General features: G+C 42.1%; 2 protein-coding genes across 2 annotated transcripts; both read right to left on the minus strand.

Moving 5' to 3' along the window:
* Window positions 1-945: 945 nt before the first annotated feature.
* On the minus strand, window positions 946-33,091 carry LOC311038657 (uncharacterized protein; the record flags this gene model as incomplete). The annotated part of the gene is made up of 14 exons (XM_084048227.1): window positions 946-3,936; window positions 5,911-6,120; window positions 6,971-7,047; window positions 7,575-7,641; window positions 8,757-8,856; window positions 9,008-9,106; window positions 10,449-10,682; window positions 12,436-12,561; window positions 22,147-22,272; window positions 28,718-28,788; window positions 29,789-30,109; window positions 31,891-32,013; window positions 32,072-32,230; window positions 33,086-33,091. The coding sequence occupies 14 exons, from the start codon at window positions 33,089-33,091 to the stop codon at window positions 2,551-2,553; spliced, it is 3,105 nt and encodes a 1,034-aa protein (XP_083904353.1). The 3' UTR covers window positions 946-2,550.
* Window positions 33,092-33,705: 614 nt separating this feature from the next.
* LOC311038492 (uncharacterized protein) lies at window positions 33,706-43,543 on the minus strand. The gene is made up of 2 exons (XM_084048049.1): window positions 43,507-43,543; window positions 33,706-34,988 (listed from the first exon to the last, which is right to left on the minus strand). The coding sequence occupies exon 2, from the start codon at window positions 34,457-34,459 to the stop codon at window positions 33,965-33,967; it is 495 nt and encodes a 164-aa protein (XP_083904175.1). The 5' UTR covers window positions 34,460-34,988; window positions 43,507-43,543; the 3' UTR covers window positions 33,706-33,964.
* Between the last annotated feature and the right edge of the window lie 28,546 nt (window positions 43,544-72,089).

Raw genomic sequence — 72,089 nt, forward strand, 5'->3', positions numbered from 1 at the left:
ATTAAAATGTATAATCGTTTGACAGCCCTAATAATAACAATAATTTATACAAAGCAGCCCAAGTCAGTACACTCACATGACTATCGATTTCCAACCATGTCTGTAACTAGCCTATTATTAACTTCATGAATAGTAGCTGTAGCATACAGTATCTACTATTTGCATCTTCTACTCAAACTAAACGTGTTAATTGACCTATCTGTCCTTTGTCTAGGACCATGCATATTTATTTCTTTTGATACTTAAATGTGGTGCTAACACTATCTGTCTTTTGTCCAGGAACAACAGTAGGCTACCTTTATTTCAATTCAAATAGCAATACGCATGCATGTCTATACTGGAAAACTCTACAGCACAGCTTTCTGTCTGTCTGATGGTGTGTCTGTCGCGGGAGGAATAACAGCCCGCCCGTCGTGTGTGCGGTGTGCGGGGGAGGGGGAGGGGGAGGGGGGCATGAACGAATCGTGAACGCAACAGTTTCGAGTCATGAACGTGTTCGTTCACGCTCACGGCAAAGAACTAGTTCTTATGAACGGCTCGATCATGACCGACACATCACTGATATACATACACTTATACTGTAGGTTGGTTTGTTTACTTCTGAGTAAGAAAACAATGTTGCACATTAAGATAATCATCTGAGGATAGCCCCCCCCCCCCCCAAAAAAAGGGGGAAAAAAGAAATATCATTTGGGGACCCCCTGCGGGTCCCAACCCACAGGTTGTGAATCACTGCTTATAGGAGGGGTTGAGTTGACCTGTTGTTAACACCCATTAACAGGCCTGAGAGGTGATAAAAAATTCAACATTTTGATAAGACATTTTCACAGATTTACATTTATTAAACATCATTTGAAATCTTACATTCTGTACTTTCATAATCAGTAAAAAAAAGAAAGAAAAAGAAAACTGAACAATGACCATGGCCCCCTTGTGGCACAAGGCTTTAGATTTGGTCACGTTGAATATGTAATGTTGACTCTCATATCATTGTTCTCCCACTGCAGGGCCTAAAACCAATCACCTAAGCTTTAACACGTTAACAAACAGAAATACAACATTTATTTTAGTTGCAAACAGAAAAAGGAGAGCAAATACAGGGTTTTCTTTTCTACATTTTTATCCCACAATTTTTTAACCCAATTTTTCACCCAGTGCCAATTGTCTAAGTAATCCTGGGCGCTACACTCCCTCTGCCAGAAAATGCAGAGCTTGTAGAGTGAAAACAATCACTGCTCTTCACTGTGTTCACTGTATAAACATTGATCTCCATACAACCTCAAGGTGCTCGGGTGGTGCAGTGGTCAAGCATCTACTCACCACCTCGGAGTTTGAATCCACCGTGGTGCAAACAGACTTTGTCGAGCGGGTAAAATAAACAAACACAATTGGTGTCAGTGTTCGGGGGAGGGAAGCCGGGCGGGGAGGAGGAGTGATATTTGTCACTGTACATACTCCTACAGCACGGAGTGTTGGGCGGGAGGAGTAGGACGAAGGCTCTACGTCCTCCTGGTGGGGGCTCCTCACTGGCAGGTGAGTCAGTCGGATACGACAGCAGTGACAACACAGAAAACACATGTGTGTGGAGAGAAATTAATTGGCATAATGACTAAATTGGGGGGAAAACTGTTTCCCTAACCCTAACCCCAGTTTTTAAAATACATTTCTTAAATCTGTGTGTCCTGAGGTCATAGTCAAAACATCATGATGGTCATAGACAAAACATATGTTTAATCCTTAAACAGCCAATGAGTGTCCATGTACCATCATGTGTTTAATCCTGAAACAGCCAATGAGTGTCCATGTACCATCATGTGTTTAATCCTGAAACAGCCAATGAGTGTCCATGTAACATCATGTGTTTAATCCTGAAACAGCCAACGAGTGTCCATGTAACATCATGTGTTTAATCCTGAAACAGCCAATGAGTGTCCATGTAACATCATGTGTTTAATCCTGAAACAGCCAATGAGTGTCCATGTAACATCATGTGTTTAATTCTGAAACAGCCAATGAGTGTCCATGTAACATCATGTGTTTAATCCTGAAACAGCCAATGAGCGTCCATGTACTATAATGTGTTTAATCCTGAAACAGCCAACGAGTGTCCATGTAACATCATGTGGTTAATCCCTGAAACAGCCAATGAGCGTCCATGTAACATCATGTGTTTAATCCCGAAACAGCCAATGAGTGTCCATGTAACATCATGTGTTTAATCCTGAAACAGCCAATGAGTGTCCATGTAACATGCATTTAATCCTGAAACAGCCAATGAGTGTCCATGTAACATGCATTTAATCCTGAAACAGCCAATGAGTGTCCATGTAACAACCAGTCACCCTGTTGAAGTGTCCTTCAGGCATTGTACCTGTCATTGTTCATTTACTTTGAAGTTGCTCTGGATGATCATGTAATAAAACAAGATAACAGTTAAATAATGATCCAACTGCAACCAACCAATGTGTCCAACTTGTGTTTTCATTTTCAGGAAAAAAAGGAGCAGGAAGTTGCCTGCATACTGAAGGTATTTTAAGTAACAGTCCAGTTTTACATCAACCCAAGATGTTCAGAGAGGCATGTGTCCAGATCACAGAGAATCAGTATCATGCTTGAACTTGCATCAGTTCCTTTGCGTCTCACTGTGTCGATGACAAAACGTGCCTTGTCATCTCTCTTCTGCATCACATCAGCCATCTCCTGCTCAGCGTCAGTTATAATGCTTCTCTCTAAAAGTTTGTCCAGGAGACCGTTAAGAACGGGAAGTGAAACCCTGTTAATGAAGCTGCTTCGCACAGAAAATAGCCTGTCTTCTGCTGGAAGAGTCACGGTGCGCTGAGCTTGTTGTTTTCTTAAAGCAGCAGCTGAGAGTTTCACATGACCTTCCCATACAGGGATGGAGGTTTTACTGTTGCTTAGAAGCAGCCTAACATGGCTAAACCTTTCCTCTAAATTAATGACAAATGTTGCATTGTAATTGCGGTAGGATGATTCTTCAACTTTAAATTTTGCCTTATTTGGTAGAATTATGATGGAGTCATCTTGAGTGGAAGTGGAGAGGGTGTATTCTTGCTGTGGGATTAGTTCACATTGAGGCATTTCAATGTAAATCTCCTCTTGTACGCTCCTTCTGTTGTTCACCACTTCATGCCACGTAACGTTCCCAGGCAGCGGCAACACATACAGGATTGAACTTGGATCATCATCATTGATTGGTGGTGTATAAAACAGTAACACCGATGCTTGGACAGGACTGGGTCCGTACAACATCTTTTGTACGTACGAGATGATACCAAATGAAGATAATCCAGCTACATCTATGATAACATGAGTTTCTGTGATCATATGGGGTTTGATCAGCTCAAAGCCATCATCATCCATCACATGGAGAACACACAAGGATTTGCCTCCACCCATGGAGAGGATCTCACAATGTGGAAATTGTAACTGACACACAGACCCCTGAGAACCTTTTATGTCAAACAGTGGTCCTGCAGGCCTCTTCATGCCAAGCTGGGATAGAAGCCCTCGGTCCCAATGGACTGTCCTGTAAGTCACATCTCCCTCCGTCTTCATCTTAAACACCAGGTCAGTCACGTTGCATTGGAACAGTCCTGCTTGGTTGCAGTGGAAGCTGTAGCTTTCATTGTTTTCTACACCAATGATATCAGGTGTAAATTTTTGTGTTTTGTCCAGTAGTGTAACATCATTTACGCTGTTGGACCGTTTGGCTTTGAAACTTGTCGTGTTCTCTAAACATGGAATTTGGCTCAGTGAGGGTAAGCTGTGAGAACGAGGCAGAGAGATGGATTGTTCTATCCCCAAACCACTGAAGCATCTACTTAGATCAGTTTCATCTGGGAGCTCCAGGGAGGGATGCAGAGAGGAAAGTGACTCAGGATGGTCTTCCATCTCACCATGCAAAGGAATAGTTCCCTAAAAACAGAGAAAAATAAAATATATTCATGGATATTAAATACAAATAAAGAGTAACAAAATAAGGCTGTTCTACAGCTCTTAAAAATGTCAATATCCGTCAATGAATGCCAATGTTTTAACATGCCTTGCCAGGTGCTCTACTACTAGATGGCGCTCAGGCTACACAAGACCACAGAGATACTGATAGCAGTACCGCCGCTAGGCACATGCGCGAGGGGGCACCAAAATGAGCCATGCCAATCACCTAAATGACTAAATGATTCATATTTTTTGTTAAATGTAACACACGCAACACAACTACAATTAGGCACCTAAGCATTTGACCATTATAGGCAATAAGATAAGCCAATACTGCTATTTTATCCACCTAAACAATCACGACGTGCGCGTGTCCTCAAGTTGTGAGATGAGGCTCAAGCATCTCTTGCAGGTATGTACAAGTGTTAATTAGCACTAACATTAGGACAAATGGCGAAAGTAGCCGATCCACATGCTGAAACGTGTCACATTTGTTTGTCGTTTAGTTTTTCTTGTGGATGCCCCCGCTGGGCTCTGCTCAGGTCTTGCGTTTATTGTATATTCCACTATTCCCTCTCCATTGCAGAGAGAATAGGAAGGCAAGAGGCAGAAGAGACTTAGTAACAAGATAGGGCACGCACCGGAATGGCCAGCAGCGGCCCTGGAGATAAGCATTAATAACAGTATATGTTCACCTTGTTAAGAATGTTTAATGGCCAGTTATGTTCAAATAACTGGCCAAAGGACTAACAAAGGACTAACAGTGTTAGCTCACAGTGATTCAGCAGGCCTACAGTTTATCCCAGAGTGAAACCATGAACAGCTGTCTGCCAGGATGAGGAGAGACAAGGAAGTTTAGGAATTTATTCTGCTGACTTGTGTTTACTGTCTCAACAGTGTTAGTGTGCATTCTCATGTATTATCCAGGAGGAGTTACAAGCCTTTATGAAAGAACTCCTGTCCTGACTGTCTTAGGAAGCATGTTTGGAAACAGGCAGAATGGGTCAAACCAATAGAGGCCACCAGCTGAGCTTTGACTGCTCATACCTGCCTAAGATAAGCCATGTGTATGGAGGACGAAACGCTCCATGAAGAGACAGTTCATTGTGTTTTCATTCTCCTCCAGCCAGTAGGTACCACAGAGACAGAAACAAGACCAACACCCCTGGTCTGTCTGCTATGGATGTAGAAAACAGAAGCACATATATTGGACCTGCTCAGCCACAAAGGCCCTGATCACTGCTGCTTTATTACCTACAGAAGGATCTGCTGTCCCGTCTCTCCTCCCCTTCCACTGAACATGGACTGTGTCAGCCTGGTCAAGCAAAGGAGCTACTATATGTAACATTGTCAATTATAAATAACTTTCAGTTAGTATAATTACACAAAATGTGTTACAAATTGGTGCTTTTACTGTCTTTGTTCTAATCTACATGGTTGGTGTGTATAATAATACATGCATTATTGGTCACAGCTCCTTGTCTGTCTCCCGTATAAATGTCCTGCCACACCCCCACCTCTTCCCTATGTTATTTCCATATTGGAATGAGGTGGGTGTCTTTTGTTATATTCCCTGTATAACAAAATAACTATTGGAGTTGCAAATTACTTGTTTAACTTCGTTTAGAGAGGAGTCCATGCACTAAAGCCAACCTAACCCGGAGACCTTTTTATGTCATTCTGAGTCAGAATAAACAGAGTGTGTCTCCAAACAGATTCCTGGTGGTGTTGATTCATTCAACGCAATGCAGAGAAATAGTTACACCGGTTACATATATCTAGACTGAGAGTTGAATGACACAAAGAGCCAGGCCTTTACTGACACTATAGCTTCTCTCTCCTTAGTCTGACTATAGAGACTCTGCTTTATGGGCTCTGCTGGTTTTACATCCTACCAGACAGTTACATTACATTCATTTGAGTTGAGAACCTCTGAGTTAATAATGATCTCACCTCTGCTTTATCCTCCATCTTCACATCAGGTTGACCTTCAACCTTCTTGCTCTCTCCCTCTGCTCCCCCCTCCTCATCCTCCTCTCCCTCCCTCAGGGAAGTCATGGAGCTTCCTGTCTGGACATGCTGGGAGCTGAGGTCTGTACTGCTGCTGACTGAGGCTGGAGTGTAAGTCTGTCCTTCTGTCATCATAGAAGAACTCTGAGACAGCTGTGATGGATGGATGGATGGATGGATGGATGGATGGAAGGACGGACGGACGGATGGAAGGAAGGAAGGAAGGATGGAATGGATGGATGGAATGGATGGAATGATGGATGGATGGAGAAAAGAGAGAAAGATGATGTTTCTGATCATTTTGAATCTTGCCTCTGACAAATATTCCATTGTATATTACTGGGACGCCCGGACCTCTAGCCGCGCACGGGGCTCTAGTGAGGGCTCGCTTATTTTGGGGTTACAAAATCGTGGGATAATTTTTTTTTTTTTTTTATAAAAACAAAAAGAAATATGTCGCGGACCCCCTGGGAGTCTTGGGACTGGAGACCTAGTGTGGTCTAGCTCTGAGGTTAATGGAGTACAAAGGGAGAAAAAACGAAAGCGAAAGCAAAGTGCAAGATGCAAACGAATTGTGTGTGTGCATTGCTTGTTGGTCGCGCGATACCTGGAAACCTGGCAACCATGGGCTGAGGCAGACAGCTTGTTGCTCGCGCTCCCAGGCAGCACAGATGGCCGGCCGGTCGGCCAGAGCCACGCATGCGTAGCACACCCAAATGTAATAATACATGTAGATATAAAAAAAACGAAAACACTTTAAAGGCTCTACAAAAAAATAAACACACATGTATGTAAACTATAGCAAAACTATAATCTCTAAAAACTGATTCTGCTAACAGCAACACCACTGCCTTAAACATGTAGTGTTGTTGTTAGTAGGAATTAACACAGAAGCACCCGGGAGGAAGTGGACTAAGAAAGGGGAGGAGCCAAGCCGAGTTCCCCCAGATTACCCCCCCCCCCCTTTTTTTTACCGAATGAGTTCCCAGATTGGCAAAACTACCTTGTCCCCAGGAGGAAGGGGAGGTGTTGATGTCTGATCCATGGACTTCATCTTCATTTGACCAGAATGTTTCTTCTCTACAGAAGAACAACAAACAAACATTCATTACACATGATGAGTATAGAAGACATGAGGTCTGATACATTGTTTTATGACTGTACATAAATATCACTGTAAACTCAATTAACCATATTCACACAGCGGCCATTTTGTTCTTACATCATACTTGGAGTTGGCCCCTCCCCCTCCAGTATGAAGTAAGAGTTAAATGGACTCAGTGTGAACATCTTAGTTTAACCACATCAACCCTAGACTCACTATTCTGGACAGCTCATAATAGATGAACATTCTGTGAAAATATGTGAACATCTTGTGAAAATAGCTGATGTGCAAGCTCACAACGAGTGAGTGAGTGAGTGAGTGAGTGAGTGAGTGAGTGAGTGAGTGAGTGAGTGAGTGGGTGGGTGGGTGGGTGGGTGAGTGAGTGAGTGAGTGAGTGAGTGAGAGAGAGAGAGAGAGGGATAGAGAGAGGGAGGGAGGGAGGGACGGACGGAGGGTCTGTGTCTGTGTGCGTGTGTGCGTGCGTTAGTAGCTAGAACCTTACCCCTACTCTTCCACCTCTTCTCCATCAGCTCAGACCTCTTCTCATCCATCAGGTCACAGTATTTCTCCTGTATTTCAGACATCAACAGACAATGAGAGTCAAAACTACATCAAGATGTTAACAGACTGTTCCTTAACGTTGTTTGGAATTAACTTTTGCTTCCTGTATTTTCAAAATAAAAGACTGTACACATCAGGGTCTCACTAGGTATAGGCAGTGGTGGAAAGTAAATTTACTCTCAAGTGCTGTACTGTGTTTTTTTTTGTATTTCCAATGTTCAATACTTTTACTTCTTCTCCACTACATCTCAGATGTAAATATTGTAAGTTTATTCCACTACAATTATTTGAAAATGTTAATTAGAAATTACTATGAAGATTTAGATTATTATTACAAAACATACACACCACTTCAGCCCTATATACTTTGGCTATTTGAAAATAGCCGATCTACAAGCTCACAATGCGTTGCACAAGGACATGTTGTGAGCTTTTGACCTGCTATTTTCAAAGAAAGAATTGTATACATTTGGAAACTTGCAAAATGGGATATTCTGCATAATGAGTACTTTTACTTGTAGTACTTAAGTATATTTTTCTGCTAACACTTTTGTACTTTTACCCAAGTGAATTTGGAATACCGGAATTGTACTTTTCTAGAGTATTTCTATATGGTGGTATTGATAGTTTTACTCAAGTAAAAAATTTGAGTACTTCTTCCATCACTGGGTACAAGTGAACAGTTTAATGTAAGTAGACCACTGTTAACCATATGAACGTTATACCTTCCTATTCTGTGAAATTAGCAGCTCTACAAACTCACACTGAGTGTAGAGCTGCTAGTTTCAGAGATTTGGTGTAGAGGGGGAAATGTAAGGGACGTAACCAAATCAGTGTGCCGAAAATAGCCGATCTAAAAGCTTTCGTTGCAATGTATTGTAAAGCTTGTAGATTGCCTATTTTCGTTGAATTTTCACCTCAGAATAAGGACGCAAGGGTTCATGTGGTTACCTGGCATCCCTATTCTGGACACATTTTTGAACATTTCTTTTATCATTTTATGTTTTTATGTCACTGAATGAGGAACAGTTAAATGTTAGACATAAGTATGGAACCGTTACATTGTAGTCATGTATTCATTTGAACATGTAAATAAATGTCATGGAGAATATTAGGTTCTTACCTCACTGTTAGCTGACTCATATACGTTCCTCTCTATGTTCTGAGCATCAGTCAGCAGGTCACTGTCCTCAGCTGGGTCTCCTGTTGACATGTCCTCTACACTACTCACCAACACAGAGGATGAAAGAGACAAAGTCAGACATCAGATTCAACTCATAATTAAATAAGTGATAATTGTTCAGCTGGTCTGGGGTCTAGAAGATGGTGAGAACACATTGTAATGGTTCTGATTTCTGTGTGATGAACACTCACAGCAAGAGGACATAGTAGTCACGGCAACTCTGTGTGTCATCTTTATGCCAAGACTTCTTGTGTGCTGCAGACAGAGGGAGGGCTGTGATGGATTCCCAGCTGAGAGAAATTATAGAAAAGAGAAATAGAAAGGAGGGAGAAACAATGAGGAATACATGATGTTATGACATAATATTCTATATGACATATCTCTAACTGTACAGGTGGAAACAGACAGTTTGCCCTTCAGTTTTCGTACTGTAAACTATACCTCAACCAACCCAACCAGCAAACAATAAAGTAATAATAATAATAATAATAATAATAATAATAATAATAATAATAATAAGGGTAATAATAATAATGATGATAATATATCTACTGTACAGGTGTATAATTGGTTCATAACTAAGGACAATGTCTACATCCTCTACCCTTAAGAAGAATTCAGATATATTAATTAAGTAAAAGTAGCAATACCACCATGTAGAAATACTCCTTTAAAAATGTTACTGGCTACAAGCGCACGTTGTGAGCTTGTGGAGTAAGAATGTCAATCTGCAAAGTATGGTAATTAAAGCTGTCAAGTAATTGGAATAAAACATACAATAATTACAGTGAAGTATTCAGTACAATAATTATAGTCAAATAAAAAGTACTTGTTGTCTCTGAGGTGTAGTGGAGTAGAAGTATACAAGTATTGAAAAATGGAAATAATCAAGTAAAGTCGAAGCACCTCACAATTGTACTTAGTGCTTGAGTAAATGTACTTAGTTACTTTATCGCAATTGCTGTACCCCTCCCATCCCTTTAGGTTCACAGAGTAGACCTACACAGTAATACTACTGTACTGTGTACAGTAATACTACCGTAATACTAAGTGTACTACTGTGCTGTGTACAGTAATACAGTAATATGCACACTACGGTGGCCAAGGAAGAACCTCTGCCCCAAATCTTTCATATCGGCCTGCTATAGTGCCACCAGGAGGCCGATTTTTTCAAAAACCCTTTTTTGATCGTACTCCTATACAGATGTTGTCACGCCAATTGGTACACATTATCTCTATAGTCATGTGATCAAGACGGATCTGTCCTGATTGGCTAAGATTGGCTTCCAAAGTTTGCAGGATTGGTCCGGGTTCCTCACATGAAAGTAGTGTGAAACTTTGCTGGCCCACAATAAGCTACCTGCCCTGGCGGAGACCAGTGCTCCGAGGAGATTTATTTCCTAGTACTTCTACTCCACTAGATCTCAGGGGCAAACGTTACTTTGCTGCGATGTCTGTGATTGTCATATATCAAATAACTACCTTTTTCATGTTGAATATTTTCATGTTAAAGTTATGTTTATGTTTTATAGTATAAACACAATAGAAGTTAGAATCATGTCAAATCATTTCAATTGTGGATTCATTCTTTGTGTCATTCCAGTTGAAGTTCAAAGAGATCAGTGATCTTACATTTGGTCTAAAACTTGAGGTTCTTTACTCGACCTAGACCCATAGCCAGAGAATGATGATCCTCTGCTTGTCGAAGACCCATAGCCAGAGGATGATGATCCTCTGCTTGTCGAAGACCCAGGGACAGAGTATGATGATCCTCTGCTTGTCGTAGACTCAAAGTCAGAGAATGATGATACTATGCTTGTCTCAGACCCATAGTCAGAGTCTGTTTTTCCACCGTCATGTCCTCCTCTGAAATCAAACAAATGTTTCTTCAATGATTCTGAATATGAAATGTACATAAGTACATACATGCAATGGGGGGAGTTGTAGCCCAGTCTACTCATCCGTATAATGCAGTGTTTAGCGCACGCTACATGGACCAATTACATTAACAACCATTCAAGTACACTTGGAAACACATGTTAGTGATTCAATGATTTTCCTTTTATCAGTCTGAGAAAACAGAGCAACAGTGATTGATTAACAATCTCTACTTCCTCTACCTAGAGATTACCATTATGTAACCATAACCCGAAGTAATTGAGGTTAAAGCATGTTTTTTTGGCAAACACATTTTTTTGTTTAGTTTTTTCATGTCATATGAAAGCTTTAAATAAGTCCTGAAATAAACCCCTGAAATGCCAGACGGCACCGTGGCGTCAACGTTAAGCATTAGCCTGTCAATCCCTGCGCCTCGGGATCTAATCCTTCTCATCGCACTGTTTATTTATCAAATAAAATCATTTGCTTGCAAATCATTTTATTAGGACCAAGGTTAGGTTTAGGCATAGGTTTTGTCGCCCCCAACGGGGGTGTGTGTGTGTGTGTGTGTGTGTGTGTGTGTGTGTGTGTGTGTGTGTGTGTGTGTGTGTGTGTGTGACAACCCACTACAACATCCAAAGACACAACAAAATTAATGAAATTCAAGAAAACAAATTAAGTGAAACAAGGTTTTATCATACAACGTTTTAGATCAAAAATAGCAGATCTACAAGCTCACATTGTGACATGTTGGGAGCTTGTGCTATTATTATTAGGCCGACATATAAAGGCAATGGTAAAATACATACATATGTGAAGGTTAATACTGCCTGTTTGGAGTCATTAACTGAGGCATGCTTTATAAGGTCTCATATTGTGGGTCCTTTCTCAGAGTGTTGGTAGGTTGTAAATTCCTTACCATTCCCTTATCTCAAAGAAGAGAGAGAGAGAGAGGCTTAAATGACATGCCTGATGCCTATGTTATGGGGGATGAGAGGTAGTCGAAGCGTGCTATTTGAGGAGAAAGACATGAATGATATCCGGGGGGAGGCAACATCCTTTATGGGTCTTTGTGTGGAACTTTGAGGGAGAGTTCAGTTTCTTGGAGTCCCTCAACAGATCAGTAGTGAGTAGAAAAGCAAATGTTTATTGCTTGTGTGAAGATTCATGTCGGTAATATTGTCATTATTGTTTCTGTGTTTCAATCTTTCTGTAGGTTTAAAACCTGACCTGACTGCCTGACCTGGCTAGAATGTTAGTAGAATGTGAGCCTACTGGCAAGGTTGTAGTTGACTAAGATTGTAGTTAACTGGCCGCTTAGTAGAACGATTGTCTACTAGGTGTGTTCAATGTACGTATGTTTGTATTTGTGTTAGTAAATAAAAACCATCAAAGACACAGGTTTGAGTAGGTCTGAGTATTATCTACTTTATGCCTATTGAGAGACTCCGGCCTTTTGCGAGGGCCGAAGCCAACAAGACGTGCAGGTAATGCGCGTCGGGTTGGAAATTCATACAACAACTGAAGTTCAAAGGTTAATCCTTTGAACTGTCACTGTTCATAGACATGCAGCTGGATAATCAGAGAAATGTTCACCAAAAAAGAAAGAAAGAAAGAAAGAAAGAAAGAAAGAAAGAAAGAAAGAAAGAAAGAAAGACAGAAAGACAGACAGACAGAAAGAAAGACGGAAAGAACGAAAGAACGAAAGAACGAAAGAAAACAGACAGAGAGCCAACGTTACCTTGTGGATAAGCTCTTCTTCACTGTGCAGCGTCTGCATCTTAAAGCCTCAGCAGTGTTCATGGTCCTGCAGCGTCCACATCTCCAGTATTCATCATCAGTGGTTGGTTTTGCTGGTCTTTTCATCCTGACAAACAAACACAACAAGAGTCAAGTTAGTTGTGTATTAAATCTGTGTTCATTCATTCACATCCTGCATTCATGATAACTTCTCGATAGCTAAAGAATGTTTTCATTTGAATGATTTGTACTTATGAGATGACATTGTCATGTAGTGTTGTATATATATTATTATGCACGATGCGGTGCAGGTCACATGCGTGCGATTTTTATTAATAATTAATTAAACGACTATAAAACAACAGTAACAACAACATACTCTACCAGCCTCCAGTGCTGGAAAATAGCAGATCTACAAGCTCACAATGCCTTGCGCTTGTAGAACTGCTATTTTCACATGGTTACTGTATGTTTTATAATAATAATCGAAATCTACAAAGTAACTTGTGACTAAAGTTTTCAAATAATTGTAGAGTAAAAGTAAAATATTTGCTGAGTTAGTGAGAATGAGACGAACAGACGGAGTATGGAGTCTCTGATCTTTACTTCCAAACAATTGCATCAAGACACACAGGTATTTCACTTCCCTATATCACCTACTAATCTCCTCCCATTACCACCCCACCAATCCATTCTGAGGTGAGATACCTCCATCTAGTGTCCACATATAATCACTCTTTGGTGTCCACCACACAAGCCCCCCCCCCGAACACTCGGGGGGGGGGGGCCTGTTGACATTCAGTGCAACAATAAACCGCCCAAAACAGTACACCCAGTGTCTTTAGTCTTTTTTAGGAGGTCTGACCATGCGGCCATAGCGACTGTATTTCACAACCACAGGGGAAAGGGAAGGGGTAGAGATAGGGGCAGGGGGACGTCCATGCCACCGCCGAAACCTCGCCGGTGGGCAAACAGGGGTACCCCCGGACGGAGGGCATGGGACAGGGGCAGCCTTGGGCGGCCGGCCGCGGCGTGGGGGCTGAGCCAGCTCCACCGGCTCGTCCGGGACCACATGAGCAGGCTTAAGGCGATCGATTGAAATCCGCTCTTTCTCCCCCCCATGTCCACCACAAAGTTCTTGGGGCCCGCCTCCAGGACACGGAAGGGCCCGTCATAGGGAGCCTGCAGTGGAGAACGGTGGGCATCGTGACGGATGAACACGTAGCCGGCAGCCATCAGGTCCTTCGGAATGTAGGACTGGGGAAGGCAGTGGTGTGTGGGAACTGGGGCAAAAGCTCTCGCCGCATCCTGGAAAGCAGACCGGTGAGCCGTTGTGGACCAGGGGTGGAACTCCCCAGGAACCCTCAGCGGTTGACCGAACACCAACTCAGCTGAAGAGGACTGCAGATCTTCTTTAGGGGCAGAACGCAGGCCCAACATGACCCACGGCAGACTGTCAATCCAGTTGCTGTCTGTGAGAGTGGCCCGGAGAGCAGCCTTCATGGAGCGGTGGAAACGCTCACACATCCCGTTAGCCTTCGGGTTGTACGCCGTGGTACGATGGAGTTTCACCCCAAGTCTCTCAGCCACAGCATTCCACAGCTCAGACGTGAACTGGGCTCCCCTGTCCGACATGAGATCCGAGGGCGTGCCGAGCCGGGTCACCCAGCCAGAGATTAACGCCCGGGCCACCTCTGCAGTTGTCGTAGAGGACAGGGGAACAACCTCTGGCCACCTGGTGGTCCTGTCCACCATAGTGAGGAGGTGAGTGAAACCCTGGGACGGGGAAAGTGGCCTCACCAGGTCCACGTGGACATGGTCAAACCGCCTCTCTGGAATGCGAAACGGCTCCAAGGGGTGACGCTGTACCTTGGCCCGCTAGCACGCCACACATGAGGCAGCCCACTGTTTAACGTCCTTCCTAAGGCCCGGCCAGACGAACTTAGCCCCCACCAGCTTAACTGTCGCCTTTACCCCGGGGTGTGAAAGGGCATGAATGGCGTCAAAAACCCGGTGGCGCCAGTCAGTCGGAACCATGGGGCGAAGCTGGCCAGTGGAAACATCACAGAGGAGCGTGGCGCCGCTGTCGTGAAACGCCACATCCTCCAGTCGCAGTCCTGTCACAGCCGTCCTGAACGCCTGAAGGCCTGAATCGGTGAGCTGGTCAGTGGCCATAGCAGCATAGTCAATGCCCAGGTGCACGGGACTGATGTGCGCCCTGGAGAGGCAGTCTGCCACCTGGTTATTTTTTCCGGCCACATGTTGAATGTCTGTCGTGAACTCTGATATGGCGGAAAGTTGGCGCTGCTGCCGACCCGACCACGGCTCGGTAGTTTTGGCCATGGCAAAGGTCAGAGGTTTGTGGTCCACAAACGCGGTAAACTCTCGGCCCTCCAGCAGGAACCTGAAGTGCCGTACAGCGAGGAAAAGGGCCAACAGCTCCCTGTCAAACGTGCTGTATTTTCTCTCATTGTCCTTGAGCTTTTTACTGAAAAAGGCGAGGGGCTGCCAGGCGCCAGCCACCCACTGTTCACACACCGCCCCTACTGCGTAATCGGAGGCATCGGTGGTAAGAGCTATCGGAGCAGCAGGGGACGGGTGTGCCAGCATGGCAGCTTTGGCGAGAGCAGCCTTAGCGTCCTCGAATGCCTGGACCCGCTCCGGGGACCAGTCCACGTCCTCGTTGTCCTTCTTTCCCTTCAACGCCTCGTACAAGGGGTGCATGAGGTGAGCAGCGTGTGCTATGAACCTATTATAGAAATTAATCATGCCCAGGTATAGGGCTGAACGATTTTGGGAAAAAATCTAATTGCGATTTTTCTGACCGATATTGCGATTGCGATTTGATTGCGATTTTTTTAATTAAAAAAATAAAATAAAAATCTTAAACATTTTTTTAAAGTCAAGCTTCAGTTTAGTATTCACTGTGTACGTTTAAAAAGTAATTGGAAGTAATGGAACATTACCAAATGGCATAACATTTATTTACTGTTCTAGATTCTAATAAATAAGGATGAGAACTAAAAGATATGAATTGCTTCATTGCTTCCAACATGTATCTTCCAAGTACTTTTTTTCCCATGTATATATTTAAACATTTAGCTGGAATAGAAATAGCTTATTTTTGTAAACAACCCAACATTGAACTTGTTAAGTCATTAACTTATGGCTCAAGAAGAGAAGCTTTTTCTGAAATGAAGTTCAATACTGTAAATAAAAATACAATTAAACAAATAATTACCATTTTGTGTAAACAATTCACAGCAGTGAAATAAGTAGGTCTTTCACTTATGGCTCCAGAAGCATATTTACTGATATCCAGTATTTAGCTTATGTAGATTAACATTCAACTAAAATGTAACACTTTTTTGTCTCACAAGGCAAAGTCCTCTCCTACTGTACATTGTATTACTACTACTTAGGGCTGTCAAAAAAAATCGATTCATGAATAAATCGCGATTCTTAATGCCACGATTTTAAAAATCGATTCAAAATATTAAAATCGATTTTTTTTTTTTTTTTTAATAAAATCGCAATAAATCGCAGAATCGAATATCAATTAATCGCAGAATCGCAATTTTAATCGAATCGGCACCCTAGAAAATCGCAATAAATCGCAGAATCGCAATTTTAATCGAATCGGCACCCTAGAAAATCGCAATAAATCGCAGAATCGAATCGAATATCAATTAATCGCAGAATCGCAATTTTAATCGAATCGGCACCCTAGGAATCGATTTTGAATCGAATCGTGAGGTAAGTGAATCGTGACACCCCTACTACTACTCCTTGGAAGTGAAAAACTCAGAATACATAACGCAGTGGTGGAAAGTAACTAAGTACATTTACTTAAGTACTGTACTTAATTACAATTTTGAGGTATTTGTACTTCACTTGAGATTTCTAATTTCCAATACTTTAACTCCTACTCCACTACATCTCAGAGGCAAATATTGTACTTTTACTCCACTACAATTATTTGAGAACTTTAGTGACTAGTTACTTTGCAGATATAAATTATAATATTATAAAACCTACATTAACCACTTTAGCCCTATTTTATACCTAGGTAATTTGAAAATAGCCGATCTACAAGCTCACAACTCGCCGCGATGCGACGCGTTGTGAGCTTGTAGATCTGCTATTTTCAAACATTAGTACTTTTACTTTTGGTACTTTAAGTACATTTTGATACCAATACTTTTGTAGGCCTACTTTTATTCAAGTCAATTTTGAATTTGGGATTTTTACTTGTAACAGAGTACTTCTACATTGCAGTATTGATACGTTTATTTAAGTACAACATTTGAGTACTTTTTCCACCACTGTACATAAGTGACAAAGATACAGTTCATAGTCGCTTCTTTTTTTTGGGGCTTGTTTTCATAGACTGGGTTGCTTATTTCTCTCACAAAACCTGGCAACACTGACCAGGAAGTGCTTTGCATCGTATTGTTTACATTGGATCACAGCATCCAACAGTAATAGTTTAATAATGATGGGAAAAATATAAGTTACACTTACAGAAACAAACATAGATAGGAGCAACACTACTACTACACTACTTGTGTCGCACCGAAAATAATGTTTTACCGCTACGCGCGGCATCGGGGACCTTAAGTTGCGCAACACGGCCGTTCGACAAACTTTAAATACTCGCAGCCGACGGCGAGGGACCTAACTCTATGAGAGGGACAGAGCGAGAGAGAGGGGGGGGGCGCTGCCCTCTCGCTCCCTGTAGAGAGAGGCAGCTACTCTGGAGAGAAGGAGACAAGTCCCGCGGGTGCTCTGGGATTAATATTAATATTACAATTATTTATTATGATAAAATAAAAAAATCGCGGCCTTTGCGATTAGCTAATCGCGTGGTTTCAAATCGCGATTTCGGTTTGAAAACGATTAATCGTTCAGCCTTACCCAGGTACTCTTGCAGGGGTTTGACGGTGAGGGGGCGGGGGAAAACAGCGATGGCCTCCACCTTGGTGGGTAGCGGAACAGCCCCCTGGGGAGAGACGTGGTGGCCCAGGAAATCGATGGCAGGCAGGCCAAAGTGATATTTAGCCGGGTTCACAATCAGTCCATGCTCGTTGAGCCGCTCGAATAGCTGCTGGAGATGCATCTGATGCTCCTCGGCAGATGTACTGGCTACGAGGATGTCATCCAAGTAAACAAACAAAAATGACATACCTCGCAGCACAGAGTCCATCAGACGCTGGAATGTCTGCGCTGCCCCCTTTAAGGCCGAATGGCATCCTCAAGAATTCAAACAGTCCAAACGGGGTGATAACGGCCGTTTTGGGCACGTCCAGAGGATGGACCGGAACCTGGTGGTAGCCACACACCAAATCTATCTTAGAAAAGATGGTGGCCCCCGCTAACCTGACTCAGCCAGATGAGGGCGGTATTGAGTCATATATCAATACACACCCTGATCTGGAATCTCTCAGGGAGTTACGCTGCCCGGTCGCTGCGTATTCGAACCAATCAGCGGCTGCTAGGGGCAGGATCATCCAATCACCTGCCTAGTAGCTTGAAAAAAAGAAAAAACGTCTGTCATCGATTCTGCCTACGGAGTCTCAGATGGAAGTAGCCTGTGAAACAAAGTGTGTCGCAAGCTTCTTCCATTTGACGGTGTCAGGTTAGGCCCCCGCCAGGTGGACAGAGAAATCCTGGATATGTGGAACTGGGTCATGCGTGGTAATGTTATTGAGGCGACGGAAATCACCACATGGACGCCACTTCCCATCCGCCTTGGGGACCATGTGCAGAGAAGAGGCCTAAGGACTGTCAGATCGGCGCAAAATGCTGAGTGGCTCCATCGTGGCGAACTCCTCCCTGGCTATGGTCAGCTTAGCAGCATCCAGGCGGCGCGCTCGTGCGTAAACGGGCGGCCCCACAGTCGTAATGTAATGTTCCACTCCGTGCTTGGTGACTGAGGCAGAGAAAGCGGGAACCGTCAAAGCAGGGAAACTTGCGAGGAGGCGCTGATACACATCCCCCGTGGCGAGCATATTGGCAAGGGCAGGAGGCCCCGGCCCCCCCAGTGTGCACGGGTATGCGTCAAAAGACACAGAGTCAATCAGCCGACGGTTCGCGACGTCCACTAATAGTCTGTGAGCACACAAAAAATCCGCGCCCAGTAGTGATGCGTGGGTTGACCCGGTTGAGCCATAGATTTATATATGGGTTCGTGGGGCGGGTTGAGGCGGGTTGCGTTCCGTGGCGGGGCGGGGCGGGGCGGGTCATGAAAAAACCCGACCCGCGCATCACTAGCGCCCAGTATAGGCACCGACACAGAGGCAATAATAAAGTCCCAGCCAAACTGATGTCCATGGAAACATACAGTCACATACCTGGTGCCAAACGTACGGATGGAAGTACCATTAGCCGCATCCAGCGGTGGTCCATGTCCGTTTCCCAAGGCGTCCGCGGCAGATGCTGGAAGGATGCTCCGCTGTGCGCCAGAATCCACCAGCAGGCGCCTACCAGAAGACGTGTCCTCAATAAACAGCAGCTCATTAATGACCCCTGCGATCAGAAACTCGATCAGACACCGCAGCCACCACGTATTGGCGGGAGGCCAGTAGTATTCTGTCCGCCTCCTCTGCTAACCCCCGGTAGTCCTTGGTGCGCACTAGAGGCGAGCTGGCCAGAGCCGTGCGCACTGGAGTCGGGAGTTGCCGCAGGAAAAGTTGGAAAAAGATAAACGTAGTGTCACCTTCACCGAGCAGTGCCAGCATGTTCTCCATCAGGTCTGTGGCTTTACCGTCCCCCAATCCATTGAGGGACAATAGACGCTCTGCGCGCTCCGTGCGCTCCGCGTCGGACAGCTGGAACAGCCGCAACAGCTGCCGGATCATGTTGCCAAAACTCTGGTAACTTTACCGTAGCCGCAAACACCGCTGCGGCAACGACAGCCGCAGCAGCGGGCTCTGCGTTATTATCGACCATTATAATGTTCACTCAAACGTCAGGGTCACCACTGTGGAAGTTAATGAGAAAGAGACCAACAGACGGAGTATGGAGTCTCTGATCTTTACTTCCAAACAATTGCATCAAGACACACAGGTAATTCACTTCCCTATATCACCTCCTAATCTCCTCCCATTACCACCCCACCAATCCATTCTGAGGTGAGATACCTCCATCTAGTGTCCACATATAATCACTCTTTGGTGTCCACCACACCTCTGAGATATACTGGAGTAGAAGTAAAGCATTAGAAATTGAAAATACTCGAGAGTCAATTGCAAATACCTCAACACTGTTCAGTTCTTGAGTTTAAAGACGTATGCCAAAATCCATTTGAAAAAATTGCTTTTCACTGTTCTCAGGTCAAATATTGATATGCGATTAAAATGTGATTAATTGTGATTAATTAATTACAAAGCCTCGAATTAATTAGATTTTTTTTGTTAATGGAGTCGCAGCCCTAATATATATATATATATATATATATATATATATATATATATATATATATATTCGAAGACCCAGGATTTTCCCAAAAAATAACAGATCTACAAGCTCATAGCGCGGCACTCGGTGTCGCGCTATGAGCTTGTATATCTGCTATTTTTGAATAGCCAAAGAAATCAAAAAATGACACACACAGATGTGTTCCCGCTCTTAATGGGTTAAACCAAATGAGTGAAATCAGTCATGGTGACTGAGAACCACACGACCACTAGATCTGATACATAAAGATGCATCAGTCCTACAAGCCCGCTCAAACTCCATTTCTATGCTATTTCTATGCTTTGTTGTATGATAATGTTTAGATGAAAGGAGTTAAGCGGGGTGCATTGATACAGGTTATGTTCACCACTTAATCTCTATTATACTTAGTTGTATGATGATGCCACGCAAACATGGCTAAATGGCTGACCTGCCAGGTTGTGAGCTTGTAGATCTGCTATTTAACTATTTCGAAGAGTTTAAGACACTTCTCCATGATTGAAAGGGGTTTAAAGTGGGAGGAAAAGGACACATCAGTGTTCCAAAAGATGAGCTTGTGGATCTGCTAATTTTAATCATTTTAAAAACGTTGCCCATGATTGAAAGGAGTTTAAAGTGGGGGGAAAACACTTGTGTGTTCCAAAAAGATGTACTTATAGTGTTCATTGTAAATGTAGACAGGCAACTACATGTCAAATTAATTTGTTTTCTGGGTTAATATAACTCTTATATTGTTAATTGTTTCTAATTCAATTGGTGATACTTTTCCGTTGTTGTAGTACAGTTAATTTAGAGTCCAATGGTGGGTACAATTTTCGAAAAATAAGTATTGTTACTTAAACCATTTGGATTTGGGATTTATGTTGAACATGTGTGGGGTACATAAATTCATGTTATGTGTGAAGTACGTAACTTTTTAAGTTGTGACATGTGGGCTGTTCCGGGTATGGGGTCGGAGTGGTTTGCAGATAAATGTAAGATGAACCTAGTTAGACATGTGTGAAGTACATGGGTTACTATGCCAGGCGGTGCCTCACTCACTAAGGGGCGACCTACCTAGTGTGTTCTCTAAGCCATAAACCAGAGGTCAATGGATTGTAGCCATTTCCTGCTGCCAGTGGGGGCGGATTATCATATGGGTGGACCGTGAATGTGAGAGGTTATTGCGGCCTCCCGGTCGTCCGACCCGGACACCGGGTGGGAGGTGTTGGGTTATTCCATACCTCCGACGGCTGTGATATTATTATGATTATAATTACGTGTGTATTTACTGCTTATTTAGGATTACACCAGGGTGGTAGGCCGACATATAAATGCAAGGGTAAAATACATACATATATGAAGGTTAATACTGCCTGTTTGGAGTCATTAACTGAGGCATGCTTTATAAGGTCTCATACTGTGGGTCCTTTCTCAGAGTGTTGGTAGGTTGTAAATTCCTTACCATTCCCTTATCTCAAAGAGGAGAGAGAGAGAGAGGCTCAAATGACATGCCTGATGCCTATGTTAAGGGGGATGAGAGGTAGTCGAAGCGTGCTATTTGAGGAGAAAGACATGATATCCGGGGGGAGGCGACATCCTTTATGGGTCTTTGTGTGGAACTTTGAGGGAGAGTTCAGTTTCTTGGAGTCCCTCAACAGATCAGTAGTGAGTAGAAAAGCACTCGAAGATTAATAGTCATATATGCTGATATGTTTATTGCTTGTGTGAAGATTCATGTCGGTAATATTGTCATTATTGTTTCTGTGTTTCAATCTTTCTGTAAGTTTAAAACCTGACCTGACTGCCTGACTTTGTTAGTAGAATGTGAGCCTACTGGCAAGGTTGTAGTTGACGAAGATTGTAGTTAACTGGCCGCTTAGTAGAACGATTGTCTACTAGGTGTGTTCAATGTATGTTTGTATTTGCGTTAGTAAATAAAAAACATCAAAGACACAGGTTTGAGTAGGTCTGAGTATTATCTACTTTATGCCTATTGAGAGACTCCGGCCTTTTGCGAGGGCCGAAGCCAACAAGACGTGCAGGTAGTGCGCGCCGGGTTGGAGTTTCGTACAACAACTGAAGTTCAAAGGTTAATCCTTTGAACTGTCACTGTTCATAGACATGCAGCTGGATAATCAGAGAAATGTTCACCAAAAAAGAAAGAAAGAAAGAACGACAGACAGACAGACAGACAGACAGACAGACAGACAGACAGACAGACAGAAAGAAAGAAAGAAAGAAAGAAAGAAAACAGACAGCGAGCCAACGTTACCTTATGGATAAGCTCTTCGTCACTTTGCAGTGTCTGCATCTTAAAGCCTTAGCAGTGTTCATGGTCCTGCAGCGTCCACATCTCCAGTATTCATCATCAGTGGTTGGTTTTACTGGTCTTTTCCTCCTGACAAACAAACACAACAAGCCAGTTAGTTGTGTATTAAATCTGTGTTCATTCATTCACATCCTGCATTCATGATAACTTCTCGATAGCTAAAGAATGTTTTCATTTGAATAATTTGTACTTATGAGATGATATTGTCATGTAGTGTTGTATATAGTATAGTGTGTCTATTGTGTATATTGTATAGTGTGTACTGTATATTGTATAGTGTTATAGTGTGTATATTGTGGAGGATTCACATACTGTGTGTCACTCTTCATAGACACACAGCTGGAAGCTCATAGCATATGAGCTCGTAGATCTGCTATTTTTGAAAAATCGTGAACATTTTTCAAATCTACATATATCATTTTTTTATAAAACATTTTTCTCTGTTAGAACTTCTGGGGGTCCCTGGAACAAAATGTTTTGAGATGGGGGTACACGGCCAAATACATATAATTTTTGAAAACCACTGATATTACAGCAATAAGTTTTTTCAAAAAACTGGTAGGATTTAGAAGACATGTGCGAGGCTTAGCCTTATTCAGTTTAAAGTTCTCCACAGAACTCACTATAGCAAAACAAGGGTATCTAAAATATTTCCTAGCGAGTTGCGATAGATGTTCACAATCGCCGGGAAACATGTCCCACATGTTCTCGTCTTGCCCCAAATTGTATACGTTCTGGAAAACCTTTTTTGATGTTATGTCTGAAGTGTTAGAGACAACCATTCTGCCGTGCCCTCAAATAGCGATTTTTGGGATCCCTGAGGAGGATGTAGTTCTTACCAGAAAACAACTTAATGTTATTACTTTTGCTTCATTAATTGCCCGCAGGAGGATACTCTTACACTGGAAAGCAGAGCCCCCTCCCTCGGCTAAATCATGGCTGATTGATGTTATGTCTTTCCTGAAGCTTGAAAAAATTAAATTCACAATTCGAGGATCCTCTGACAAATTTTTTACCTATTGGCAACCATTAATATCATATGTAAGCGGATTACAATCATTATCACCTGACTGAAAACACATGGTACTGGGGTGCTTTGGTGGTGCGGATCTCTATTTGGTGCAAGATGCATAACTTAAGGTGATAAGGAGGTGATTTCATGTGAAGGTCATGGAATGAGCTAATTCAGCTCATTACTTATATAATTGTGACTACAGTTTTATTTGTATTAATCATTATTATTATTATTTTTATTATATATATATATATATATATGTATTTATCATTATTATTATTACTATTATTATTATTATTACCCTTATTATTATTATTATTACCCTTATTATTATTATTATTATTATTATTATTATTTTTGGTATATATATTTTTTTATATATACATCACTGCTATTATCATTGTTAATGTTTTGTGTTTTGTGGTTTGTTTGTTTTTTGGTCCTGTCTCTTAATTTTGTATCCTACTGTATTTATTTCAGATCTTGTACATGTATTATTGTTTGTATGTCCGGCCTTATGGGGAAAAATGTTGGGTGATTGGGGAGGACTGGGGAGGGGTGGATGGGAGTTGTTGGGAGAAAATATAAAACCGAAGAGTTGTTTTAATTTTTGCAAATTTGAATACATTGTCATGTCTACTCTTTGAATAAAATTTGCTTTAAAAAAAAAAAGGATTTAGAAGACATCTGCAGAATCTTCCAGAAGCAAAGATTTGAGTTATAAATGTTGGCTTTAAAAAAATATATATATATATATTCGAAGACCCAGAACTTTTCCCAAAAAATAGCAGATCTACAAGCTCATAGCGAGGCACTCGGTGTCGCGCTATGAGCTTGTATATCTGCTACTTTTGAATAGCAAAATAAATAAAAAAATATAGCTGCAAGCAGCGATAATACGGGGCCAGGAGAGAGAAAGAGAAATGATAATTCCTTTAACAGGTCAGTTCATGAAAGTCCTTGCGGTCTTGTTTCCAATGAGGCCTGTGAGTAATTAGGGGTTAAGAGTCTTGCTCAGGGACAAATTTCATTGACACATTTGCTGACCTGGCCTGGAATCGTACCTGGGGCAACCAGAGCCTCTGGCTCCCTAACCACTCAGCTATGGCCGCCCCTCAGAGAGAGAGAGAGAGAGAGAGAGAGAGAGAGAGAGAGAGAGAGAGAGAGAGAGAGAGAGAGAGAGAGAGAGAGAGAGAGAGACACAGACATGGAAACGGAATAGATTGAAGAGAGACATGGAAACGGAATAGATTGATGAGAGAGAGAGATGGAAACAGAATGGATTGATTGGACATCTCAACCTATTGCCATTAACAGGAATCGAACTCTCAACCTTCGGACTAATAGGCTGCAACACTAGCTATAGTGCTATAGCTTTGTCCAGGCTGATGTTGTCTGTTGAAGATCATAAACTCTTGCATTCTGTCATGAACCAAGCCAACACTAAGACCACTCGTTCACAAACCATTTACCAATAGAGAAATTGTACGTCTCCCCGCAACCGAAAACAGTGAAAGCAGCCGATCTACAAGCTCAGAAACACGTTGCTATCTGAAAAGTTTTGAGATTGTAGATCGGCTATTTTCAGAATGAATATGTCATACATTGAAAAAACGTACTCTCAAATGAACATTTCAGGTTATCTTTACCATTTGCACATGTATTCATTGATACAGTCATGTTGTTTGCAATTCAACTTCAATGAAATCAAGTGAGGCTTGAACTGGCGACCTTGAGATTGTGAGGCACTTATTTAAGGGAGACGCCATTGGACCAACAGACAGGGAACTGTGAAAAAGGAGATCACACAGATGATACAGTTTCACGCAAATAGCTGAAAAATCCTGGGTTTAAGTGTTTTTCAAACTGTTCAAAATTGCGGACAATCTAAGGGCGGAGCTTACTGGTCAAAGCGATAGATGTGTTCCTCATGAGTTCAGCTATGGCCGCCCCTCAGAGAGAGAGAGAGAGAGAGAGAGAGAGAGAGAGAGAGAGAGAGAGAGAGAGAGAGAGAGAGAGAGAGAGAGAGAGAGAGAGAGAGAGAGAGAGAGAGAGAGAGAGAGAGAGAGAGAGAGAGAGAGAGAGAGAGAGAGAGAGAGATAGATAGATAGATAGATAGATAGATAGATAGATAGATAGAAGAGACAGAGAGAGAGACAGAGACATGGAAACTGAATAGATTGACGATAGAAACGGAATAGATTGAAGAGACAGAAAGAGAGACATGGAAACGGAATAGATTGAAGAGAAAGACATGGAAACGGAATAGATTGAAGAGAGACAGAGAGAGAGACAGACATGGAAACGGAATAGATTGAAGAGAGAGAGAGAGCCATGGAAACGGAAAAGATTGAGTCATGTTTTTTGCAATTCAACTTAAATGAGTCTGCATCAAGTGAGGCTTGAACCGGCAACCTTGCGATCGTGAGGCACTCTTAGGTAGCTGCAACACTACCTATAGTGCTATAGCTTTGTCCAGGCTGATATTGTCTGTTGAGGATCACAAACTCTTGCCTTCTGTCATGACCCAAGCCCCTGTTTCACTAACACAAAGATCACTCGTTCACAAACCATTTACCAATGAAGAAATTGTACATCTCCTCAGAACCAAAACTAGTGAAAGTAGCCAATCTACAAGCTCACAAACCATTAAAAGTTGTCAGATTGTACATCGGCTATTTTCACAATGAAGTATGTTATACATTGAAAAAACATACTCTCATTGCTATCTGAAAAGTTGTGAGATTGTAGATCAGCTATTTTCACAATGAAGTATGTAAAAAACACTCAATTAAGTATTTCATGTTATCTTTAACAATTGCAAATGTATTCATTGATAGTCATGTTGTGTGAAATGCAACTTAGATGAAGTCTGCACCAAGTGAGGCTTGAACCTGTGACCTTGAGGTTGTGAGACATACACTTAAGCGGGACGCTATTGGACCAACAGACAAACCTCTGAAAAAAGAGATCACACTGATCATACAGTTTCACACAAATAGCTGAAAAATCCTGGGTTTAAGTGTTTTTCAAACTGCTCAAGATTGCGGACAATCTAAGGGCGGTGCTTACTGGTCAACGTGATAGATGTGTTCCTCATTAGTCAAGGCACATGTGTAAGCAGGTCTAATGGCTGTCGGCCAAACGAGGCATGACTTTTGCCTGTTTAAAGTTTCAATTTTCAAAAAATTGCTATAGCGCCCCCGTTTGACCAATTGGAGTAAGATTGGTTTCAGTGATATTTGGAATGGCCCTTTACATTTCTGCAAAGTTTCAAAGAATGGTAAGTCTGCATGTATGTGTTAGGGGCAGATGAATAATTGTCATAAAACTGCAATATTCATTGGCTCATTAAAGCTTCATTTTTTCACTTATGGAAAATATTTTGCAAACGTTTTTTGGCATAGGTCCAAAGTTCATGTGTAAAAAGTTTCGTGCAGATTACTCAAAAATCCCAGGAGGAGATAGGTTTTAACTGTTTTTCATATAATTCAAAATGGTGGGAGATCTAAAGGTCAGAGGTCAAAAGTCAGAGTGTGAAAGTTGTTCAGCATGAGGAGACGCATGTGTGCATCGAAGTTTCATGGCTGTAGGTGAAACAGGGCATGAGTTGTACCTGTTCAAAGTTGGCATTTTTCAATTGAGTGCTATAGCGCCACCTTTTGACGAAAGATTGTGAGAATTATTTCTTGATCGTTTTTCATGACCATCTATCATATGGCCGAGTTTCATAAAAAGCGACTGCACGGTTCAGCCAGAACTGCCAAAAGTGGCAGAAGAAACGGAATAATCGGAATAACAATACGGGTCCATGCTGGAAGCCTGGCCCCGTAAAAATGACACACACAGATGTGTTCCCGCTATTAATGGGTTAAACCAAATGAGTGAAATCAGTCATGGTGACTGAGAACCACACGACCACTAGATCTGTTACATAAAGATGCATCAGCCCTACACAGTGGCGTAACGGAGGGGTAGCAAGCTATGCGGTGCGGGGGGGCCACCAGCAGGGGGGGCCCCGCCTGCGCTGATACAAATATATGTTTACAGCAAAAAAGAAGAAAAAAGTTGATTTATATTGGTCAAATAGAACCGAATTACACCCGAATTAGACCCGATTTTTTTCGCGCACACGCGCAGGCTGTGCACGCACATGCACGCGCGCGCGGGCCTCGCGTGAAACTCCCGCGGGGAGGCCCCGCGATTCTGCGTTACGCCACTGGCCCTACAAGCTACAACAACAGACTATCAACACAATAAATACAGAGCCAATAGCAAAACAATAAACAAGGTCAATCTTCACCAGTGGTATAAGTACTGTACTTAAGTACAATGTTGAGGTACTTTTACTTTACTTCTACTCCACTACATCTCAGGGCAGGCAAATATTGTACTTTTACCCCACTACAATTATTTGAACACTTTAGTTACTATAGTTACTTTGCAAATATAAATTGTTACATTACAAAACATACATCAACCACTTTTAGCCCTATTTTATGAATAGGACATTTATTAGTTGTGTATAAATTACATTACTTCATAAAATAATAGTAACAATAATAATTAGAATTATGATGACACGTGGAAACCGAGATGTAATCTACAAGCTCATTCAGTGTGATCCAAAACATCTGGGGGTGATATCATTGCAGAGCTCCATAACATCTATAACAGTGTTTACCAGAGACCAACCCCCAACTGTTTACTGTACATATTTATACAGGGTTCCCACACATTTTTTACCAATGAATTTCCAAAACTTTTCCAAGACTTTTCCAGAATATTTAACCCAATTTCCAGGCCTGTATAACATTATTATATATAACATTCAGCGCAATAACGAGTCTCTTACTCTTATGTGCAATGCCCAAAGACAGGCAGTGTAGCAAAAATAAAGATCTAAACTAAAAACAAAAAAAATTGACTAACTACGCAGCACGCTGCAGCACGTTGTGATCTTGTAGATCTGTTATTTTTCTCACGTCCGGTATAAATTAGGCTGCAATCACACAGCCCGTTCGGAAAAAAAATACATATTTTGTGTAATGTTATAGATGTTTTGGGAAAAAAATGCCAAAAACAATGCATAGCCAAATATTTTTCCAGGACCCTTGATAAATTCCAAATCTTTTCCAGGACTGGAAAAAGATTTTTCTAATTTCAAAATATTTCCAGGAATTTCATGACCGTGGGGACCCTGTTTATATTTTTTAACTACTCGTTTATTATATGTTTTTGAATATTTTGCATATTATTGTTTGTCTTTAAATGTCCTGAAGAATTGAATACACAGGACCCCAATGGAAACAAGCCATAGTGCTTTCTTCGGTTTATCCTTTTTACCAGCCCTTGTATATAACTGTACCTCTGTGTTTTTTGTGAGCATTGAACTCAGCATGAGATCAATGGTTGTGATATAGTGTTATGTATATTGTACAGTGTTATAGTGTTGTGGATATTGAATAGTGTTTATAATGTTTAGGAGGATTCACATACTTTGTTTGTGAAGGTCCAGGTTCAATAATGAAGTCAGGAGGTTTTCTTGTAGATGCAGACGCTTGATGAAGCTAGAGAGAACAATAAATGTAAGTAAGCCTTGAATGACTCCCAGATCATATAGAAGCTGAACATCTGGCATGATATTAAAAGAAGTGAAAACATCTGTTTTTGTTTATAAATGCTGGATCTGCTTCACGTCAGCGTCTAATCACCCTGTCTGGGTTTATTTCTCAATAATGACCTGCTCTGCATTGATGATCCTGCTTATTATACGCCTACTTAATAAACAAATATATATAACAAAAGTAACAACAAAATCATTTCATTGCTTACAGTAATGAAAGGTGTGTCCAGTGCAACGCGGTCGGCTCAGAAAAAAACAGATTGAACAAGTGTTGATCAGATAAAATCAATTTTCCGTTACTGCATTGTCTATTTCTTCAAATGTTTTCAGGAACATTCTCGAGTGTAGGCCTACTGTTTAGCTGTAAATGTCATTGTGTGTTTGTTTACATGGCTGCCATGTTGGATACGGCAAAAATCAAGCTACGTAGTCTACGTAGCTTGATTTTTGCCGTATCCATATGTCCATATGTCCATATTACAAGTGTGGTGATAGGTTGTACATTTACGCCTATATTTATTTATATCTATGTTATTAATAGTTTTATATTACACTAACCTACTGTAGGTCAGACCTACATTTGCTTATTTTCATTTGCTATTTTTATCTTTATTATATTTGTATCTTTTCTATTTCAATCTTTGTTGTCGTTGCATTTCTCTACTCTTACTGCGATGCTGCTGACGTCTGAATTTCCCCAGGGATCAATAACTGTCTGTCTATCTACAGTACGTGCGTGTGAGAGAGAGAAAGACTTCACAAAAGCTCCCAATATGTTCGGGAGAGGAACACAGTCCTCTCCCAAATTTCAGCTAGATTATTTCTGTATAATTCTGTACATAATGAACTTAGCAATGAGCTCATTACTTATATCTTTTCTTTTCTTAGATTTGGTAAGATTGCACCGTGACATTTCCATCACTGAAGCACAAACAGGGCCTTACCTGTAGTTGCATCTCCTCGGTGACGTCACCGGCTTTGTGGGGGCCGGCGGTGCCTGCGGGGGTCCCGCCCAAGTCCTCGCCGGCCCGTCCCTCTGGGTGGAGGAAGCCGGGCGTCCCCCCCCCCTGGCTGTCCGGAGGGGAGGTGAGGATGACGGTGGCCTCACTGGGCAGGTCCAGCACCGTGGCGTTGGAGTCAGAGATGACGCTCCTCGGGAAGAAGCCAAGCCGGGCCGTCCTCGAGTCGCTGTCCATCATGTGCCAAAACGGCCTGACCTCCAGCTCCAGGGAGTCGGAGCTGGTGGCTCCCGAACCTTTCACATTCTTGGGAGTTTGCGGGGCGGCAGGATCGGGAGGGGAGGAAGGAGGGATGATGAGAGGAAGAGGAGGGGCCAGGAACTTCACTTTGCAATGACAATGTTTCTTAAAAGTCTCTCTCTCTCTCTCTCTCTCTCTCTCTCTCTCTCTCTCTCTCTCTCTCTCTCTCTCTCTCTCTCTCTCTCTCTCTCTCTCTCTCTCTCTCTCTCTCTCTCTCTCTCTCTCTCTCTCTCTCTCTCTCTCTCTCTCTCTCTCTCTCTCTCTCTCTCTCTCTCTCTCTCTCTCTCTCTCTCTCTCTCTCTCTCTCTCTCTCTCTCTCTCTCTCTCTCTCTCTCTCTCTCTCTCTCCATGATGTCCTATCATTTTAACAAACAACGACTAATAGAAGTTTAAAGGGCAAGACCTCTTTAGTAGAGGTTTGGGTTGTGTAGTTATCTTGCCATGATGTAACTCTCAAAAGCTCTCAAAGTCACTCTTTTTAGCTCGTAAACTAACGTAAACAAAGCTGATTCAGACAATATAGAACATCACTAAACCAGTACTGTTTGTTTCCGAATCCACGTACTGGATCCGTGGATCCGGATATTCAAATAGTAAAATCAAGAGGAAGTTAACATTTTTATAAAAATAAAAAAAAATAAACAGTACTGGGTTTGGTGATGTTCTATATTGTGTGAATCAACTTCGTTTGCGTTCCTTTACGGACTAAAAGAGCTGACTTTGAGAGCTTACATCATGGCAAGGTAACTACACAACCCAAACCTATACCAAAGTGGTCTTGCCCTTTAAATGTATCTAAATCAGTTTTGAACAGTAACCAAATAAAACTCTGATGCTGTAGGTAGTTCAAAACCAGGACAGGAGTTATCTTAAAGGAATCCATATTACCCTCATATCATCTCATATTTTTATCACTAGAGTAATGATCAATACATAGTGGTAAGATCAGAGTGTTGTAACAGTGGCTGAGGAGGTAAGGCGGCCGATTGGGAATCAGAAGGTTCCCGGTTCGATTAAATGCAATTAAAAGCAAAGCAGCACGGTCAGATTGGGACAGAAAAGTAGTTTTCTCAGCTGGCATTACATGTAATCATAATGTTTCTGTATCGACTGATCTGTGTGGAGCAGGAGCATACCTTTAACCCATTAAGACAGGAACGCATCTGTGTAACCACTTAACCATTATTTTTATACTTTGGATATTCAAAAACAGCAGATCTACAGGCTCATAGCACGGCACTTCGCCGTGCTATGAGCCAGATCTGCTATATTTGAAAAAGTCGTTGAAAATTTGTGCAAATCTTTGAATATATATATTTATTTTTTAAGCGATTTTTCTTAACTCAAATCTTTGCTTCTGGGGGGTCCCTGGAACAACATATTTTGAGATGGGGGTCAAATATATTTTGGGGGTCAAATATATTTTTAAAAAACTGTTAGGATTTAGAAGACATTTGTAGAATCCCCAGAAGCAAATATTTGAGTTACAAACATTTGCCTTTAAATATATATATTCAAAGATTTGCACACATTTGCATGATTTTTCAAAAAAATAGCAGATCTACAAGCTCATAGCGCGGCACTCGGTACTCGCGGCACTCGGTGAGCTTGTATATCTGCTATTCTTGAATAGCCCAAAGTATAAGATGCTTAAAGTGGTTAAAATCTAAAATGACAGATGCTTTCCGGTGTTAATGGGTTAGTATTTTCAAAACCAGCACAGAGAGCTGAAATAAGACATCATGAGCGATCGAATGGGTGCGTTTGTTTCGCCGTGCGGGCCTTACCTGTAGCTGCATCTCCTCGGTGACGCCACCGGCTTTGTGGGGGCCGGCGGTGCCTGCGGGGGGTCCCGCCAAGTCCTCGCCGGCCCGTCCCCCTGGGTGGAGGAAGCCGGGCGTCCCCCCCCCCTGGCTGTCCGGAGGGGAGGTGAGGATGACGGTGGCCCTCGCTGGGCAGGTCCAGCACCGTGGCGTTGGAGTCAGAGATGACGCTCCTCCTGAGGAAGCGATGCTCGGCCGTCCTCGAGTCGCGGTCCATCATGTGCCGCCGCCGCCTGACCTCCAGCTGAACGCCAATCTTGTCCACCAGGGAGTCGGAGCTGGTGGCTCCCGAACCTTTCACATTCTTGGGAGTTTGCGGGGCGGCAGGATCGGGAGGGGAGGAAGGAGGGATGATGAGAGGAAGAGGAGGGGCCAGGAACTTCACTTTGCAATGACAATGTTTCTTAAAAGTCTCTCTCTCTCTCTCTCTCTCTCTCTCTCTCTCTCTCTCTCCTCTCTCTCTCTCTCGTCTCTTCTCTCTCTCTCCCTCTCTCTCTCCTCTCTCTCTCTCTCTCTCTCTCTCTCTCTCTCTCTCTCTCTCTCTCTCTCTCTCTCTCTCTCTCTCTCTCTCTCTCTCTCCTCTCTCTCTCTCTCTCTCTCTCTCTCTCTCTCTCTCTCCCATGATGTCCTATCATTTTAACAAACACGACTAATAGAAGTTTAAAGGGCAAGACCTCTTTAGTAGAGGTTTGGGTTGTGTAGTTATCTTGCCATGATGTAACTCTCAAAAGCTCTCAAAGTCACTCTTTTAGCTCGTAAACTAACGTAAACAAAGCTGATTCAGACAATATAGAACATCACTAAACCCAGTACTGTTTGTTTCCGAATCCACGTACTGGATCCGTGGATCCGGATATTCAAATAGTAAAATCAAGAGGAAGTTAACATTTTTATAAAAAAATATAAAAATAAACAGTACTGGGTTTGGTGATGTTCTATATTGTGTGAATCAACTTCGTTTGCGTTCCTTTACGGACTAAAAGAGCTGACTTTGAGAGCTTACATCATGGCAAGGTAACTACACAACCCAAACCTATACCAAAGTGGTCTTGCCCTTTAAATGTATCTAAATCAGTTTTGAACAGTAACCAAATAAAACTCTGATGCTGTAGGTAGTTCAAAACCAGGACAGGAGTTATCTTAAAGGAATCCATATTACCCTCATATCATCTCATATTTTTATCACTAGAGTAATGATCAATACATAGTGGTAAGATCAGAGTGTTGTAACAGTGGCTGAGGAGGTAAGGTGGCCGATTGGGAATCAGAAGGTTCCCGGTTCGATTAAATGCAATTAAAAAGCAAAGCAGCACGGTCAGATTGGGACAGAAAAGTAGTTTTCTCAGCTGGCATTACATGTAATCATAATGTTTCTGTATCGACTGATCTGTGTGGAGCAGGAGCATACCTTTAACCCATTAAGACCAGGAACGCATCTGTGTAACCACTTAACCATTATTTTATACTTTGGATATTCAAAAACAGCAGATCTACAAGCTCATAGCACGGCACCGAGTGCCGTGCTATGAGCCTGTAGATCTGCTATATTTGAAAAGTCGTGAAAATTTGTGCAAATCTTTGAATATATATATTTATTTTTTAAGTGATTTAAAAAATAAATATATATGATTTTTTTTTTTTACTCAAATCTTTGCTTCTGGGGGGTCCCTGGAACAACATATTTTGAGATGGGGGTCAAATATATTTTGGGGGTCAAATATATTTTTAAAAAACTGTTAGGATTTAGAAGACATTTGTAGAATCCCCAGAAGCAAAGATTTGAGTTACAAACATTTGCTTTAAATATATATATTCAAAGATTTGCACACATTTGCATGATTTTTCAAAAAAATAGCAGATCTACAAGCTCATAGCGCGGCACTCGGTACTCGCGGCACTCGGTGAGCTTGTATATCTGCTATTCTTGAATAGCCCAAAGTATAAGATGCTTAAAGTGGTTAAAATCTAAAATGACAGATGCTTTCCGGTGTTAATGGGTTAGTATTTCAAAACCAGCACAGAGAGCTGAAATAAGACATCATGAGCGATCGAATGGGTGCGTTTGTTTCGCCGTGCCGGGCCTTACCTGTAGCTGCATCTCCTCGGTGACGCCACCGGCTTTGTGGGGGCCGGCGGTGCCTGCGGGGGTCCCGCCCAAGTCCTCGCCGGCCCGTCCCTCTGGGTGGAGGAAGCCGGGCGTCCCCCCCCCCTGGCTGTCCGGAGGGGAGGTGAGGATGACGGTGGCCTCGCTGGGCAGGTCCAGCACCGTGGCGTTGGAGTCAGAGATGACGCTCCTCCTGAGGAAGCGATGCTCGGCCGTCCTCGAGTCGCGGTCCATCATGTGCCGCCGCCGCCTGACCTCCAGCTGAACGCCAATCTTGTCCACCAGGGAGTCGGAGCTGGTGGCTCCCGAACCTTTCACATTCTTGGGAGTTTGCGGGGCGGCAGGGTCGGGAGGGGAGGAAGGAGGGATGATGAGAGGAAGAGGAGGGGCCAGGAACTTCACTTTGCTACTGCTTTCACTGTCAGACATTCTGAATGTGATAAAGGATCAATAAAAATAAACTGAATGTGATAAAGGATCAATAAAAATAAACTGAATGTGATAAAGAATCAATAAACGTTAATTGGATGAGATAAAGGATTTTTTTTTATTAAACTCTTTTTTTTAAGGTATTCTGACATCCAATCAAACTTCAGGAAACTAACCGAAAGGGGCGGGATAACATAAAATAGTTGTGGAGGATTTAGGGACCTCTTCTTTCCTGGTCACTCGCCTTCGTTCGTTTCAACACCAAACACACCCAAAACTACACTTCCCACAATGCCCTTCTTCTCTGCAGTGGGGGGAGGGGGCAGACGGCTCCTGGCCAAGCTGAGAGCTCTTTCTCTTTAGGAGAGAGGAGGGAGCAGCGGAGGAGACGCGGAAGGAAGTGTGGAGGGAGGAACACTGCAACGAGTCGACACTCCCGTCATCCATGCTGAGACCAAATACCAAGACATAGACGGGTTGGGGGTGAAGAGGCTGATGTTGTAACAAGAACAAAACTCCTGAAGGCAGCCTAAGAGAAAGATAGAGAGACATTGAGGAAGGGAGAGAGAGAAGGAGGGGGGGTCAGTCTTGGCAAGCAGTGGTGTAAAGTAACCAAGTACATTTACTCAAGTACTGTACTTAAGTAAACTTTTGAGGACTTTTTACTTTACTGGAGTGTTTCCCATTTCAATACTTTTGCTTCTACTCCACTACATCTCAGAGGCAAATATTATACTTTTACTCCACTACAATTATTTGAAAACTTTAGTTACTTTGCAGATATAAATTATTATATTATAAAACACACATTAACCACCTCAGCCCTATTTTATACCTAGTCCTAGGCTATTTGAAAATAGCAGATCTAAAACTATCTACAGCTATGCGACGCGTTGTGAGCTTGTAGATCTGCTATTTTCAAACATTTTAGTACTTTTACTGGTACTTTAAGTATATTTTGATGCCAATGCTTTTGTACTTTTACTCAAGTAACATTTGGAACACAGGCCTTTTACTTGTAACAGAGTACTTCTACATTGTGGTATTGATACTTTTACTTAAGTAAAAAATGTCCATTTTTTCCACCACTGCTGACAAGAAACCACTTCCGTTTTGTTTTCGTACTACGTTTCCCAGAATTCCGTAGCCTGTTTGTTGGTACATATCATAGGCTAGCTGACATTTAGGCAGCCCGGTCCAAGGCTCTGCCTTAACTGATTGGTATGGGCTCAAATTCCACTCTCATACAAAAATACATTACGTTTAGCAGTGAATAAAATATCAACCTGGACCTCATTTTCCTATGTTTTCCATCAACGTCTCTGAATGCTAATCAAAGGTTTTCTGTTTAGGGTGCCCATGTTCTCGTGCTCTGTGATTGGATAGATGGTGATTTGATAGATGTCTTACATAAACTGCACTGGTTTCACTAACTTGACTGTACTCGAAGTACACTCACAGTGCAGCTGACCAGGAATGTGTATCAGCAGATATTAAATATTATATGACTCGGATCAAGATTTAAGAAAATAAAATCTTGATTGGGACATCCCTAATTCCTAACAAACAAAACCCATCAAGGCATTAATATAAAAATGCGTCCACCATAAGAACCCCAAACACACACATAGTCCGTGAGCCAGGACCCCAAATATGGGGTCATCAGTACCATCTGGGGGGAATAATTCTCATAGTGATTTTTGGGTAGGTATACACCCCTAGAGCTAGGAAAAATGTGATAACCTTGCATCGGTGGTAGCTATCTGTGTGTTATCACTCCTATATAACCACAAGCCAAAACAGTTTTCAAAATCCGAATGAAGCATTCTACTTCAAACTGATGGTTCTCTCTTATTATTGACCCTCTCTCTCTGAAAAAAATTGTTGGGATAAAGCTCAGACTATATATTGTTCAGAAAGGTTGTTAAAATTAGCATATCTAGAATATTTTTTCTATTACAGGCAGTGACAACATAGTGACTGTATGTGACATAAGATGTACTTCGGTTTTAATGAAAGATGGAACACAAAGGGTTCTTTTGTAAATTACCTAAAGATTTAAAACCATACATACATAGATTCTAAGGAAATGTATTATGAAATTCAATAAACAGAATATAGTGCAAGTGTGTAAGAAAATATCCAAAATGGCCACTAAACACACGGCTGGCAATTTTTAACTTGTAATCCGCTTGTCTTAGAATACCTCTGCGTAATACCTATTTTTTAGGGTTTTCATATGTGTAGAATCCATTCCTGTTGTTATTTTTTTAATATCAGGTCAATCATGTCAAAGGTCAGGTCAAGGTTAAATTTGACCTCTGGGAGAACAACAAATGGAAACAACTTGATGAACATTCATTCAATTTGTTTTGTGAAACGTGTCATTAACATGTCACAAGAACTGGTATTCATAATAACATGAATGTAAAATGATATAATCTAATGGCAAATATGTATCTTTTGCAACTACATCTGTATTCTACCCACATCCAACCCACATCCTTTTCTACCTCATCCTTAGAAGTATCCTCCTTATTGACTTATTGAGAAGTACATCCGTGATGTACTTCTCACTCTCTGTGCCCTAAATTGATATTGCACCATGTCACATAGCTCTGACGGTGCTGGGTCACCCTTAGCAATGACAGGAACAGGAATATCCTGGATCTCCCATCCAAATTTTGTGACATCAAACGACTTGTCAGGTGGAGCTTGGTGGTCTGCCACTTTCCACAACATCACTTGTAAATGAGCCCACATGTGGTGCAACAGGTTGGTCGGTGTTGGAGGAAGGGCCATTGACTTGTGGCACCCACCTCACCCAGCACATCAGGGTAGCCTGGGAAGTTCCCTGCCAGCAAAGTGTTGTGTGCTCTGATCTTGCCTTTGCCATACATATAAGACTGTCCCATCACAATGCTCCATCTGTACTTTACACTGTAGGTCCACCTGATACACCACAATACACCAACAGGACAAGAACATCAGTTAAAGGGTAAGACCACTTTGGTAGAGGTTTGGGTTGTGTAGTTACCTTGCCATGATGTAACTCCAAAGGTGGACAAGAAATCAAAAATAATTGCTCCATTGATTAGAAATTGATAATTCAAAATATGCTCCCCATTGACTTACAATGTATGGTAAAACAGCTCTCAAAGTCACTCTTTTAGCACGTAAACAAACACAAACAAAGCTGATTCAGACAATATAGAACATCATCAAACCCAGTACTGTTTTTTTTTTTTATAAAGAAATGTGAACTTCCTGTTGATTTTACTATTTGAAGATCCGAATCCGGATCCGCGGATCCAGTCCGGGTTTTCTTCTTAATAAAAATGGTAAAATCAACAGGAAGTTGACATTTCTATTAAAAAAATAAACAGTACTGGGTTTGGTGATGTTCTATATTGTCTGAATCAACTTTGTTTGCATTCGTTTATGGGGTACAAGAGTGACTTTGAGAGCTGTTTTACCTTACAATGTAAGTCAATTTAGAGCATATTTTGAATTATCATTTTTTAATCAATGGAGCAATTATTTTCGATTTCTTGTCCACCTTTGGAGTTACATCATGGTAACTACACAACCCAACCCTCTACCAAAGTGGTCTTACCCTTTAAATCACTGAGCATGTGTATCACACCCTTTTCAGAGATGGCTGCATCAGGGATATAGGATATCATGGTGATGTCTGCCTCATCATGATTAAATGCAGTATCTATCGTCAGCACTGAAGGAGTACAACATGCTCAACGGCTTCTGCTTAACGTTCTTACTCTTCATGATGACATCTCATGTGGGTGATCTTTCTGTGTGTGTGAGGATACACCCCAATATTTTATGACCAAGACACACCAGTGCTTCAACTCTCCCTCTACTGTTTTTGCACATTTTGGGGAAGGCTTCAGTCCACTCCACTCTAAGGGTGTCACGATACTCGATACGTATCGAAATCGAACCGAAAATGACGTTCGATACAGTGTATCGAAATCAAAAGCCGTATCGTGATTCAAGGGTTAATTTAAAAAAAAATACTCCCGCGCATGCGCACATCCGATTGCACGCCCGGGTGAAGCCATGCGCGAGCGAGCCACTGTTGTGTTTTTCCGTGCATCGCTCGTCTTTTTTTCTCCCCCGGCGTAAGCACGGTGCTTACTACGGGGGAGAAAAAAAAGACGACAGGACAAACCCACACACACCACAGAGGAGTTTGTAGGAGACAGAGAGAGAAACCGCTGTAGCGTTGCGTCTGTACTACTACTTTACATTTCACCATGGCCACTGCTGAAGCCAGCGATGGTAATGATAATACACAAACGGAAGAATTGGAAAACCCTCCCGCTTCCTTTGAGTCAAAAGTCTGGCAATATTTTGGCTTCCCAGTGAATTATGAGGGCACCCGACACGTTGTTGACAAAACGGCTACCGTTTGTCGATTATGCTCCACATTGATAGTTGCTCCGTCTTCTCTTTTTCCCCTCTACACCTCTCGGCCAAAAACAGAAGATCTACAAGCTCACAACGCCTTGCAGCGCGAGGCGTTGTGAGCTTGTAGATCTGCTATTTTAGCCGAAAATAGCCGCTCTACAAGCTCACAACGCCTCGCAGCGCGGGGCGTTGTGAGCTTGTAGATCGGCTATTTTTGGCTTAAGTTCACCTCAGAAAAGGGATGGGGTTAAGGTAAAAAAACAACTGTTGAAGACCCCTGGCTTAGCTTATTATTCACATTTCTTGTTTGTTAAAGCTCTTCCCTGTTCAAACAATGTGAACATACTTTAAATGTTTAAGAACATGTAGCCAAATAACAGTTGTCTTTGGATCATTTTTTCTTACATGTTCAACTTTGTATTTAGAATGTATTTATAACGCTTCTCAAGAATGTTGTTAACTCATCTTAAAGAAGAATCTGAAAGTGTCAGTTGTTGTAAAGGCATACAACCCTTTTTGTTGTCATTCTCATTTGATATTATTCAAATAAAAGAGACTTATTGAGAAACATGTGTTTTTCTTTACAAATCAAGACAATAGCCTAAATTAATAATCATATAGCCCTCAAAGCTGAAAAAAAATAAGTTTAAAAAATATATATCGTATCGAAAATCGAATCGAATCATGACCTTAAAATCGAAAATCGAATCGTGGATTAGGCACCTGATTCGGATGCTATCAATGCATAGAATGGGAGATTATCACGTTCTATCAGACCATTGAATGGGCGAAGTAGGCGACCTACTAGCTACCCCGCGATTTATCAGACCATTCATTGGGCGTAATCAGGAGCTACTGACCTACCGACGGAGATGACTTAAATAGTTTAGTTTCGGTTTTGGTTTTGGTTGTTTTGGTTTCGGACCATGACGGAGGCGCGCAGTCTCAGGCGAGCTGGAGCCCCGCGACGGGCCACCGAGGGAGCTAAGGCGACCGAGTTGCCGTCCGGAGCGGTGCGACGCTCGCCTGTGCCTACTCAGCGCCGTTCGAGTTATGTACCGATACGCACAGAATCGTAAATATTGTTGTGGGGACTGCTCCGCCTCCGTCGGTAGATCAGTAGCTCCTGATTACGCCCAATGAATGGTCTGACAAATCGCGGGGTAGACAGTAGCTTGCCTACTTCGCCCATTCAATGGTCTGATAAAACGTGATAATCTCCCATTCAATGCATTGATAGCATTCGAAGCCGGTGGATTAGGCGTATCGTGACACCCCTTCTCCACTCACATGCATCATGACAGCATCTTTCCTGATCGTTATGGCAGTCTGCTCCCCAGACTGGTGAGCAGAGACAGTGATCCAGAATCCATCATGGTGCTGACAGACAAGGTCTAGCTTAGCCTCTATGGCATGGAGCACATGCATCTTCGGCAGGCACTGGGTTAGATATCAAGCACACTGCACATGGCCAGCACGGAAGAAGTGCTTCAGTCATGTGCTTCATGAGAGAAAAGGTGAAGTTAATGTCAATGTGTCTCCCTGCACATTCAAACTGGTGGATGTGAAGTGTAGAAAGAAGTTGTCTACCCACTGTCAGCCAGTAGGATGGAAATGCACAGTGTCCAGGTAGGCTACTGCTGTATCTGTTCAAATGTCTTTGGCCAAGTTGAGAGAAACCACTTCAAGAGTGCTGCTGACTCAGGACTGACCACTGAACTTGCCTGTCATGTTCTGCAACCACATTCCTTTCCACTTCCAGTGCTGAACCTTGCATCAGTTTTGCAATGCAGCTGAAGAATGACTGTATAACATGCATCCCACAATTACATTATAGAGCTTTTCTGGCTGATTCCATACCTGCAAGGTGTCAACAAACGGCTCCATGTCAATTGTGAGGTGAATAGGGCCTACTGTACATGTCAACCAGTGACCATATCTGCTGCCTGCTTGGACGCCTGGTTGGACGATAAGGTGCGAGAGAGACCTTGACCTGACCTTTAGCACATAGGCCAAAGACTGACCAGCAAGTGAAAATATAAGAGTAGAAATAGATTCTACACATATGAACGCCCCCCCCCCCCCCCATATGAATCACCATAAGTTCACAGATTCCCTCACACAACTGCAATATTTTGTTGTTTTTAACATAATTTAGTACAATGGAACATCACCATGGGATGGACACCATCTTTGATTTGGCAATAAATAATTAACTGATGGTAATTTCACTGATTCAGCCATATTTCTTGAACCCTAAAACCTAGTTTCCAAACCACCCTGCCTTTCTAGGTTGTACAGTATCATAAAGCCATTTCAGCTCATGGCAGTCATATTGGACGCCATCTTGAAAATTATGGCTTTACGAGAAATATAATTTCTTAGATTTTTTGTTCTTAAGCATGCCTACTACCTAGACGTACCAGAACCAATTGAAAAACCTTTTGTATATTTTTTTTGGGGGGGTTAATAGTATGTTTTCATAGATTGATCCATGTCATTTTCGCCTAGTGTTATAAAATAAAATGCATGATAGCACCCATAAAGCTACCATTGGTGCAAGGCTATCACACATTTTCTAACTCTAGACATGCATACCTTGACAAAATTCACTATGAGCATTATTCCCCTCAGATGGTACTGACCAACCCCTCTGGCTCACGGACTGACATGCACGTAGACACACACACACACACACACACACACACACACACACACACACACACACACACACACACACACACACACACACACACACACACACACACACACACACACAGAGAGAGAGAGAGAGATGGGGGTTGTAGCATTTAGCAGTAAGACATTATGAGAAAGACAGAGCCCTATTTTCGTTCGAAGATCCTAAATCCACTATTTGTATGTGGCAATGCGCCCCTTGAGCAGACACCAGACTTATCCCTAAAGCACCTGCACTACCCGTTACATTATGCATAGGTGTGGTTTGGGCGTTGCAATAATAAAACCAATCACCGTGCCAGATGCCATTGCCTTTAAAAGAAGGCTGAGCAAGCCATTACCCCCGATGCAATCTTACGCTCTCTCCCTCTCTGCCCATTGAAGAGCAGCGTTGCCTTGGAATAAAATTATATTTCATACACAGAATTATCACTCACACATTGCTGGTTATAAAGAACTTTACATTACAGCAATCTGCTTGTGTTTGGATTAATCACACAAACTCTGTTGCCACACTGGGGCACCGATAACATTGGACCCGACGTTTGCTTCATATGCTGTAGCCTTTGATTGCCTTTGAATAAAACCATATTTGATTGACATAATTATTATTACCACATGTTGCTCATTATAGAGAATGTTATATTATTGTAATCCGTTATTTCCAGGGCAATGGAAGGAATGGCATCATGCGCGGTACAAATCATTGTCTGCCTTGAATAGACATCTTATATAAACACAATTGACACAAGGAATTGACACTCACTTCTGCTGATTAAAGGACAATTAGAATCACAGAGATACGTGGAGAATTATGAGAGATGGAGACCTCTGAATGTTGTGCCGTTGTCCGCCCGGCTGACTCCCGACATGTCCATTGCAGGCGCGCGCTCTACCAAACGAATTTGGCACAGCAAGTACAAATATAATTTATGAAAAGGCGTACCTATAGGCTACAGTCCAGTCGGACTGAATAATGACTTCACTGATATTTGTACTTAGGCTGTCCTGAAAGTTTATAATATTTAGAGAAATTTCAAATACAAAAGTAGTAGTAGTACTAGTAGAATTAGCAAGCTGGACATTTAGACTGAATGTTTCCTTTATCCTCATCTTACGCTAATGCACGCAACTGTTTTGCCAGGTTTTATTATTGTTGTTTCTCATAAGCGTGCATCCGTTGTCTGTCAACAACACAGTAGTCTGTGCATTAACTTCAGTGCGCTGCCTCTCTCCCAGCCCCGCCAGCCCCGCCCCCTTGCTTCAACAATATGGGAATAGGCAGTTCGCGTCCAGCGTTGTCTGAGAACGGCACTTTTTTTTACCTTTTCTGACCATTTATCCAAGATAAATTATTAATGTTTTAAAAAACATTTTTGTTACACAGAAACATAATATGTGTTGTATAGCTTCGTTTAAATGCTTAATTTGTAGTTTTAATGTGCAAATTAACCGTTTTTCTACTTTATTTTTAGAGGAATACTCTTATTCTGAAGAGATCGTCCACCGGAAGTCTTATCGTTGCTCCGCTATCGTTGCTAACGGAACACAGCTCTCTCACTCACACGCACGCACGCACGCACGCACGCACACACACGCACGCACGCACGCACGCACGCACGCACACACGCGCACACACACACACGCGCACACACACACACACACACACACACACACACACACACACACACACACACACACACACGCACACACACACACACACGCACACACACACACGGTAATGAGTAGAAAGTTAAAGTAAAAACTGCTCCATTGTTTGTTAAGTTTAGACAAACTTTTGTTAACAATACTGAAGGTTTCTGGTATAAGTTATAACACACTTAAACAACATGAACTTTAACAACATAGAATAAGTTATAAAACACATTAAATCAACTTGTAGGACATAAATCTCTCACCCTATATGAACTTAGTGGAGGGCTGTGTTTACATCCTACTTATGACAGTGTTCAGTTTGGTGTTGCCAGATTGTGTGACAGAAACAAGCAGCCAGGTCTATGAAAACAAGCCCAAAAGAAGCGTCACACATGGGGGTCCGTGGACAAATGCATAGGCTATTATTTTGGTTTTCCTTGAAAATGAAAATTAACATGAAAATGTTTGAGAACCACTGGTTTAAACGACAATAGGAAGTCTAAATAATAAGTAACAACATTTTAGAAACAAGCCCAACTAAAACCTCAACCCACAAATACCAATATTTACAAGAGACTTTACAGAAAAAACAAGCCCAGAGTTGCTTATAATAGCCAGACATGGCAACACTGGGTGTTTACAGCAGTGACGTCATCACATTCCGTCTGAAAGGGGGGTTTAGATAGTTATGCTACAGAGTTTTTATACGTGGATTTACTCTACCTTTTACTTATTGTTATATTTTATATAAGATGTAGTTATGATGATTTTATATCAGTATGAGTCAAACATATTCTTATGTTGTTGTGGATCCTTCCTCTAAAAGTCACACACCCCTTTCCCTGTGGTAATGGTTTCTTCCAAAAGTTGCACAATATATGGCAGGATGTACATTACGCACACAGTGTGTGTGTGTGTGTGTGTGTGTGTGTGTGTGTGTGTGTGTGTGTGTGTGTCAAGTGAATGAGGTTTTATCCACATTTTACACTTGATTGTATTACTTTAGTAAATATTTTCATGAATACTTTGTTTTCAATCTCTATACAAATGACAATGTTGTGACGTGTTGTGTGCTTGTAGATATTTGGTATTTTAAGTACATTTTGATACAAATACTTTTGTATTTTTATTCAAGTGAATTTAGAATTCCAGACTTTTACTACAGTGTGTCTACATTGTAGTATTGATACTTTTACTTAAGTAAGAAACAATTGAGTACTTTTCCCATCACTGGCCGAAACACATGGTTAGATGAATGGGGTCATCCCTATGTTCCCCGGGTTCTATGTTCCCCCACTAAGGTTAGGGTTAGGGTTAGGTTTAGGTTAGGTCCTATGTTCCCCAATTTGTCCCAAAACAATCATCCCAAAGTAATCATATTTGAACTGGGGACCCCCCAAAGTAATCATATTTGAACTGGGGACACCCCCAAAGTAATCATATTTGAACTGGGGACCCCCCAAAGTAGTCATATTTGAACTGGGGACACCCCCAAAGTAATCATATTTGAACTAGGGACCCCCCAAAGTAATCATATTTGAACTGGGGACACCCCCAAAGTAATCATATTTGAACTAGGGACCCCCCAAAGTAATCATATTTGAACTGGGGACACCCCCAAAGTAATCATATTTGAACTAGGGACCCCCCAAAGTAATCATATTTGAACTGGGGACACCCCCAAAGTAATCATATTTGAACTAGGGACCCCCCAAAGTAATCATATTTGAACTGGGGACACCCCCAAAGTAATCATATTTGAACTGGGGACCCCCCAAAGTAATCATATTTGAACTGGGGACACCCCCAAAGTAATCATATTTGAACTGGGGACCCCCCAAAGTAGTCATATTTGAACTGGGGACACCCCCAAAGTAATCATATTTGAACTAGGGACCCCCCAAAGTAATCATATTTGAACTGGGGACCCCCAAAGTAATCATATTTGGACTGGGGACCCCCCACCCTGACAAGCACTTAGAATTGTAGGAGTTGAGGCATTACATTTAGTTTAGACTCGGTTCCACAGATAAATATTGTGAGCTTGTAGATCAGCTATTTTCAAATGTTTTGTCTCTTTCTCATATTAATTGACAGTTTGACCAATGTTTGACCAGTTTTTATAGTATAGTTAGTTCATTCAGTAATGGTCTTTTTCTTTTTTTTCTTAAAAGTCCTTAAATTGTCACTTCAATGTCATCTGGGGACCCCCCCCCCCCCCCCCGACTGCATACTGTATAAAACCATTTTCAAGATGTCATAGAGAGCTTCATAGACTTGTTTGAGAACACTGTCATCAGTGTTCTGTCCATTACTGTTTATAAATAAACTAAAAAATAGCCTAAAAAAATGATACATGAGACACAAACATATCTGGGTATTGAAAACCTCAAGGGATCTACTCTGTGTGGAGTTTGCATGTTCTCCCCGTGTCTCCTAGGGTAGTTAATACCCTCACAAAAACATGTAGTAATCCTGGTCGCTATACCGCCTCCCCCTTGACAGCCGGGGCGCCTGATGGAGGGGAAAGGAACTGGTTGGAATAACGTGTTCCTTCCACGCGCTACGTCCTACCAGGGAAACTCTCCCCTGTCAGGTGACAAGAAGGTCAGTTGGCTCTCATGCACTGAAGGAAGCATGAGCTCGGCCCTGGCCTCCCTGGCTGTGGGGGACTGGTCTAACGCTGGTGTAGGGCTGGTGTAGCGCCCAGGATCACTTAGGAAATTGGCACCGGGTGAAAAAAATGGGTTACAAAAATCGCGGGATAAAAATTATAAAAAATAAATAAAAAAAAGAAAACCTCAAGGGATGCGTCTGTGACGTATATACCATGTGACCACTTAAACTTTAGATTTCAGATGCTAGAACTTTTGACCAACTGATGTAGTATATGTTACACACTTGGATAGAACTAATCATTTTCCAGTGTGCAGGAATTTAAAGGTGGTTTATTTCTCTCTGTAAACACACAGACAAACTAAAGGCACATTACAGCAGCTCTTCCACTCGTTGCAAACTCTGGTCTTCTGTCCATTACTGTTTGTTTGTTTGTTTGTTTGTTTGTTTACACATGAACTTTTCTATGTTGTATGTTTAGTGTTTAAGCTGCCATACATCTGTATGACTGATCTGTAATACCAGGTAGTTCTAGTTTAGTCAGCTTCATTGTTTAGGAAGTCAGTTAAAACTTTGAGTTTTAACATTTATTAACAATACATTTTATAACATTATTAAAGTATGTTTCCTAGGCTTTTCACTTCCTGTGTGTGTTCCACTTCCTGTCGATTTGATCCAAGTTAATCCAATGAAATTGGTCAGATGACTAATGATATCCAATTAAATCCGACAGGAAGTGGAAAACACACAGCCTAGGAAACAGGTGGATAAAGCAGAATCCGACAGGACACAATAATGTTGTGTCTGTAGGACAATGCTAAATGCAGACAGCAGAGGGCAGCATCACACTGCTCAACTCCACACAACAGTGATTATGGAGAGATGACATTGATTGATTGATTGATTGATTGATTGATTGATTGATTGATTGAATACTTCATTAACAGTTTGCAATTAGTACAGGTTTACAATGATCGTTAAAAGGATAACACAAAAAGCCATAGGGGCTTGTTTCCATTGTGGTCCTGTGTATTCAATTCATTAAGGACATACCATTTATACAATAATAAACAAGAAATAATCAGCACTGGTAGCAATGAACGTATATGTACAGTAAACATGGGGGGTGTAACTAACCATTTAAGCACTGCCCTGCTTAAGAAATTGTTACCAGAATTAAGTATTATTTTCCATAAGAAAGGCCCACCAGTGCACCTCCTGGCCACAAGACGGCGCTATTGTCTCCCTAAATCAACACAAGCCTTTGGACTTCAAAGATACTTTGATGTGGACATTTGCCTAAGTTTGATATATGCACTTCATTTGGGTCATTTAATTGTTTTTATTGGCCTTATAATGTATTATTTATGTCCTTTAGTAAACATGAAATGTATGTTTTACTCCATGAATTATCCATTGCAAATGTAGATTACCGATCTAAATCCACGGTAATTATTTAATTATTTATTCACGCCACAGAGGCCTCCCAATGGGTCCAAGAACAGATCGGCAGAACGACACCCAAAGTGACTAGTAACTTCAACTTTGTGAAAATATGCAAAAGATACAACATAACATAAAATGCAAACAACACAAAGCAGCAAGTAACAAACATACCTTATGCCCTCAGCCAGGTGCTTAAACAAAATAAACGTTTCGGTAAGAACGCTGAAGTTCTTTGTTATTGTTTTCATTCATTCGTTTACGTCCCTTTTGCAAAGACGCGCGCTCTCAAAACAGTACTACTTCCAGTTCCTGTTTAGGGCGTTTTCATAATAAAAGCTTCACAAAAACAGATTAATAAAAACGAACTCAAAAAGAATTCTTTCAAGCAACCAAAGTAAAGTGTCAGTAGAGGTAAGAATAATAATACATTATAAGGCCAATAAAAACAATTAAATGACCCAAATGAAGTGCATATATCAAACTTAGGCAAATGTCCACATCAAAGTATCTTTGAAGTCCAAAGGCTTGTGTTGATTTAGGGAGACAATAGCGCCGTCTTGTGGCCAGGAGGTGCACTGGTGGGCCTTTCTTATGGAAAATAATACTTAATTCTGGTAACAATTTCTTAAGCAGGGCAGTGCTTAAATGGTTAGTTACACTCCCACCAAATCAAGAGTGAATTGCAGTACTCTAAGTAATGCAGAAAACGAAGGATTTCTCACTGGAATTAACATTTAAGCAAGAAATAGGCGATAAATCACACATATGCTCATGCATGAAACAAACAAATAATGAAAGGATCACTTTGCAGCAACTGGGCATTCAATCGGTCTCTAGCAGCAGGACTAGCTTTTGAACTGGTCGCTCAACTTTGGAAAACTTGTGAAGACGTTCCCCTTTCTTGCCAAGATTCTTGTCTCCAAGACAGATTTTAACTTTCCTCACAAGTCCATCTTGGTCAGTAGTGGCTTCTGAAACTCTACCCAGTCTCCACTCGTTCCTGTGCACATCTTCTCCTTTCATCATTACAATATCTCCAACTTGCAGATTTCTTCTTGGCGTGTGCCAACGTTGTCTGAGAGAGATGTTGGCAAGGTATTCCTTTCGCTATCGGCTCCAGAACTGTTCTACCAGGTGTTGTACATGTCGCCACCTTTTCTTGCCATATATGTCTTCTCTGACAAATTCACCTGGGGGAGGCAAGGCATTGACAGACTTCATGGTCAAGAGATGATTGGGGGTGAGAGGCTCGAGACTATGAGGATCACTGAGGTTAACAGTCAGTGGACGACTGTTGACAATTGCCATAGCTTCGTAGAAGAAAGTCCGCAGTGAAGCATCGTTTAGCCTTGCAGAGGAAAGGTCAAGCGTGGACCTTAAAATGCTTCTCACTGTCCTAATCTGTCTCTCCCTCACTCCTCCAACGTGACTTGAATAAGGTGCGTTCATGCTGAAGTCGCATTGCTTGTCGGCAAGGAATGTAGCTAGTCGGTCAGCATCAACTTCCTTAAGAGCTGCTTTGAGCTCGTTTTTGGCTCCGACAAAGTTGCTTCCTTGGTCACATTTGATCTGACGTACGGCGCCACGTATGGCAATGAAACATCGAAGGCCATTTATTAGGGCATCTGTAGACATGTCGTCCAGCATTTCAACGTGAACGGCACGGGAGCTGAAGCAAGTTAAGAGAAGACCGTATCTCTTGTGCTCCTTTCTTCCTTGCGTTGTGAAAAATGGGTCAAAGCAGTCCATACCGTCGAAGGCAAAGGGAGGTGAGGGTTCCACACGTTCAGGGGGAAGATCAGCCATCCTTTGCTCTTCGAGTGGCCTCCGGTGCCGTCTACAGGTGATGCATTGATGAGTGAAGGATGCTACTGCCCGGTTGATTCCTGGAATCCAGTAGCCGTTGGACCTGATTTCATTGATGGTGAGACCTTTTCCTTGATGTTTAATTTTTTCGTGGTAATGAGCAAACAACAGATTCGTAATGTGGTGATCTTTGGGGATGATTGCCGGGTGCTTGATGAAGTTGGGAAGAGAGGAGTGACACAGTCTCCCTCCCACCCTGAGGACACCCTCTCTGTCAGGGCAGGCATCAACAGAGTACAAAGGGTCGTGAGATGGTAGGGGACTGTCTTTATTTAGCAGTTTCAACTCATTTTTCTGCAGGTCTTTGATTATATAATGTTCTGCTTCTTCTCGTTCTGTTACAGTGGAGAGATGGTTCGATTTGTTCCCTTTGATGCGTCGCAAAATGCGCGCGACAGCTCTAGTAGCCCGTGACCAGGAAGAGAATTTTGACAATCGATCAACAAGACTAAATTGTTCTGTAGCTTTTGTGCTGAGTATCAGAACACTTCTTACTTCTGGATCTCCGATCGTCAAGTCTGGAGTTTCATCTGTTGGCAGCTTCCTTTTAAGATGACTGAGCCTTACAATAGCAAGATGCTTATTGTCAGGCAGGTGAGGTCTCTCTTTGAAGGGAAGAGGCATCTCATAATGCCCATGGTTGTTCTTCCTTATGCCTCCTTGTAGTTTGTTCAAGAAGACAATGTCATCCTGGGACACAGTTTTTCTATCTTCGCCAGAGTCTTTGAAGTCAGACTCCAATACCTGAATGACATCAGCTGGAGTTACAGGGGGGAGCTCCTTAATGTTGACCCGGTGACAAATGGTTTTGACACTTGGTGATTCATGGCGCGGTGCCACGCAACCCACAACGCTCCATCCTAGGTCTGTGTGAACAGCATAGGGTTCATCTTCTCCCCCGAGAATCACTTGTTTTGGTGCTAGTGCCCTTGGACAGCTGTAGCCTATCAGGAGGCCAACCTCACAATCCTGTAGAGGTGGAATTTCATCCACGATTGTAGACAGATGCTTCCAGTGTCTAGCCGTCTGACGGTTAGGAATGTGAGTGCGGTTTACTGGGATGCAGTCCTTAGTATAGGCAGGGGGAAGATTGATGACAACGTTGGAGTTGTAGCCTCTTACTCTGAGTCCTGAGACCCTTTCACTTTTTATGACAACGTCCTTACCAAGCATGGTAGTCAGCTTCAGTCTGACAGGACATGAGTCGGCTTGAAGATCGTTCCTCACATCTTGGTCGATAAAAACCGTATCACTCTGAGTGTCAAGTAATGCATAAACAAGTTTCTCAGAGCCTGGATTACTCTGTGATGATACCCACACCGGCACGATCATGGACGTATTTGATGACGACTTTTCATGCTCGACATTGAGGGACATAGCAGTAGCCTTTGTCTCGTTGGTGTTAACTTGGCTTGAGATTGGCGCAAGGTTAGTTTTCTTATAGTTGTCATCATGCAGGTATGTAGGATGTTTGCCTTTGCAGGTGTTACAGGAGTGTCGGTGACGGCAGTCTTTTGAAATGTGGCCTGGTTTCATGCAACCATAACAGAGCTTATTTTCCTTCACGTACTGTCGTCTCTCGTCCAATGACCTTGTGACAAATTCAGTGCAGTCGTGAATCATGTGATTAGTGTCTTGACAAAACAGGCATGGTTTAGCACTTACTTTAGTCGACTCTCGCTCATTGTTCTCTGCAGATGCTTGTGTTTGAAGAACGTTGGCCTTTCCCGTTCTATTCTCTTTAGGATTCCTTTTCTCCAATGTGGGCTCTGAAGCACGAAGAGCACTGAAGGAGGTGATCGGGTTGCAGGCAATCTCTGCTTCCATCGACATGAAGCCTGCAAAGTGTTGAAAAGTTGGGAATTTTTGAGTTTCGTTCAAGGCCTGTGTTACTTGACGGTTCCACCGAGCTGCTGCCCAGTCAGGTAACTTATGCACAAGTTTCTGGTTTTCCTCACAGTCGTTCAATATTTCAAGGCCTTCCACATGAGGCATAGCTTCCTGACATGCATTCAAGAAATCAGAGAAGCCTCTTAAACTTTCAGCATCCTTTGGTTGTATCTTTGGCCATTGTGCAAGCCTTTCTCTGAATGCCCTCTGTATGATAAATGGTTGACCATAACGTTTATTCAGCTTGTTCCATGCATCCTTATAAGCTTCATCATCGCTTCTAAAGAAGATGCCGTCTAGAGTCTTTCGAGCTGGACCGCCAACATACCTTTTCAAATAGTGCAACTTATCAGCTGAAGAGATAGTCTTTCTGTCAATGAGTGATACAAATGAGGCCTTCCACTCAATGAAATGAATTGGGTCACCATTGAATACAGATGGTTCAGGTATTGGGAGCCTGTTCAGGGCAATGCTATCTTGGAAGGCTTGAGCAAGGAAGGATATATCTGTATTTGAAGGTGGAGAGGCTGACATGACATCAGTAGGCTGTCGAATGGAATATGAAGTTGCATGCGATGCTGTCATGACACGTTGAATGGGGGCTGGAGACACAAGTGATGCTGTCATGACATGTTGAATAGGGAAATGAGACACATGTGGTGCTGTCGTAACATGTTGAATGGGGGATGGAGACACATGTGATGCTGTCGTAACATGCTGAATGGGTGATGGAGACACCTGTGACGCTGTCATGACATGCTGAATGGGGGATGGAGACACATGTGACGCTGTCGTGACCTGTTGAATGGGGGATGGAGACACATGTTGTGCAGTTATGCTTGTCTGCTGCTGTTCTTGGGCGTTGGTAGGGCGAATAGTGGCCTCTTGTTCCATTTCTTGAGTGTAGGCTTGTAGTCTTGCTCTTGCTACTCTTATGTCCTTTTGTTCCTCTAGTCTTTTCAGCTCCCGCTTCTGTTGTGCTATACTTTCTGACATTTCATACTCGGCTTCCTTGCCGGCTAATTCAGCTAATGCGTCTGCCCGCTTAGCTGCAATAGTGCTTGAAGACCTACTTGTATTTGTACTGGATCTTGAAGACCGGTTGCTTGATGCTCTACTGGATTTGTGTGTCGCAGATGAGGCTGTGGATCCATATACAGAATGAGCATAGTCTGGCTCAAGTAGCTTACGAAGGCATTGTTTCACATTTTGACTCTCAAAGTCTTCATTGGTGCATTTTATCCTCTCATTTATGATCTTCACAATGTCCTTTGTAGCTGCATCACAGACATCAATCTGGCCTCTTGTCTCAGTTGATGGAATGATGTGATCTCGTATTTCTAGGTAGATGCTTGTGACATCATCCCTTGCCTTTATAAGTGTATCAACAAGTGCTGTAAGTTCACTTGCAGGAATGTCTGTTTTTAGCTGTTTTCTTGCTTTACAAACCTGCACCTTCCATTGTTCGAATAACTGGATAATTCTTTTCTCCTTTTTCTGAGCCTCCTCCTTCATAAATGCAGACATCTTCTCTGTGGGATATCGTCGGCGGTCAGAGCGGCGAAGCCTTTCCTCTTCCGCTTCAACCTCATGTGGGGTCTCCTTTTCCATGGATGCAGACATTTTCTCCGCTGGATTCCCTTGATGACCAGTGTGGTGAAGCTCCTTCTCTTCCGTTGCCTCATTATGAGGAGGCTCCATCAGTTGGTCTGGGTTTTCAGATGTTTGCATTTTCTTTATAGGAGAACCACAGTCTTCAGAGACGATGTGGGATCGATGAGGTGAAACTCTACTGTCATCAGACAGCGTGGGATGACGCTCTTGTTGCTGTCATTAGACAGGAAGGGTCAAGTTCTTACTGTAAGCAAACCCCGGCTGATCAAGGATGAATTCTCAAACTGATGATATTGAAAGTTTATTCCAAAAACACCGTAAGAACTGTATAGGTGGGAAAACAACAGAAAACAAAACATACATTACAATAAGGCTGTAATATACTGTAACAAATGCAAAATAATACAGAAACAACATTTGACAAAGAGCCTGTGAGTTGCAAAACCTCAGCATAAGTAGTTTTGACACAAAATGACAATCTCCTTGTTTAGAGTGCAAACATAAAAAATAGCAAAAATATTAACCATCTTAATCACAATAAAATGTCTTATCTTTTTAAACCAACAATAAAGAAATTGTAACTGTACTGTTATTTGTATTATTTATGTCCTTTAGTAAACATGAAATGTATGTTTTGTTTTCTGTTGTTTTCCCACCTATACAGTTCTTACGGTGTTTTTGGAATAAACTTTCAATATCATCAGTTTGAGAATTCATCCTTGATCAGCCGGGGTTTGCTTACAGGGGGGGGGGTCATTTCTGGTGTTAAGGTTAGAGGGCTTTTCTAGGACCCTTTAGACATTGCAGATAGGTGCTTTTTTATGGTGTTTTGTTAAGGAGGGTATAGGAGTTACACTTTTGTAATGTTTGTTGTTTGGTGGCATAGCAGTAGAACAAATTTGACCCCATGTTTGTGCCGAATCTGGGCTGAGTGAGGTCAGTGGAGACACGTTAGGAAAAGAGACAGAGACCCCTGTTACTGAACAAACACTCTATAGCAATGATTACTATCACAATATAGAGCTATTTAACACTGTTACTGAGATAACACTCTATATAGTCCAGGGGCCAAGCCATATTTTGGTACCACCTAGGTGACCGTAAAGTTTTTGTATTTTTGTCTTCCTACATGTCTCTAGTTTATATTTTGGTATGATAACCCTTCCAATCTTGTAGCTTAATGGCAGTTATCACTACCTACCGGCTAATGTATCTGGTAGGAGACACAAAGTAGAATCTTTGTGTCTCCTACCCCGGGCATCAAATTATTGCGACAAAAAACAAAATATATCCATGTATTCAACGCTTCATGGGGTGTGCAATTGATAGAAAATAAATAATTTTTGGGGTGAACTCCTCCTTTAAGTTTTCCAGGGGGACTGTCTACCCATTCAGCTATGACCACCCTAGACCGAAGGAGGGTCAACTTTTACAAGCTTATGGAAAGCAGTCTTTTTGCAAACACCAAAAATCTGAGAAGTTATCAATTGCACACCCCATGAAGCCTTGAATACATGGATATATTTTGTTTTTTGTCGCAATAATTTGATGCCCGGGGTAGGAGACACAAAGATTCTACTTTGTGTCTCCTACCGGATACATTAGCCGGTAGGTAGTGATAACTGCCACTAAGCTACAAGATTGGAAGGGTTATCATACCAAAATATAAACTAGAGACATGTAGGAAGACAAAAATACAAAAACTTTACGGTCACCTTAGGTGGTACCAATTTGTGAAAATATCAGTGTTGGCCCCTGGACTAATAGCAATGATTACTATCACAATATAGAGCTTTAACCTTTGACATTTCTTTTTAAGTTTCAACCAAGAAAGATCACTTACCCTACCTTTAAAACACAGTATTGATGTGATCATTTATTATTACAAAATACTTATTTTCTGCCCATTTTTTTATTTGATCTATAAAGCATATTATTTTACACTTTGGCTATTCAAAAATAGCCGATCTACAAGCTCGTAGTGCGGCACAAACTTCTTTTCTGCTATTTTTGAAAAATCGAGAAAAAGTGTGCACATCTTTGAATATATATGTTCTTTTTAGGCAAAGATTTTACCTCAAATCTTTGCTTCTTGGGGGTCCCTGGAACAACATATTGAGTTGGGGGTCGGCGGCAAAATACACATAATTTTGGGGGTCCTTGACATGAAAAAGATTGAGAACCTAAGTTAAACCACTGATACAGAAACATAGGTTTTTCATAATACTGTTGGAATTTAAAAGACATTTGTAGGGTAGGCTTCAGGTCTTAAAGGAGCATTTCACCCCTGGAAGAAACTGCAATCACTCAATGTTAATAGTATTTGTAGTAGATAACAGTAGAACAATTTAAAATGTGCACCCTATGGCCAGAAAAATAATGAAATCTGTGTGTTTGACTAGGATTTGACTGGAACGCTGCAATACTACAATGACCATAATGCTTTGGTGCACTGACGTGGGCTTTATCCTACCCTAGGCTGAGATCTCACGTCTGGTCGAGACCAGTTGTTGACGTTGGCTGCACCCGTTTATTCCATCCTAGACCTGCGGAGCAGCATTGTTTGACTGTCTGACAGGCATCTGAACACATACTCCACTCATAAATGTATATCTACACTAATAAATAATCCATGTGAAAATATAACATTTTATAAAGTAATTTAAAAAAACTGCTTTAACAGGCATTCAGATAAGACTGTAGATCTGGCTGTATTGAAAATAGCAGATCTACAAGCTCACAAGCCAGCGACGCGTTGTGAGCTTGTAGATCTGCTATTTTCAAAATATACAGCGCTTCGGCAAGAGCACTCGGGAGTTTAGAGCGCTGCTGTTATATTTTCATGGCCACCGGGAGATCAGACATTTAACCCTGCATGGTCCAACACACACCAGCCTTCATTCATTAATGTTCTCTCCAGGCTATCTCTCATTAATGCGGAGCGGGACGGGACTCGCCCGTCCGACGGCCCGAGTCTCACTGGGAAATGGGAATAGCCTACATGAATCAGAATCAGAATCAGAATCAGGTTTATTGTCACATCACAGGTTTACAAGGTAAAAAAGTGGGTGAAATTCGTTTTTGTACAACACTCCCATCGCAACGTTAAATTCCGTAGAAAGAAGAGTGGGGAGAGAGAAAAAGAAGAGGGGTAGGGGGTTAAGTGGGAAGGAGATCAACAGAGAACAATAGAAGGCCAAAAACAAGTTATCTACATATTTACAAAGTACCTGAGATAAGAGACAAACTAAGGTGCCTGAGCATAGCAGCAATGTATGTATACTGTGCATGATATACTTATAGACGCTAAGGTGCTTAGAGAGAAAAGAGCGCAGTAATAAAAAAATAAATAAAAAAAAGATTGTGCGTTATACATGGGGATTAAGGTGCAGAGGGTCAGTGCGTGTTCACCTAAGGTGGACTGACCCTGGTATAATCCGCAAGTAGCTCCATGACGGCTTTATTTTAGTGTAACTCGAACACGCACTGCTCGGTATGGGTTAAATACATTAATATACAAACATATTCCATTCATGGCGATATGATTGATTGGTATCATAATACAGTATGTCATTCATGTAGGCTTCAAGCCTACGTGATTGTACCGCTACGGTACGGGTTACATGAGAAACACAGCTGGGCGGGTGTGTGTGTGTGTGTGTGTGTGTGTGTGTGTGTGTGTGTGTGTGTGTGTGTGTGTGTGTGAGAGAGAGAGAGAGAGAGAGAGGGGCGTGTGTGGCGAGGCGAGGCGATCGGGGTTAAACTATTTCTTATTGGCTTTTCATGTCTTTGGTCGTATTCTGGTTCGTCTTCATGTCGTAAAATCGGGGCGTTTTGAGAATTTTTAAAGGGCGTGTTATTTAAATGACGCTCGTTTCAGCCGTGACATTTATCAACGCTGGGACCAAGTGTAAGCTCGGATCAGCTGTGTAGGATGCGTTGATAAATGTGACTTTGACGTTGGTGTACGGCCGAATATGTGGAAAATATACGGCGGTTTATACGCTGCGTTGATAAATGAGGGCCAGAGAGGCCCTCATTTATCAACGCAGCGTATAAACCGGCGTATATTTTTCCATATATTCGGCCGTGCACCAACGTCGAAGTCACATTTATCAAAGGATCCTAAACAGCTGATCCGAGCGTACATCAGGTCGGGGCTTTGATAAATGTCACGTCTGAAAACGAGCGTCATTTAAATAACACGCCCTTAAATATTCTCAAAACGCCCCGATTTTACGACATGAAGACGAACCAGAATACGACCAAAGACATGAAAAGCCAATAAGAAATAGCTTCCCCCGTTCGCCTCGTCACACACGCACACGCACACGCCCCTCTCTCTCTCTCACACACTCACACACACGCGCCCGCCTGTGTTTTTCATGTAATCCGCAGCGGTATCTTTGTCACTTAGGCTTAGCCTATATGAATGACATATTATGATAACAATCACATCGCCATGAATGGAATACGTTTGTATATTAATTTATTTACCCCATACCGAGCAATGCGCGTTCAATTTACACTAAAATAAAGCAGTCAGACTCGGCCAGGCTGCAGTGATTCCGTGACGCCACGTTAATAGAGATTGGAGCGTCGGGTTTATATCCTTAACCCAGCCAGGTTGTAGTCTTCATAACTCTCTATGACATAACGCCATAACATAGGACAAGCTACTGTAAGTTTGTAGTCCATGAAATGATCGTCGGGAGTCCCGAAAATGCGCTCGCATGAAGCGCTGTATATTTTGAAAATAGCAGATCTACAAGCTCACAACGCGTGGCGTTGTGAGCTTGCAGATCTGCTATTTTAAAATAGCCAATGCAACCGAATGACTGTTAAAGCAGTTTGTTTAAATTACTTTATAAAATGTTATATTTTCACAGGGATTATTTATTAGTGTAGATATACATTTTGGAGTGGATATATGTGTCCAGATGCCTGTCAGACCGTCAGACAATGCTGCTCCGCAGGTCTAGAATGGAATAAACGGGTGCAGCCAACGTCAACAACTGGTCTCGACCAGACGTGAGATCTCAGCGTAAAGTAGGATGAAGCCCACGTCAGGATATATTGATAAATGCCGAAAGGTGCGGTGATCTCGCCGTACGCTCATATTCGGGCTGCACCGCGTTGATAAATGAGGGCCAATTATGTGTAGCGGTGTTCAGTGTTGCCATGTCTGCTTATTATAAGCGGCTTCTTTCTAAAATGTAGTTGATATTTGAGCTTGTATCCAAATGTTTTGATTGTTGTTTAAACCAGTGGTTCTCAAACATGTTCATGTATTTTTCCACGGACCCCCATCTGAAATTATAATTTGTGCCAGGGAGCCCCAACCAAATATGTGTTGTTAAAACGATTAAAAAATACTCCACATTTTGCACTTTTTTCCCCTCAAGATTTTTTGGAAAATAGCAGATCTACAAGCTCACAATGGGTAACATCGCAACGTGTTGTGAGCTTGTAGATCGGCATTTTTCAAATATATAATATCCCATGTCTAGGTTTAAAGTGCTCTTGGCCTAGTTATCTTCTTTTGGGCTTGTTTTCATAGACCTGGTTTCTTATTTCTTTCACAATATCTGGCAACACTGGAAGTCAAAAGCGTCTATCTCATCCTTCATGTTCAAGGATCCTTGGTCTCTTTATGTCGTTCTACTTCCGTGTAGCATAGTAGCGACATAACTGTCGAATCCTTGGTATTTTGATCCTAGCCTTTCAACGTGTTTGTTTACCGTCGCTCCACGTTGTATTTGGATTCTTTCAGGCTTGCGCTTATGAAACACTAAACAGGATTATTATTTCATGTCAACCTTCAAGTACAACTATCAGAAGATGTAACTCAGGTAAAGTAATGCGTCACTCTGCAAATTTAACAAAAGTTTTCCACCTGTACAAAGTCATTTCTTATACAGACATCAAGGCTGGACATAATGATTTTTTAATCATCCTTCCCTTGTCAATATCTCGCCATTTAGGGCAGTGATATAACATTATGTAGTGATTCGATGCCCGCTGTCTGTATGAGCAGCAGTTGCTGCCTCAACTCTATGGGGTGGAGTCCAAGACGGTTCAAGGTTGGACCAAATCTTGGGGGCTGTCTTTGGAGCTGGTCTGACTGAGACGCGTCGAGACATGTAGTGCGGAAAGTAATGAGAGCATACGATTGTGACGTAAATAACGTCACGATATATTCGAAGATTACTAGATATCTAAAAACTGAGATTATACACAAAAAAAAACAGGATCTTGTTTCTTGGGTCCTAAACTTCATTAAAATAAGATCTGGTTGCAAAATCGGCGAAATGTCCCTTTAATGGGTTAAAACATGTCACCATAGAGACACACAGCGGACTACAAATTCACGCCCACTATTGAGAGAGCTCAGCCACTCGGGAGGTACGGGAGAACGATGAACTGCAGCTGTCAATGCATTTCATTAGAGTGACATGGCAGATGTAAAAGCTGTGAAGGATGGGAGGGGCAATATCCATGCGTCTCAGCCTCCGTAGGAGGTAGGTCCGCTGCTGGCACTTTGCGAAGATGGCCTGTGTGTTGTCGTTAAAGGTCAAGCCACTGTCAATAGTGGTCCCAAGGTATTACTAACCACTATTGAACGCATTATACTTATAGACATGAGATGAATCAATCTTATCTTCACATAGAATAAAATGGCAGCAGGTATGTACATGAGGTTAGACATAAGGTGCAGGTCCACATGTTGGAAGGTATAGTCCATTGTCCAGTGCATGCATATTGATTGATTGATTGATTGATTGATTGATGTACTTTATTTAGTAAGACATGAGAACAGTACATGACAGTACATAACAGTACATGGAAGTACAAATTCGCAATACAAGGTCTACTAAACTGGATAGCTCATTAAGCACTTAGCTTGTTTAAGATGAGATCCCCATGCACACAAATCATGTTGACATATAAGAGACAGACAGATATACACACTACTATACAGAATGTCATACAATCAGTTTACAGGTTACTGGTATGAAGGGTGAAAAATATGTACAAAAAAAGAAAGAGAGGGGGGGGGGGGTAGGTTAGGTTAGGACATGGGGTAGGTTAGGACTTGGACAGGGGCCATTTTTGAATTGCAGCCTCCTGAAGGTGTATCTTTAGGGCATTTTTGAAAGTGAGTAGGGTTTTACACTCCTTTACTCTTTTTGGTAGGGCATTCCACATTTTAGATGAATAGCATGAGAAAGAGTTCATTCCCTTTGTTGTGCCAAATCTGGGTTGAACATGGTTTGTGGAGCTGCCTCTGGTGTTATGATCATGGACTTGATTAACATTTTGGAAGTATTTTGACAAATACAGGGGGATCCCAATGTTGTGGTGTATCTTGAAGACCAGGCCCATAGCAAGTTGCTGTACTCTGTCCTCAACCCTAAGCCATCCAAGCCTAGTAAAATGATCAGGGGTTAGATGGGTTTTGTAATTGAGGCCAAGAAGTAGCCTTACAAGTTTGTTTTGGGATGTTTGGAGCCTTGTTTTTAGGGCCTTGGAGGTGTTGTGATACCATGAAGTACATGCATAATCATAATGACCTTGTATGAGGGCCCCTACAAGAATCTTCAGAGTATTCTTACTGACTTTACGAACAAGTCTCCACATCCTCCGTGTTATTTTGTGGACCTTTTTGATCGTCTTTTCAGCGTTTTTGTCACCTGAGAGGTTTGCCTCCAAGATGGAACCCAGGTAGGTAATTTCCTCCTTTCTTGTGATAACATTTTCACCCACTTTGATCGTGAAACTCTCAGCCTTTCTAAGGTTAGGGTTGGACCCAAAGAGGATGGATTCAGTTTTACCCAGGTGTAATGAGAGTTTGTTGTCGGAGAGCCAGATGCAGATCTTGTTGAGTTCAGTGCTGAGAGTTTTCTCAACCTGCAGCCTGTCCCTGTCCGAGACCAGCAGAGCCGAGTCATCTGCGAACAGGAACAGTTTGCAGTCGCAAGCTGAAGACATATCATTCACATATATCAGGAACAGTAGTGGTCCTAGTATGCTTCCTTGAGGAACACCACAAGTCACTGGGTCACATATGGCCGACTAAAGTTCAAATCCACAATGTATATCAACAAATAGGGGTATAAATAATCCACACGAACGGAGCGGCTTGCTTGAATGGCCCTCCTTAAAGGCCTCACCGTGGATTTGTTGGGTTTCTTCCTCACGGAAGACACAGGCTGGGGCACCAACCCATACTGCTCCCGGATGCCGTCTACATTCCGGCTGTCCCCCGTCTCTCCGGTGGTCACCAAACTATTCCTGGTTGTCACGTAGTCTATTCCTATGAGCCACTATAAATAGAACAACAAACAAACAGTATTTAAGGTTAAGGAAGATTAATGTGACACACATAACATATTTATCAGTTTCATAGGTCTTCAACAGGAGGTCCGGGACCCCTTGGGGGTCCTCAGAGTTGCTACAGGGGGTCCGCCAAATCTCTGTGTGATAGGATCATTGTTTTTTACATTAACCACTTGAACCCTAGCATCCCTATTCTAAGGACAACTTTAGCCGAAAATAGCAGATCTACAAGCTCACAACGCCTCGCGCTGCGAGGAGTTGTGAGCTTGTAGATCTGCTATTTTTGGCAAAGAGGGGAAAAAAGAGCAGACCAAGTACAGAGTGAAAGTATTGGCGGTTTAAGTGGTTAAATGTCTGAAAATACACATTAACATGAATCCAACATCTATGAAAAGCTTTCATCTGCAACACAACTGTATGTAATATATAGTGGGGGTCCCTGCTTCATAGCTCTCTCAGTTAAGGGGGTCCTTGGCATGAAAAGGAACCCCCCCCCCATGGGACCCAGGCAGGATCAATGAGTGGTCTTTATGAGCCCCCTACAACAGGGGTCTTCAACAGGGGGTCCGGGACCCCTAGGGGGTCCTCAGATTTGCTACAGGGGGTCCGCCAAATCTCTGTGTGATAGGATCATTGTTTTTTACATTAACCACTTGAACCCCTTGCGTCCCTATTCTAACTTTAGCCGAAAATAGCAGATCTACAAGCTCACAACGCCTCGCGCTGCGAGGAGTTGTGAGCTTGCAGATCTGCTATTTTTGGCAAAGAGGGGAAAAAAGAGCAGACCAAGTACAGGTATTGGCGGTTTAAGTGGTTAAATGTCTGAAAATACACATTAACATGAATCAAACATCTATGAAAAGCTTTCATCTGCAACACAACTGTATGTAATATATAGTGGGGGTCCCTGCTTCATAGCTCTCTCAGTTAGGGGGTCCCTGCTTCATCTCTCTCTCAGTTAAGGGGGTCCTTGGCATGAAAAGGTTGAAGACCCCTGCCCTACAATATTGCATTCCGTTTTAATTCAAAATAGCTGACTTTCATTGCTGGACATTCACCATTAAAGCCTGTACATGTACAAAACATATGATATGGTGCTTACCCGGTCGCCCTAAATGTTAATAAGCGGTCCGGAGTCTCTGTGCAATGTATTAGACCGTAAGTATCAATAAAGAAGTGTTTTAATCCCGTCTGTGGACGATTCTGTTGGAAGTTGCCAATGGCGGTAGTGACGGGGCGCATCAGGTCAAAGCCGGAATTACACTCAATGTAAACGGGAATAAACGAGGGGGGGGGGGGGGGGGGTGGCGTTCGGCCACAGACGGGATTAAAACACTTCTTTATTGAAAAAGATGGACTAATACATTGCACAAAGACTCCGGACTGCTAGTTAACATTTGGGGCAACCGGGTAAGCACCGTATATGTTGCATTTGTACAGGAGAAGTACGGGATTTACTGGTGCATCGTAGTGCGAAGCGTTGTTTTGGCTTAGCTGGTTATATTAGCTTCTTAGCAATATACAACCACACAAAGCAGTCTAGTCTTTCACTTGTCCAGTCAGATCAAACAACTTGCTACATACTAACATGTGAACAATGACGCCATGGCCTGGTTCTATCATTTTGTGGTGTATATTTAACGATGTATATCTTATAAATGCAATGAACGGACACTTACCCTGAGACGAAGGAACAACAGCTGTGTGCACTGCACTGTGCAGAAGTGGTAAATATCCGGTCTAGTCTAGCGGATACGGAAACGTATCCACTAGACCGGATGTAGTGGGCGTATTCTAGTATGCACCAGGAATTAGCGGTTAAGAGTTAGATAATATATATTTTAATTAGAAATACGTTTAATATGTATGGCAAGTAGGCTATTTCAAGGTTGTGCAGGCCTGGTCATCAACAAAAAAAAACTGCATTTAACATTTTAAATGATCTTAAAGCACAATTATTTATTGATAATTATGATTATTATTATTATTATTATTATTATTATTATTATTATTATTCGGGATATATTAACAGCATCAACAACATTCAAAAAGGTGATTGTGAACCCCAGTGTTAAACATTTGAAATGCTATAAGCACAATTCATTATTGTTAGTTATTATAATAATAATAATGATAATGATAATGATAATGATAATGATAGATAGATAGATAGATAGATAGATAGATAGATAGATAGATAGATAGATAGATAGATAGATAGATAGATAGTTAAATAAAAGACAAACTACAAAACCTAGAGTCAGCCGTAAAAGACTACCAGAATCCACTAGATTCCCAAATCAACCTAAAAGAATTACAAGACAAAATAAAAACACTTAAAACCAAGAAGGCCTGTGGGGCAGACGGTATTCTAAATGAAATGATAAAATTCACCGACCTCAAATTCCAAATGGCCATACTAAAACTCCTAAATATAGTGCTCAGTTCTGGGATCTTCCCCAGCACATGGAATCAAGGGCTGATAACGCCACTCCACAAAAGTGGAGACAAATATGACCCAAATAACTACCGTGGGATCTGTGTAAACAGCAACCTCGGAAAGATCCTCTGCATGATCCTCAACAACAGAATCCTAAACTTCCTCACAGAAAGCAATGTCCTGAGCAAATCACAAATTGGCTTTCTACCAAAATATCGCACAACAGACCACATTTACACTCTAAACACCCTAATTGACAACCAAATAAACAAAAACAAAAGCAAATTATTCTCCTGCTTTGTCGACTTCAAAAAAGCATTCGATTCAATTTGGCATGAGGGTCTGATGTACAAACTATTGGAAAGTGGCATAGGGGGGAAAACCTATGACATCATAAAATCAATGTACACAAACAACAAATGCGCAGTTAAAATAGGCGAAAAGCACACAGACTTTTTCCCCCAAAGCCGAGGAGTTAGACAGGGATGCAGCCTGAGTCCAACACTCTTCAACATATATATCAACGAGTTAGCAAAAACGTTAGAACAGTCTACAGCTCCAGGCATCCCTTGGCAAACACAGAAATCAAATGCTTACTTTTCGCAGATGACCTGCTGCTGCTTTCTCCAACCAAGGAAGGACTACAGCAGCAACTTGATCTCCTACACAAATTCTCACAGACATGGGCCCTGACAGTGAACCTAACTAAGACTAAAATCATGATATTTCAAAAAAGATCCAGCCGCCAAAACCATCAATTTTTCCTAAATACGATCCCACTAGAACAAACAAAAAACTATACCTACCTTGGCCTAAACATCAGCAGCACAGGGAACTACAACCAAGCTGTAAAGGACCTGAGAGACAAGGCAAGAAGGGCATTCTATGCTATCAAAAGAAACATCAAAATAGACATCCCAATTAAAACCTGGCTTAAAATACTGGACTCTGTGATAGAACCAATTTCCCTCTATGGTTGTGAGATCTGGGGACCATTAGCAAACCATGACCTTGAAAAATGGGATAAACACCAAACCGAGACCCTACACACAGAATTCTGCAAATCCATTCTCCGTACCCAGCGAAAAACACCAAATAATGCATGCAGGGCAGAACTAGGACGATACCCACTCATAATCAAAATAAAAAAGAGAGCACTTAAGTTCTACAACCACCTAAAAGAAAGCGACCTAGATGCACTCCATAACAAAGCACTCACACACAGCGAAACTCTAGAGAGATGCCCCCTCAGCCAGCTGGCCATGGAACTCCGGGCACAAACACAAACAGAGCCACGAGATAGAAAACCCATCGGACCAAACAAAATTATAAAACAGCAAAAGGAAAACTACCTGACACATTGGAAAGAACCAACACAAAAGCAGAGTAAACTAGAATGCTATCTGGCCCTAAACAGAGAATACGCAGTGGCAGAATACCTGAGCACCGTGACCGACCCAAAACAAAGAAAAATCTTAACTAGGTACAGACTCAGTGAGCACAGTCTTGCGATCGAGAAAGGTCGTCACAGGCAGACCTGTATCCCGAGAGAAGACAGACTATGCACCCACTGCACACAAAAGGAAGTGGAAACCGAGCTACACTTCCTAACCGTCTGTCCATTGTACCAAGACATCAGAGACACATACTTCCCACAGATTACAACCACACACAGAGATTTTGAAAACATGACCAATGACAAAAAACTCCCATATCTGCTGGGCGAAGTACAACAATGTGCAAACACAGCAGCAAGATTCGTGAGCTGCTGTGATAGGAGAAGGATATCGAACGGAACACAACCACCCTAAAGACTAATGTGAACAAGGCCGTAATTGTATCACATTTGACTTGCAATCAGCTTGCGCTATTGCACTCTTCTCCTTAATAAATAATTAGAATCAAACTCACAACAATAAAAGATAAATACACAATAAAGTGCTGGGTGCGTAATTATTGTGAGTCCAATCTGAATTTGTTTGTTTGTCGACTACGCCACTTTTGTTATAGAGGGACAGTCCCCTTTTGAATACGCTTTACTTATTTCACAGGCTTCACAGGTTCGAGTTACTGGTAAGTTCAATACTTTGGTTTTGAGAATACACACTTAGAAATCCCTTGAGGAACTGGACACGGATACAATGGATCAAGGTAAGTGAATCATTTATTAGCCCTAAACAGGTGGCATCTGCGCCATAAAAACAATCAAAAATAAACAACTATACTAATAAAACCTATCTAAAACACAAAACAACAATCTACACAACAACTATAAAACGAATTATAAAGTTGTGCAAAATGTGCAGGCTGGGTCACCAGGGGTTCTATGCAACAAACTACTTCAAAAGTAAAGTGCGGTGCCAATAAAGTGCGTTTGGATACTCAACACGGGGTTGGTTCAGGGGAAACTCTGTATGTCCATATATGGGGGTAAGGGAAGCGGATTTGAGGCCAGTCGTCTTTGTCTTCTTCTCTCCGCCTGCAATCAATGGAAACTTGGACCAGTTTACTGTGCATTTACAACGTACATGCGCGTGTTCACAGGTAGTGGTTTATACAAGGATATACGTTGCATGGACCAGTACTTACTAGCAGCCAGGCTTTTTACACCTGGCGCTGAGTAGGTTGCGTGTGCAACGTTATCGCCACTCTCCGTCTCAGCGCTCCTTATATGGTCATCCGCTTATGGTCTGGTCTCGCTCTCTTCCTCCCCTTCGGTTCAATCGCTTCTCCTTCTGTTCCTCGTAGGTAGGCACACCTCGGCTTCCAAACTCCCAGGTGGCTGGTGTGTCTACGCTCAGGTATTCGTTTCACTGCTCCGTGTCTCTGTACCCAACCTCTCCCGCTGCTGTCCCTCTCCCTAGTGACACTCTCTTCTCTCTTGGGCTCTGCGTCTCTCAGCTGTGCTGCTCCAGTGGATCCGTCACACTTGGCTCGCACAAGCCTTCTGCTGTTCCTACAGTATACACACTCTAGCTCCGGTGGCTCCTTCCTTCACCTGGCTGGCTCATACACGACTGGCTCCGGTGGTTCATTCACACCTGGCCCCTGCACACCTCCTCTGTGTGTGTTCTCTCTTCCCCTGTCTCTCCTCAAATGAGCCCGCGCTCACTCTTATAGCACGGAGGCTCCGCCCAGCTCAGCTCTCACTGGTTGCTCTTCGGGCTCGGTCATTACACGGCTGCAATTGTTCATTCATCAGGGGCAGTGGGATGTGATTCAGGTCAAAACACAAGACAATCATTGAACATATAACATGCAGTGCAAAACATTGTACAGAAAATAGTTAAGATGATGGGGGTTAAGTGGGAAATATTCATACATTAAGCATCAATAAAAGAAATTGGAAAAATTAAGAAACCCTCCGTTTCGACCTCGTCACACTAATCATTGTGTATATTCCTGCACTATATTTGCACCCAGTGATCTTGGTACATAGAAATTGATCTATTGAAGATTCTGACTTTCAAATGTACATTTTTTGTTTTGATTGTATTGCTGTATTGTTGTATTGTGCTTTTTGCTTTGGCAATGTAAACGTATGTTTTCTCATGCCAATAAAGCCCTTTGAATTGAATTGAATTGAATATATAAGTAGCCCTGAAACATCATATCATGACAGTCATGACGAAACGTCAACCTGATGTTTGCACTTTTTCCATTTACGACCCGTACATCTACATAAACGTTTCGATTTCAACTATAAAGTGCTTAACCTATGGCCACGGACGTCAAAATTATGTACGGTCCCTCAAAAATACCCGTATATTCCGTGTTGTTCAATAAAAAGCATTTTAATCCGATTGGCTGCCATTTTCTCACAGAGTTATAAAGTATCAGAGTGCAATACACCTTCCAACCGATAGGGTCAGGTAGTAAAAGCATGAAGAAAATGGCCACCAATCGGATTTAAATGCTTTTTTATTGAACAATACAAAAGATACATGTATTTTTAAGGACCCGTACAGAATTTTAACATCCGTGGCCATTAAGTGAGCACTTTATATTTGAGATTTGAACGTTAATGTAGATGTACCGAGTGTAATGGAAATAACGCAAAAAAAGGCTGAAGTTCACGCAGCCATGTGTGACGGAATGCGGAAGTAATCTGAAATGACGTCAGGGGCTTGGAAAAGTCAAAGAAATGTCCCGTTCTCAACAAATACTCATCGAAAAATTACCAAAATAATATGGAAATGCTCAGAATATTGTTGTCAGGTTTTTGTGGGTGGTGTGTGCTCTGGTGCATTTCAACCAAGTCTGTTAGCTCACGTTGTGTGTCAGTCCAATGTATTATCAATGGAACGACTAAGAAGGCGCAGGTTGCCTTTTGAGGAATTCTATGAATGTCTATGAGTGACCCTGGAAGGCGCATATTATCGTCGGGGGCGGACTTGGACGACACATACTGCCTTCCTGGGGTTCTGGCAAAAAGGCAACATGTGCCTTCTTCGGAGTGAGACTGTGATAAAAGCGTGCATCTGTTGCCAGTGGGGTGCTCCTTCCATTCCGACATCTCACCACTCCGACTAGTGGCTTCCGCGTGCGGTTAGGGTTATGGTTAGGTATAGGGTTAGTCAACGTCGGAAAGGCGACATGTCTGAAAGGAGAAATGCACCCGTTGTCAGTCAACAACACAGCCAGGCTCTCCCCAACTCCTTTCGCGTCTCTACTCTCTACTGGTTTGGGTGCCTCGGAGGCGAAAGGAAAACTCGCGTGCTCAAACATGTTCATGGACCCCCAGATTAATATATATTTGTCAACAGCCCCCCCCCCCCCATCTGTTTTGAGCCAGGGAACCCCCTTCCCTGCGGGGACGGGCGATGTGAAGTCGTCGAAAAATAAATGTTCTAAGTAACTAAGTACATTTACTCAAGTACTGTATAAGCGTGCATCCGTTGTTTGGCCGCTATTAGACCTTTGCAGTCAGAGGTAAGGGGGGGTGGGAGGACAACTGGCCGGCGTGCCTGCGCCGCGGTGCTGCGAGGGGAGGCGGGTGCTGTAAACGACGGCCGTCCATTGGCTAGGACGGCCGTCCATTGGCTTTAAAGTAGTGTCTCCCCATTGGCTGTGAAGTAGTGAAGGACAGCCAGGACAGCCAATAGCAAAAAAAGTGTTGAATACATGTCGGAAATCTGTCGGGTCAGAGTCAGAGTGAATACAGAGCCGCGCTTTCAGCTGGCGGCTAAAAATATATGAAGAAAAATGGATATTTAAAAAAAAAAATATATATATCAAATATTTGTACATGTATATATAATTTATTTGTATTTTTATTGTCTAATCAAGCAACAATTTCGCGGACCCCCTGCAGTACCTCGTGGACCCCCTAGGCGTTGCGGACCCCTGTTGAAGACTTGCACTAGGCCATTATGAGCACTTTAAACCTTTACTGTATACGTTGAAAATAGCCGATCCACAAGCTCACAACGCGTTGTGAGCTTGTAGATCTATGCTATTTTTAAAAAAATCTTGAAGTAAAATGTGAAATATTGAGGATTTTTGAAACACTAACAACACAAATCTGGTACTTTCAGATGGGGGTTAGGGACAAATACATATTAATTTGAGGGTCCATGACATAAACATAATTAAGACACTTGTTAAAATATTTTTTAAATTGTGAAGCCCAAGTCCAAATAATCAACTACACTTTAGAGAAAAGCCCATAAAACCGCAACCCGCAACTACCAATATTTACAAGCAACTTCACAGAAAAATAAGCCCAAAGTCGCTTATAATAAGTGGACATGGCAACACTGGTTTCTGTCTCGGCAGTATTGCCTACTTTGTGCTCTTTAGATAGCTCAATAAACTTATACAGTGGACACATCGAAAAGCAACACAGCAGAAAACAATGTGTGATATGTCTTCTTTTATTTTCCAGAAGCAATTACTTTACAAAGGTCTCAGTCATTCAGAAATATATTTTGTTCATGAGCTGATCCACCGGGCTCTCATTAACTCCAAATGCATTCCACTGAACTCACGGCTGCAGTCTGGCTCCCATGGTGTGATGAATCTGCCGGCTGGAATTGCATGATAGCGAAAATGACGTAGATGACCCTACCTTCTTTAAATATATCTTGGTTGAAAGCTCATTCACAGCTCAGAGTGTCGGTGACGCTCACCGTGTGAGCATGAAATGTTTGTAGGCAGCATGGTCTCGGAACCAAGGTTTGTTTTATTTCACATGTTTATGTTCTTGTCAATGAGTTGTATGTCATGTTTTATTATGAGTTTAATTGATTGTTTGTTTTATTTTATTTTTGTTTGGGGTTCCTGAACGCTTAGTCCCTTCTTTGTTTTGTTCATGCAGTCAATGAGGTCATTTAAGTGCATTTTTCTTTATGTTTTATGTCCGTTACATGTTTTATGTTATCCTTATCGTTGTTTATTTTTTGATGTTTTTACACAGTTTGACGTTGGTGCTTTAAGCCAGAAAGGTGCTTAATAAACCATCAGTAGCAAACCATCTGCCTCGTTCTTGACTTGAAGGGAGTGACATTATGCAGCCAGCGAGGTAAAGTCATTTCTTAAGTGTATTTTCTTTTATATGTTTTATATAAGTTATATGTTTTGCATGCGTTGTATGTTCTGATCGTTGTTTATTTTATGTGTTTCTATCAGTTTTATGATGGTATATTTGAGAGACAAGTGCTTGAATAAAACCACCAGTACCAGAAAACTACTGCCTCGTTTTTGGACCATGAAGGGAGTCAGTGGCGTGCACAGACATTTTGAGGGGTAGGTGCTCAAGTACATTTTTTATTTTTTTTGTTAACTTGGTCTGCTCTTTTTTTCCCTCTACACCTATACCTCTTTGCCAAAAATAGCAGATCTACAAGCCCACAGCGCCTCGCAGCGCGAGGCGTTGTGGGCTTGTAGATCTGCTATTTTTGGCTAAAGTTCTCCTCAGAAAAGGGATGCTAGGTTTCGAGTGGTTATGGTAAAAAGAAAAATCATATCACATAAAGATTTGGCGGACCCTCTGTAGTAACTCTGAGGACCCCCTAGGGGTCCCGGACCCCCTGTTGAAGACTCCTGCTGTAAACTGAAAAAAAACACAACTTTTTTTCCCCTTTTTTTCCAAAAGGGCACTTCTGGTCAAGAGGGCAAAGGGCAGGCGCTCAAGCACTATCGGTGCACGTCCCTGAAGGGAGTGACAGTCAAACTCAGATGCAACAACCGGCCCACGGCAGTCCAAGCCCCTTCCGTGGGGGTCTACAAGACCGCAGCCCAGCCGAACCGGGCCGTTTCCTCGCCCTTAATCGCCGTTTCGCGGAGCTGCTCGGTGGCCTTTAAAGACTTCAGTTTCCCAGACAAACGCACGCTTTTTTTGCTGTTAACCCCCCAACAGCAACAGGTTAGTGCACTACACAAAAGACTGTGCTAAAGGTGCATAAGACATTAAAAGACATTGAAAAGAAGAGGAAAAAGCGCATTCTTATGCAAATGCATTTAATGAATGAAGGACATTGTGATCTTTTTTGGTGGTACCGTTTTTGATTATTTTAAGTGTTGCATACACTATGTGTTTATTAAATGCAACATGTTTCAAGGAAACTGTTGAATGGTTTAAATGGGTTAAAAGTGTTATTTAAAATGTCTGAGCAAGGTGGGGAAAACAAAGGCAGCTAAAACGCCTGAACCACAACCAGAGCCTGTACAGACAGAGCCTGCACAGGTTGAAGAGCCACCCCAAGCAACAGTAAAAAGCAAAGTGTTTAAGGATACTGGTACAGTCATTGATAAAGAGGCTTTGCAGCCTCGAAGTGGAGAGAGGGCACGCACACTAACTGAAAAGGGACTAGGTCTGCAAAGCAAAAAATTGCAAGGACTTTCATATCATTTTGATTGCGTTTATCAGCATTGGAAGCTTCAGGCTAAAACGACAAGGAAAAGCGTAATTGTGTTGCGCATGTGCGAGATTTGGTTATTGTCGTTGTTTATATTTTATATTTTTTAATAATTATTATAATTATTTTAATAATAATGCAAAACGTCCTACACTCAAGTAGAAAGGTTTTTTTTGGTAATGTTTAGTTCGAATATGTTAAAAAAACATTCTCTTTTTTTGCAAATCACAACAATGAGATGAATATCAGATTAACATATAGCAAAAAAGAAACAAAAGGAAAAAAAGAGAAAGTAATCAAAACATATCCGAAAAGGAGTGAGAAGAAGTAAAAAAACGTATACACTCCCACCCCTTTTATATACCTTGAGTTATACTTACTCGCTGAATTCTGTGCCTAACATTATACTAAATTATATATACTCATCTATATATATATATATATATATACACACACACACACACACACACACACACACACACACACACACACACACACACACACACACACACATACACAGAAATCATCAAGAGGATAAACATTCATTGAAGGTACATGTATCATGTCTTTCTTGATACATCTTGAAAGTAAATGTTTGGCTATTCATACAGGTTTTCAGTTTAGACGTTTGGATGTTTGGGCCTTTGTCATTGATAGACAGAGCCCTTCAACTCTAGAGCAAGAAATGTGGAGTCAATGACAGTGCCTTCATGTGGCTCTGGCTTAGAAGGTCTATGTCTAAGGGCCAGTGGGCCTGTGCCCAGTAGGCCTGCTA

This window comes from Gymnoscopelus microlampas (assembly GCF_963454915.1).
Source record: "Gymnoscopelus microlampas genome assembly, chromosome: 22".
Taxonomy (NCBI): domain Eukaryota; kingdom Metazoa; phylum Chordata; class Actinopteri; order Myctophiformes; family Myctophidae; genus Gymnoscopelus; species Gymnoscopelus microlampas.

Bases quoted from the DNA above. Each gene is read 5' to 3' on its own strand.
- LOC311038492 (XM_084048049.1), bottom strand. From the start codon at position 34,459: ATGTCTGACAGTGAAAGCAGTAGCAAAGTGAAGTTCCTGGCCCCTCCT.